A 72,089-nucleotide genomic window follows, 5' to 3' on the forward strand; every position below is an offset into this window, starting at 1 on the left:
CTCAGTAAGAAACCAAGGTTTATCGAACCAGTAGGAGCCAAGAAGCACGTTGAAGGTTGATGGCAGCGGAGTGTAGTGCGGCGCAACACCAGGGATTCCGGCGCCAACGTGGAACATGCACAACACAACCAAAGTACTTTGCCCCAACGTAACAGTGAGGTTGTCAATCTCACCGGCTTGATGTAACAAAGGATTAGATGTATAGTGTGGATGATGATGTTTGCAGAAAACAGTAAAGAACAATTGCAGTAGATTGTATTTCAGATGTAAAGAATAGGACCGGGGTCCACAGTTCACTAGAGGTGTCTCTCCATAAGAATTAGCATGTTGGGTGAACAAATTACAGTTGGGCAATTGACAAATAATGAGGGCATGACAATGCACATACATGATATGATGAGTATTGTGAGATTTAATTGGGCATTACGACAAAGTACATAGACCGCTATCCAGCATGCATCTATGCCTAAAAAGTCCACCTTCAGGTTATCATCCGAACCCCTTCCAGTATTAAGTTGTAAACAACAGACAATTGCATTAAGTATGGTGCGTAATGTAACCGACAACTACATCCTTAGACATAGCATCGATGTTTTATCCCTAGTGGCAACATCACATCCACAACCTTAGAACTTTCTGTCACTGTCCCAGATTTAATGGAGGCATGAACCCACTATCGAGCATAAATACTCCCTCTTGGAGTTACAAGCAAAAACTTGGCCAGAGCCTCTAGTAGCAACGGAGAGCATGCAAGATCATAAACAACACATGATAGATTGATAATCAACAAAACATAGCATTCACTATCCATCGGATCCCAACAAACACAACATATAGTATTACAGATAGATGATCTTGATCATGTTAGGCAGCTCACAAGATCCGACAATGATAGCATAATGAGGAGAAGACAACCATCTAGCTACTGCTATGGACCCATAGTCCAGGGGTGAACTACTCACACATCACTCCGGAGGCGACCATGGCGGTGTAGAGTCCTTCGGGAGATGATTCCCCTCTCCGGCAGGGTGCTGGAGGCGATCTCCTGAATCCCCCGAGATGGGATTGGCGGCGGCGGCGTCTCTGGAAGGTTTTCCGTATCGTGGCTCTCGGTACTGGGGGTTTCGCGATGAAGGCTCATTGTAGGCGGAAGGGCAGGTCAAGGGGCATCACGAGGGGCCCACACAGTAGGCCGGCGCGGCCAGGGCTTGGGGCGCGCCGCCCTAGTGTGTCGCCACCTCGTGGCCCCACTTCGTCTCCTCTTCTGACTTCTGGAAGCTTCGTGGAAAAATAGGCCCCTGGGCGTTGATTTCGTCCAATTCCGAGAATATTTCCTTACTAGGATTTCTGAAACCAAAAACAGCAGAAAACAGCAACTGGCTCTTCGGCATCTTGTTAATAGGTTAGTGCCGGAAAATGCATAAATATGACATAAAGTATGCATAAAACATGTAGGTATCATCAATAAAGTAGCATGGAACATAAGAAATTATCGATACGTTGGATACGTATCAGGAACCAGTGTCCATGTTTGATTGAGGGTGAGAGCATCAAATTCTTCCTGCATGGCATGTCGCCAATTAGGATCACGAAGAGCGGTGAGGTAGTTAGTGGGAAGAGGAGAAGAGACGATAGCTTGGAGGTTGAGTTTGGCAGGGGGACCAGGGAGGCGGTCGGTGGTGGACCATGTGCGATGCACGATAGGTGGTGGTGGCCGTGGCGGACTAACTGGTGGTGAAGGTGGTATGGGCGGAGAGTGTGCTGCCGCGGCAGGAGAATGGGGCGCGGCAGGCTGGCGTGGCTCGGCGGCAGGCTGCCGCGGGCTGGCGGCAGAGGGATCGGCTGCCACGGTAGAGCGGGCTGCCGGCAGAGAGGGAGGAACGGGTGGATCAAAAAGGTCAGGAGAAGGAGATGCAGGAGGTGTCGGTGAGGCGACAGGGGCATAAGGAAAGGAGTGTTCATCAAAGATGACATGTCGGGAGATAATGATGCGACGAGAGGTTAGGTCAAGGCACCGATACCCTTTGTGATGAGACGGATATCCAAGGAAGACACATTTGGTGGATCGGGGGATAGTTTGTTGGGTGAAGTGGAGGTAATATTTGGGTAGCATAAGCAGCCGAAGACACGTAAGGTGTGATAAGGCGGTGTAATGCCGAGAAGACGCTCATATGGTGTAGAGAGAGAGGTAGCTTTGGTTGGTCTAATATTAATAAGGAAGTTCACGGTATGTAGTGCCTCAGCCCAAAGAGAGGGCGGCATCGAAGCTTGGAATAAAAGAGTGCGGATGACATTGTTGGTGGTGCGAATAGCATGTTCGGCCTTGCCGTTTTGCTGCGAGGTGTGTGGGCAAGAAAATCGGAAGAGGGTGCCTTGTTGGGTGAAGAAGGAGTGTACTTGATGATTGTCAAATTCGCGGCCATTATCACATTGAATAGCTAGGATGGGAAGGTTGAATTGGGTGCGAGCATATGCATGAAAGGTGGTGAAGGTTGCATAAACATCTGATTTTTTGCGAAGTGGAAATGTCCAAAAGTAATGCGTAAAGTCATCCACAATAATGAGATAATAAGTGTAACCAGACGAACTAGGAATCGGTGATGTCCACAAATCACAATGTATTAATTGAAATGGTTTGATACTATAAGAATGCGAGGAATAAAAGGGGAGCCTAATATGACGACCTAATTGGCAAGCATGACATAGAGATGATGGGGGTTTATTGCTAGGAATATGTTGTTGCTGATGAAGACGTTGCATGGTAGGATGGCCGGGGTGTCCAAGGCAACGATGCCAAAGCTAGGTTGATGAAGTGGCAAGTAGAGTCTGGGCTTCTGGTGGGCAGAAGATGGAGTAGAGAGGACCGGGACTATTGCATCGAAGAATCACGGTCTTGGTAAGAAGATCCTTCACGGAGAAACCAAAGGGGTCAAATTCGATGGAACAAAGATTATCGATAGTAAATTGACGAACAGAAATTAGATTTTTGATAATGTGTGGAACAATTAGAATATGACGAAGAAAGAAGTTTTTAGAATTAAGGGTGAAGGTGTGAGAGCCGGTATGTGTGACAGGGAGAGAAGCACCATTGCCCACTATGATTTTATGTGCGGAAAAGGGAACGGAGGAGGAAAGAATACCGTGATCGGATGCCATATGAGACGAGGCGCCGGAGTCCATGACCCACTCCTGGCCGCCAGGGAGCTGCAAATTCTGGAGAGCTGTAAGAAGAGCTGGGTCGATCTGTTGTTGCTGTTGCGGCTGCTGAGCGATCATCATGTTGTTGGAGGGTTGCTGGTAGCCGGTGGCGGTGTAAGCCTGGTACGGTGGCAGAGCTGGTCGAGGCCCCAAGACGCTGGGGGTTGGGGCGTGCCAACGGGGCTGCCAAGAGGAGGGCATCGCCGGCTGCTGCTGCTGGAGTTGATGAGCGCGCGTAGGGAGGCCAGTCCAGGGATTAAACATCCAAGGGCTGTTGCTGTCACGACCACAGCCGCGGCCACCGCCACGTCCACGTCGGCCTGCGCTGCCACCACCCCGGCTGAAGTTGGTGAAGATGCCGGGCTGGAGGGGCGAGGGAGTCCGTGGATGAGACGGACCACCGCCAGGGCCGGCAGGAGGAGGGGCGCCCCCGGCGTGCGATGTGTTGCCGCCGTTGGGAAGCACACTATTGCCGCTGGCCCAGAGCGCAGTGGACGCCGCATGCTTGGCATCAGTCTTCTTTTGCGCCTCCTCGAGAACCAGGGCGGAGCGCGTCTGCAAGAACGTGGGGAACGACACCTGGTAGGGAAGGAAGGAGCGGAGGTGGCTGTATTGTTCGTTGAGGCCGCGGAGAACCGTGAGGACGAGGGTGTCATCCGAGATCTTCTCACCAACATCACCGAGAGCATCGGCAAGAGACTTGAGCTTGGCGCAGTAATCATGGACACTCATGTCACCTTGTGGCGTGTTGCGAAATTCCGCGTCGAGGGCAAGGGCGCGGCTTTTCTTGTTGTCGTGGAAGAGGTTGGCGATGGAGTCCCAGATCTGCCGCGCCGTTGAGCCAGGGGAGATGACGATGCCGAAGAGCTCGGGGGAGATCGAGCCGTAGATCCAGGAGAGGACGGTGAAGTCGTCACGTGCACAATCGGAGGTGGGGGAGGTGTCCGAAGGCGTGGCGTCGGTGGTGCCGGTGACGTGGCTGGTGAGACCATGGCGTCCAAGGGCGACGAGAAAGAGCTCGCGCCACTTGATGTAGTTGGAGTCCTGCAGATCAAGGGTGATGGCGACGATGGTCTTGACGGGAGAGACGTAGGTGGAAGGGCTTTGGGGGGTAGGGTTGCTGTCGACGGCCTTGCCCATCTCGGCAGCACGGCGGTCGAGCTCATCCTTGCGCGCCTGAAGGAGGGATTCGTGCTGCTTCAGCTCGGCTTCGAGCTTGGTGATCTGGTCGGGAGTCATCGCGACGACGGCGTGGGGGGTAGGGTGTCAAAAAAATTAGGGTTTAGAGGGGGGTAGGATCGGCTGGTGCTCTGATACCATGAAAGCCGAATAGAATTTTAGGCTGCGTGATCAAAGTCACGGCCTCCCCCCTCATATATTTATATGCCAAAGAGATACAAGTCCAACATGATTACAACACAAATACATATCCGTATGCTGCTAGGTTTCTTGGAGTCTACTCCAAGGCGGCGTGGATGCCGTGTCTAGGTCCTTCTCTAACAAATACAAAAGGCAGATGTTAGGTCCGAAAGTTTTCAACTAGATGCAAGACCTTAGAATTTTTGGCGAAGGCTAAAAAGCTGCTGCCTTGATGCTAGATTAGAAATATTTCAACTTACACTGGCACGGCCTTGTTGAAAGGGTATTTTCCCTCTCATGTGGTTTTGGTATTGATGACAATGTCGTGTGTGATCTAACTGTGCATATGTCAGAAAGCTGCATGGTTGAGATGTGAAAAAAGGTCGAAGGAAAAAAGATGTGTTCTGAGAGCCACATCCTGATTGAATCTTGCTGAGCGGTAGTACCGCTTCCGGCGGCAGTACCGCTCGTCCTCCAGGAGCGGTACTACCGCTCCCAGTACTGAGCTGGTGCCGCTCGTCCTCTGGATTCTGAGCGGTAGCGCAGCGGTAGTGGAGCGGTAGTACCGGATTCAATAGGCGGTACTACCGCTCGCAACCGCGGTAGTACCGCTCCAGTTCTTTTAAAGCATGATTCAACGATGTCAACTACAGAAAATGTCAGTCAAGCGATACTACCGCTGGCAAGAGTGGTAGTACCGCTCTAAGGATTTTGCAACGGCTACATCATATGGAAGGGGTATAAAAGACCCCTTCTTCTTCCTTGGAAGGTGGCTCATCCTCCTCAAGAACACCATACATACTTGAGCCACTACTTTCACTTGATCTCCTCCCTCAAACACCCAAAGCTTTTGATCTTTGGAGAATCGAAGGAGAAGACCCCGATCTACTACTTCATCAAAGTGATTTGCATTTCCCCCTCATTCACTTGAGGGCTCTTGTGCTAGTGTTTTTCTTGTAAACCCTAGTTGTTGTTTACTCTTGATAACTTGTCTTTTTTTAGGTGACCTCGAAGCTAAGCTTTGTGTACAGCTTCGTGGTTGCATCTTGGGAGCCTCTAATTCGGTTGTGGATGCGTGCCCCAAGCTTGGTGTAATTGTGCCGGTTGCGACTTAAGGCAACCGCTTAATGGAGCATGAGCTAGGCCTTCGTGGCGGTGCTCCCCGAAGAATGTGGTGAGGCCTTTGTGGCATTGGTAGACCTTCGTGGCACCACACTCCTCCAACGTAGACGTACTTCCCTTTACAAGGAGGAACTACGTGAATCATACTCTTGTGTCTCTGTGTGCTTCACCTTGGTTACTTTTATCACTTACCGCACTTTACTACTTGCATCTTGTATTGTGTATTGCTTGCTCGCATCTTGTCATATAGGTAAATTCACATAGTTGCATATCTAGAGAATTTACCTTTGTGTCAAGCCTAAATTGGAAAAACAATTAAAAATTGATTAAGCACCTATTCGAACACACCCCCCCCTCTAGGTGCCATATGATCCTTTCACTTGTGCACCTTCGGCGTCAGGGACGATACGCCGCAACTCACGTCGAAGGAGGCTAGTCGAAAGCGCGATACACAGGATAATCCGGCTATTGGTTTTGAGACCCGAAGTCCTGGTTCCTCAGGATGGACCCGCGGCGACTACGGGCTGAACTTGCCGGATTAAACCGCTCCAAGCTCGGTTTTCAATTTTAGACAAATTTACGCGAAGTTGCCGAAGAACGGAAGTAGGAACAAGGGTTTGAGGGGAAAAAAAAGTAGATGTATTGATTTTTAACGATTGTTTGCTTAACTTAAATTGACCGTCATCTCTTACATATATATGAGGCGGCTGGATACTCCAAACAACAAATTTGTATATCTCAAAGAGACGAGTAATTCTCATGTTTATCACTTTTCATCTAAGGCCATCTTGATGCATCTTCGGGTTCATCTTTAACTTCAGATCGAAACTACCAGGCAGAATGTTATCTGGATCCTACAAAATCTCTCCAACTCGAAAGGTACGTCAGATCCAGATGGACTCAACATCAAAATTGTACATATTGATGATATGATTAACTTCGGTGTTGAGCATTATCTCATCCAGCACTGTATTGATGCGTATCGAGCCCATCTTCAATTTCAGGTTGGATCCATCAGGCGGATAATTACTAGGATCTTATCAGGTCTCTGTGGACCGCATAGTAAATCGAATTCAGATAACTTCAAAAAAAGTTGTACCTTTCGAAGATATGAACAACTTTCGTGTTTGGCACTTTTTCAAATAAGGCTATCTTGGGGATATTCCGACCAACTTCTTCATACGATGTCGTCTGAGTATCTCCAACTTCCCTCGAAGCCAAGTTGGTCAAATGTTCAGTCAAATTTACCCTCCCACCAAATTCCATATTACGGGCAAAGTGCCATGTACCGGTTCGTTTTGTTTCTTCTTTTGGTCAACACGGTAGTCCGTGAGGCTGCAGCAGACGGAGCTACTGGTAATGCCCAGCTCGCCAGGTCCCACGGCGAAGCTGGCCAGCTCGACAGCATGGAGGTGCAGCGCCGCGCGGAACACGCCGTTGACGGCGTCGGGCAGACGGTCCAGCAGCGCAGCCAGCTCCTCCGTCCACTTCTCCACCTCCCGCGCCGCGGCGCGCACCGCCTCGTCGTCCCCAGCGTCTTGGGCTTCAGTGCTGCCTTCGAAGAGCGCCGCGAGCTGGCTAGCGAGCACGTTGAGGGGCTCCGCCCACGGGAGGTCACCGGAGACGAGGAGGGGGAAGGAGCCGGAATCGTCCACGGCGTCCACCTCGCTGGTGTTGGCGTCGGCGAGGACGGCGAGCTGGCTGGCAAGCGCGTTGAGGGGCTCCGCCCACGAGAGGTCGCCGGAGACGAGGAGGGGGAAGGAGCCGGAATTGAGCTTCCCGCCGCCGAGGATGGTGGCCGCGGCCGTCGCGGCGAGCGAGAAGACCGCGTTGACGGCGAGGAGGACGCGGGAGGCGCCGGCGAGCCACCTACCTGCCCACGGAGCGGGCTGACGAACAGCACGCACGGGAGTGACACGGGCGGCGAGGAATCCCCGGCGCCCCGTCCGCCGTGGTCGGCGAGCGCGGCGCGCGCGCGCTGGACAGTCGACGGGGAGCTGCAGCCCGATGACAGGAGGTGGAGCGCGAGGCGGGAGAGGAGGCTGCGGCGGCGCAGGAGGTCGATGCGGGCGGCGATGGCGTTGCAGGCGTCGAGGAGCGCGACGCCCGCATCGAGGTGGGCGGCGACGACGGCAGATGCGAGGCCCCCCTGGCCGACGGCGGAGGAGAGCGCGGGCGCGACGTCCCCGAGCGTGGCCGCAAGGAGGTCGGCCAGACGTGACAGCGCCACGAGCGGGGAGGATGGCAAGGGCAGCAGGCTCCCGAGGCGTGCGGCGAGGGCGGCGTCGAAGCAGGAGACCACCCCCGGGTGCCGCGGGCGTCGGCCCCTCGGACCGAGCTCCCCAAACTGGGCGTTGTGCTCTGTCGCTCTCTGTGTTCCGCGGGAGCCACGGGCGACGCCCTGCGGCTCCTCTTCACAAGGTTCAGGTAGCAACTCTGCTCCGCTCCGTGTTCTTTCTTCCTGATACATATCTTGTACTTCTAATGTTTGCTACATCCTGTACTAATATGCTCTTGTTTGTGCAGGTGTTCACTACGGGAACCCGCCGACGTGCCGACGGCCAGAATCTGTGCCGACGGCCGCCGTCGGCACAGCCTCGCTCGCCGTCAGCCCAGCAAAGTAGCCGTCGGCACAGCCTGGCCGTCGGCACAGAACCACCAGGACCGACGGCCGCCGTCGGCACACTTTGGCCGTCGGCACAAACACTGTCTGTGCCGACGGCACGTAGCCTAGCCGTCGGCACATGGTCATATGGTGGGGCCACAGACAGCCACCGACAACGGCGTCAGCAGGTGGCAAACGGCGTGAAGTGGGCCGACGGCCAGGCCGTCGGCACAGCTTCCCCGCCAAATTTTCCTTCTTCCCGCCCTTATTCGCGCCATTTTTTCGCGCCACTTCCTATGTAGGCCGACGGCCAGGCCGTCGGCACAGGTTCCCGCCATTTTTCCCCCTCCTTCCCTCCCGCCATTCTTCTCGCGCCCATTCTCTCCCGCCAATTATTCCCGCCGTTTCAGCCCTCGTCGTCCTATATATAGCCATGTCTTCTCAACACTAACATCAGCAGCAACATTTCTCTCCTCATCAACTCTCTCATCCAAAAAACACCACAGAATCCTCTGAGCTCAGCTGCCGTCGAGATGGCTCCTCGTCGCCGTAGCAACACGGGCTTCATCGGCGTTCGCCAGCGGGCTGCGGGCCATTTCGCGTCCGAAATCTCCGCCGGTGGTGTGCGTGTGTGGCTCGGCACCTTCTACACGAAGGAGGCTGCTGCCCGCGCATACGACGTTGCGGCTTGGAGGTTTGGCCGGTCGCGCCACGAATTGAACTTCCCGGAGGTCAGGTCTCTGGCGGAAGCCGAGAGTCTCTCTACTGAGCCGCTACTTCGCTCAGAGGGTGAAGCGCAGCGGTTCAGAGATGGCCAGCGGCGGATTGATACCACCGAGGCGGACGAGCAGTTCATGGCACAGTGGCGCAGAGACCATCCCGGAGACGTCGCGGCCACGCGCGCATTCTGGAAGGAGAAGCAGGCGTACAGGAGAGAGAGGAGGGCGGGAAAGCGGCGGAGGAGGGCCGAATATGACGCGGAGTACGCCAAAGGAGAGGCGTCGACATGGGGGGAAAATGATGAACGGTGGTTTTCGTACCTCTCAAGTACCGCTTCAGAGGACACCCCTAGCGAGGACGAAGATTTCGAGAACTGATTAGTATGTGTGTGTGTCGAGTCCATGTGTCTAACGGGTCATGTGTCGACCCAGTGTTAAGTGCTTTGTTCGTGTGTGGGTTTAGTTTTTTAAGTGTTTTGGTTTGTGTGTTAGTAGTGTAGTTTTTAAGTGCTTTGCTTCGTGTGTGGGTGTAGTTCTTTAAGTGCTTTGGTTTGTGTGTGGTCTAGTTCTTTAAGTCTTTTGGTTTGTGTGTGGGTCTAGTTACGTGTGTGGGTCTCAAGTTCTTAAGTGTATCATTATTGTGTGTCGTCAGAAATCGAGCATCGGAGGGTGGGAATGGTCCCAAAACTCAGGCAGATTATAGACTATAGGGGTAAAATCCAGGATCTGTATGTGGAAACTCCTGGTAAGCCCAACCTATGGTTTCCCATGTACATATGTCCTAAACAAACCAAAGCAAATAAAAAAATCCATTGTTACACCGTCACACGGAGAAAGCTATAGGGGTAGATCTGCGGGGTCCCCGCCCTAGGGTTTCCGAAGATACAGATCAGCGGAGCGTCGGAACCGCTTAAAAACTTGCATATGTCCCTAGCATATGTGCACAAGTGTGATGTAGGGTTTGGCTAACCTTGCATGTACCCGGCCTTGACGATTTTCGCAGACATGGGCCAGCACTTGGTGAAAATCCAGGATCTGTATGTGCAAACTCCTGGTACGGCTAAAATGGAGCCTATTTTATGGTAAAGTAAGCCCAACCTATGGTTTCCCATGTACATATGTCCTAAACAAACCAAAGCAAATAAAAAAATCCATTGTTACACCGTCACACGGAGAAAGCTATAGGGGTAGATCTGTGGCTTTTAGGGGAAATGAGTAGGAAACGGCCCGTTTCACCACATAGTTTGTCGGAACGAGGCCATATTTGGCACGTGCGTGGGCCCTAGGATGGGAAGCAAGGCCCCGGTCGCGGATTTCCAATCCGAACCACTGGCGACGGTTTTTCCATTTTCGGGGTGCCGGAAGGGCTTTTTGTGAAGCAGCTACATGGTGCGCATTTCAGTATCGCGCGGGACCTCCGCGCAGCGGTAGGATACCTCCTACGCACCACCTATCACATGCCATATGAGCGCGGAAGCCATCTGGGAATCCCACCCGCTTCCTGCGGTGCCCCGCCGAATCCGCTGGAAACTGGCCGGATTTGAACTGGGGCGACACTTTCCTTTGCTCAATAAATGGAGGGAAAAATGGTTTTAGGTCTAGGACGCGTCATTTTATGTGCTAAATGTTTTCCGTTTCGCGCGTTGGCGGACGGGTGCAACCGCGCGCCCGGTACGGCCATACCGCATGTCCCGGCGGCCCCGTTTTGCGCAGTTGGCAAAGCAAACGGAGCCAAAAAATCGAGCGGAGCCGCGTGGCGTCATTTTATGTGTCCTAGTAACCACTGCAAAAGACGGAACTGGGATACGGCAATTATCTTGGAGAACCCTTCACGAACAGGGCTATCTCGTCCGGAGTTCTATGGCTTTTAGGGGAAATGAGTAGGAAACGGCCCGTTTCACCACATAGTTTGTCGGAACGAGGCCATATTTGGCACGTGCGTGGGCCCTAGGATGGGAAGCAAGGCCCCGGTCGCGGATTTCCAATCCGAACCACGGGCGACGGTTTTTCCATTTTCGGGGTGCCGGAAGGGCTTTTTTTTGTGAAGCAGCTACATGGTGCGCATTTCAGTATCGCGCGGGACCTCCGCGCAGCGGTAGGATACCTCCTACGCACCACCTATCACATGCCATATGCGCGCGGAAGCCATCTGGGAATCCCACCCGCTTCCTGCGGTGTCCCGCCGAATCCGCTGGAAACTGGCCGGATTTGAACTGGGGCGACACTTTCCTTCGCTCAATAAATGGAGGGAAAAATGGTTTTAGGTCTAGGACGCGTCATTTTATGTGCTAAATGTTTTCCGTTTCGCGCGTTGGCGGACGGGTGCAACCGCGCGCCCCGTACGGCCATACCGCATGTCCCGGCGGCCCCGTTTTGCGCAGTTGGCAAAGCAAACGGAGCCAAAAAATCGAGCGGAGCCGCGTGGCGTCATTTTATGTGTCCTAGTAACCACTGCAAAAGACGGAACTGGGATACGGCAATTATCTTGGAGAACCCTTCACGAACAGGGCTATCTCGTCCGGAGTTCTATGGCTTTTAGGGGAAATGAGTAGGAAACGGCCCGTTTCACCACATAGTTTGTCGGAACGAGGCCATATTTGGCACGTGCGTGGGCCCTAGGATGGGAAGCAAGGCCCCGGTCGCGGATTTCCAATCCGAACCACTGGCGACGGTTTTTCCATTTTCGGGGTGCCGGAAGGGCTTTTTTTTGTGAAGCAGCTACATGGTGCGCATTTCAGTATCGCGCGGGACCTCCGCGCAGCGGTAGGATACCTCCTACGCACCACCTATCACATGCCATATGCGCGCGGAAGCCATCTGGGAATCCCACCCGCTTCCTGCGGTGCCCCGCCGAATCCGCTGGAAACTGGCCGGATTTGAACTGGGGCGACACTTTCCTTTGCTCAATAAATGGAGGGAAAAATGGTTTTAGGTCTAGGACGCGTCATTTTATGTGCTAAATGTTTTCCGTTTCGCGCGTTGGCGGACGGGTGCAACCGCGCGCCCGGTACGGCCATACCGCATGTCCCGGCGGCCCCGTTTTGCGCAGTTGGCAAAGCAAACGGAGCCAAAAAATCGAGCGGAGCCGCGTGGCGTCATTTTATGTGTCCTAGTAACCACCTGCAAAAGACGGACCGGGATACGGCAATTATCTTGGAGAACCCTTCACGAACAGGGCTATCTCGTCCGGAGTTCTATGGCTTTTAGGGAAATGAGTAGGAAACGGCCCGTTTCACCACATAGTTTGTCGAACGAGGCCATATTTGGCACGTGCGTGGGCCCTAGGATGGGAAGCAAGGCCCCGGTCGCGGATTTCCAATCCGAACCACGAGGCGACGGTTTTTCCATTTTCGGGGTGCTTAGGAAGGGCTTTTTTTGTGAAGCAGCTACATGGTGCGCATTTCAGTATCGCGCGGGACCTCCGCGCAGCGGTAGGATACCTCCTACGCACCACCTATCACATGCCATATGCGCGCGGAAGCCATCTGGGAATCCCACCCGCTTCCTGCGGTGCCCCGCCGAATCCGCTGGAAACTGGCCGGATTTGAAAAGGTGCGACACTGTCCAACGCTCAATAAAGGGATGGAAAAATGGTTTTAGGTCTAGGACGCGTCATTTTATGTGCTAAATGTTTTCCGTTTCGCGCGTTGGCGGACGGGTGCAACCGCGCGCCGGTGCGGCCATACCGCATGTCCGGCGGCCCCGTTTTGCGCAGTTGGCAAAGCAAACGGAGCCAAAAAATCGAGCGGAGCCGCGTGGCGTCATTTTATGTGTCCTAGTAACCACTGCAAAAGACGGAACTGGGATACGGCAATTATCTTGGAGAACCCTTCACGAACAGGGCTATCTCGTCCGGAGTTCTATGGCTTTTAGGGGAAATGAGTAGGAAACGGCCCGTTTCACCACATAGTTTGTCGGAACGAGGCCATATTTGGCACGTGCGTGGGCCCTAGGATGGGAAGCAAGGCCCCGGTCGCGGATTTCCAATCCGAACCACGGGCGACGGTTTTTCCATTTTCGGGGTGCCGGAAGGGCTTTTTTTTGTGAAGCAGCTACATGGTGCGCATTTCAGTATCGCGCGGGACCTCCGCGCAGCGGTAGGATACCTCCTACGCACCACCTATCACATGCCATATGCGCGCGGAAGCCATCTGGGAATCCCACCCGCTTCCTGCGGTGCCCCGCCGAATCCGCTGGAAACTGGCCGGATTTGAACTGGGGCGACACTTTCCTTCGCTCAATAAATGGAGGGAAAAATGGTTTTAGGTCTAGGACGCGTCATTTTATGTGCTAAATGTTTTCCGTTTCGCGCGTTGGCGGACGGGTGCAACCGCGCGCCCGGTACGGCCATACCGCATGTCCCGGCGGCCCCGTTTTGCGCAGTTGGCAAAGCAAACGGAGCCAAAAAATCGAGCGGAGCCGCGTGGCGTCATTTTATGTGTCCTAGTAACCACTGCAAAAGACGGAACTGGGATACCGCATGTCCCGGCGGCCCCGTTTTATGTGTGGCGTCATTTTATGTGTCGGAGTCATTTTATGTGTCGCCACCCTCAGCTCCTCCACCCCGCGCGCTCAGCTCCTAGCAACCACTACAAAAGTAAATAAAGAAATAAAAAGGAAAAAAGAAAAAGAAAAAACAAAAATAGAAATAGAAATAAAAAGAAAAAAAAAAGTGTGCCGACGGCCTAGCCGTCGGCACAGCCAGGGTTAGTTAAGTGCCGTTCCGACCGACCCCGCACGCCACTGCCTCCTCCAACCCGCGCCGCCACTGCCTCCTCCAACCCGCGCCCGCCGCCGCCGCCAACCTCGCGCGCCGCCCGCCGCCGCCGCCAACCCCGCCCGCCGCCGCCGCCGCCTCCACCGACCCCGCCCGCCGCCGCCGCCTCCACCAACCCCGCCCGCCGCCGCCGCCTCCACCAACCCCGCCCGCCGCCGCCGCCTGCGCCAACCCCGCCGTCGCCTCCACCTCACCGTCGCCGCCTCCTCCTCCCCTGCTCCGCCGGCCGCCTTCCGTCCTTCCCCCCCATGGCGAATTAGCCCCGGCCCCGGCTTCCCCCTGGTGCTACCTCTCCCCCACCTTCGATCGATCGGGCGGGCGACTCCGCGGCTCCGCTCTCCGCTCCGCTACAGAGGTGAGCAAATCCCCTTCCTCGCGGAACCGACCCTCTCCTGGTTCGTCGCGCGAGGGCACACCGATGCACCCCGGCCGCCATTCTCCCGGTGCTTCAGGGTTTTCACCTGCTGGCGATGGTTCAGGCCATGGTTCTACTTCGGTCTACCTCGACAAAGGCCGGACGCCTGAATTTACGAGTCGGACCCCCTGATCTTAGTTTCCCTTAGCTAGGTGTCTAGCGGGTGTGCGTCGATCGTGTGTGCCATGTGTCGACGATGTATGATGATTGTGTGTGCTACATGACACATATTTGTATCACGATGATGTTGTTGCTACATTTGATGATGATTATGTGCTGTGCAACATTTGTGATGCATTTGAATGTATATTACTGCTATATATGCTGTGCGTGCTGTGCTGGGCCAGGAAATGCAGCGGGAAACCAAATGGTATGGTCTGTGCCGACGGCATAGCCGTCGGCACAGCCCCCTGGACGTGCCAAATGGCAGGGGCTGTGCCGACGGCTATGCCGTCGGCACAGGAAGGGTGCGCCCAGCGGCAGCGCGGAGCGGGCGGCAGCGCGTCTGGGCCGAAGGACCTGGGCCGACGGCTTGGCCGTCGGCACAGGATCAGGGGCGTGGACGCGTGGCAGCCTCTGGTCCTCCGATGGCAGCATACGGGCCGGCCGACGGCTTGGCCGTCGGCACAGCAGCAGGGCGTGGACGCGTGGCAGCCTCTGGTCCTCCGATGGCAGTGTCTAGGGCCGACGGCTTGGCCGTCGGCACAGGTACCTCCCTTGACCTAACGGCCGTTAGACGCTCCGCGGGCCCCACGTTGACCGTGCCGACGGCGACTCGTGCCGACGGCGTCGTTTGACCGTCGGGCTGGAGTCTGTGCCGACGGCAAAGGCTGGGCCGACGGCGAGCCAGTCTGTGCCGAGGCGATACTGTGCCGACGGCGGTGTGCCGACGGCGGCCGTCGGCACAGACGTGGGCCGACGGCAGATGATGCTGTGCCGACGGCCGCCGGCCGTCGGCCCCTCCGCTGGTTCCCGTAGTGGTTGGTTGTGTGCGAGCCATGAACGGCGGCAATGGCAAAGGCGGCGCGATGCTGGAGCTGCAACTGAACCTGTCGCCGCCGGTGATGATGGATGTGGACGGCGGCCACGGACACGACGACAGCGGGTCGTCCTCGCCGAGCTCCTGCGTGTCGTCGGATGGCAACCCCGGAAGCAAGTAGCCGATGGTGATCGGGGCCTGCACGCGGTGCCTCGTGTACTGCATGGTGGAGAAGGACTTCCCCACCTGCATCAACTGCAAGCAGCCCTGCCTCGTGGACCTCCTCCAGCAGGGCGCTGGCGGTGGCGCCGGCGCCGATACCTCCGCGAACGGCGAGAAGAAGCGCGGCAGGCGCAAGTGAAGACCGTGGTGCGGGCGCGTGCCTGTTATACGTCCTAGCTTGGCATACACCATACGTCCTAGCTTAGCTCTCTAGGCCAATCAGTTCTGACCATAGTTATTCATTCCATCTCCTTCAAATTGTTATCATCTTTCACCGTCCTGTAAGTATCAAAATAGATGAGATGTACACGTAGTCTAGATTGGAAGCAGAATATGTGTTGTAGTGCTATAATAGATGAATTATGTGATTGTGCTCAAAACTCATTAATTACAAAAAAAACAACTTTTCTGTTATTTCAGGAATTTGAATTCAACGTTGAATCAACCATTGTTGATGATTTTGATAATAGACCTATTAAAAGACAAAGTTCTAAAACATGTGTTTTAGATTATCCATTGTCATCTCTTACCATCTCCACCGTATCTATCGTTTCGGAACGTTCTGACTCTGTTAGTTCAGAATTGATGAATGAAGAACCATTGCCTCCATCATCATAGAAGTTGGCCTTATCTCCAGTTTCAGCGAAAGATGATAGACATATAATAATTCTTTAACATATGACTATCTCCCGGAAGGTAAAATATTGCATTGTTTATGTATGTGTGGACAGAGGTGAGGGCCTAACCTGAGGTAGAAGGAGGCTGCAGGGAGGAACTCTCTCAGCTTAGGGTTACAGAGATAGAAGCAACTTATATAGGTCACGACTGGGCTGGGCCAGATGGGACACAACAGAGAACAAGAAGATAGCCCAACAGATACTCCAACACTCCCCCTCAAGATGGGTGATAAATGTCAATCATCCCCATCTTGTCACAGGCAAGATTACACTCCTTTGATCCTAGTCCTTTTGTTAAACAGTCTGCCACTTGTTGTCTTGATCTCACATAAGCCAATGAGATAATCCCTGCATCAATCTTTTCTTTAATGAAAAATCTGTCTATCTCCACATGTTTGGTGCGCTCATGCTGGACAGGGTTGTTTGCTATGTTTATGGCAGACATATTATCACACCACACTTTCAAGCTTCCTTGCCTTAAAATTTTCAGCTCTCTTAGAAGGTTTCGTACCCACAACATTTCACTCAGGCCTTGTGACATAGCTCTGTACTCTGCTTCGGCTGTTGATTTCGAGACAACAGATTGTTTCTTACTTCTCCATGACACCAAATTTCCTCCAACAAAAACACAATACCCTGAGGTGGATCTTCGATCATCTAGGCAGCTAGCCCAATCTGCATCACAATATCCATCTACATTTAGGTGTCCATTACTTTTAAACCACAATCCTTTTCCCGGAGTGCCTTTCAAGTATCTCAAGATTCTTTGAGCTGCTTCCAAGTGTCCATCCCTCGGATCATGCATATAGCGACTCACTACACTCACTGCAAATGATATATCTGGTCTTGTGTGGCATAAGTATATTAGTCTTCCAACAAGTCTTTGATATTTCTCCTTGTCTATGGGTTCTCCAGACTCTGCTGTGATTTTATTATTTTGGTCAATAGGGGTTGAAGCCACTCGGCACCCTAGCATGCCCATATCATCTAAGAGATCCAATGTATACTTTCTTTGAGATAGTACTATCCCTTTTGACGATCTTGCAACTTCTATTCCAAGGAAGTATTTAAGTTTTCCCAAATCTTTCACCTCAAAGGCTTGACTCAAGCATCCTTTCAGTTTTGCGATTTCAACATCATCATCTCCCGTGATAATAATATCATCAACATACACAGCAAGGATAGTGATTTTCTGCTCAGAATGTCTGTAAAATAAGGTATGGTCTCCATTGCATTGACCATATCCCATGCCACACACCACTTGTCTAAACCTATCAAACCAGGCCCGTGGAGATTGTTTGAGACCATATAGAGATTTCTTCAGTCTACATACCTTCCCTTTAGTTTCAGGTCTGACAAATCCTGGTGGCATCTCCATATACACCTCCTCTTGAAGATCACCATGCAGAAATGCATTTTTGACATCAAGTTGATGCAAGGGCCATCCGAAATTTGCTGCACAAGAGATCAATATTCTGACAGTGCTCATTTTTGCCACTGGTGCAAACGTCTCATCATAGTCAATGCCATAAGTCTGACTATATCCTCTTGCCACAAGTCTTGCCTTATATCTCTCCACTTTTCCTTCTGCATTTTGTTTTACAGAATAGATCCACTTACAACCTACTGTATTCTTTCCTTTAGGGAGATCTGTCAACTCCCATGTTTTATTTTTCTTCAAGGCCTCCAATTCTTCCATCATAGCATTGCACCATCTCGGGTCCAACCTGGCTGCCTTCCAATCCTTAGGAACAGATACAGTTTGAAGTGAAGCAACAAAAGCCCGAAAAGAGGGTGACAATGCCTCGTAAGAAATATAGTTTCCTACGTCATAGTCATCATAACTCAGTCGCTTTGGGGGCCCAACTTTTCTTACCCCTTTTCTTATTGCAATTGGCAAGTCTAGGCTATTATTGGACTCAGTCTGAGATTGATTCTCCTCAGCAGAATCTACACTTGTGCTTTCTTGATTGTCAGGTCCAATAGGTTGCTCCCCCTGCCCCTGGTCTTGTTGCTCCTCCACAGCATCTACTTGCTCCCTTTGTACTTGTCTTCTAGAGTACACAAGTGGATTCTGCAGCCATCTTTGTGGTGGTACGGGTCTAGGTGGTGTAGGTGTACCAGGAATTGCAGGAATCTCCGCTACAATAGGAATTTGTTGATGTTGCTGTTGGTCACCATCTTGCTGCTCTTGGTCACCACCTTGCTGTTGCTCCCCCTCTTGAGCATCACCAAGATGGTCAAGCCCCTAGAACAAGCCACTAAGATCGCTCTCACCGTCATAAAATGGTTCTGACTCGCGAAACGTAACATCCATGCTTACAAATGTCCTCCTGTCAGTGGGACTCCAACACTTGTAACCCTTCTGTCTGGATGAATAGCCAATAAAGATACATTTGATAGCCCGATGATCTAGCTTGCCAACAGACGGTCTGTGATCCCTTACAAAACATGTACAGCCAAAGAGTTTGGGTGGTACAACAAAATCATTGTTATTTAGAAGGAGTTGGCAAGGAGACTGCATACCTAGAATCTTTGAGGGCATTCTGTTGATCAAATACGTAGCAGTCATAACTGCCTCACTCCATAAGAATTTGGGAACATTCATGGTAAACATAAGAGATCGAGCCACTTCAAGAATGTGCCTATTCTTCCGCTCAGCAACTCCATTCTGAGGAGGAGTGTCAGGACATGAAGTCTGGTGCAGTATACCTTGCGAAGATAAGAAATCAGCAAAAGGTTTGTTGATATATTCAGTACCATTATCAGTTCTGATCACTTGCACCTGAACATTAAATTGGTTCTTCACATAGGCACAAAAACTCTGAAAGCAAGTGAACACTTCATCTTTGTGACGCATAAGATAAATCCAAGTCATTCTGGAATAGCAGTCAATAAAAGTCACAAAGTACTTCATGCCACTTACTGACACAACAGGACACGTCCATACATCAGAGTGCACTAACACAAATGGGGATACACTTCTGATCCCTCTACTAACATAAGAGGTTCTCGTATGCTTAGCATATTCGCAGGCATCACAACATAATTTGGTTTTGTCCACTCCATTCATTACATCAGGAAAAACTCGAAACATTTTATCAAATGCCATGTGGCCCATTCGACAATGATGAACTAGGGCCATACTCTCCTTTCCTCCAACAATCGCAGCAAACACAGAACTAGCATCATGCCCCATCTTGTCACGATCTATGTGCCAAAGACCCCTATGCCTGGTTGCAGTCCCAATCTTCCTGCTGCTCTCCCTTTCCTGAATTAAACACATATATCTGTCAACTATTATACGGTAGTCCTGCTGATCAATCAGGGCACTTAGAGATAGCAGATTTACTGGAAAAGCAGGAACATGTAGAACTGATGACAATTTTATGTTGGGTGTACATTGCACCGACCCCTCCCCTTTTATAGATTGTGCTGTGCCATCTGCTGTTTGGATAGTGCCTCTATGTGTTGGAGGATACTTAGTATAAGAGTCAAACTCAGTAATATTCCCAGTAACATGTTTGGATGCTCCAGAATCAAGAATCCAATCTGAATTAGCATTATGAGTGGCTATAGAAACTCGATCAATATTACCTTCATCTTTGTAGACATAGTGAGCAAAGTTCCCAAAGGTTGCTTCATTCTGTCCTTCTTCCTTTGATTGTCCCTGAGAGGTACTGGTAGTTAGCTCTGAAGCTGCTGCCATATGTGCCTTGGGTGATATAGCGTGCTGCTGTCCACCACCCCTGCCATATTGTTGTCCATATGGTTGTCCACCACCTCTGCCATACTGATGTCCATATGGCTGTCCACCACCTCTGCCATACTGCTGTCCACCACCTCTTCCATACTGCTGTCCATATGGCTGTCCACCACCTCTGCCATCACCTCTTCCTCTGTAGCTTCCTCTGCCATGTGTGTATCCTCCTCTCCCCCTACTGGGTGTAGCAAAGGAGGTACATTGATGCTTCAAGTGTCCCTTTTGTCCACAAGTATAGCAGTCTCTCATCTCTTGTCTCTCGGTAGTGTAGAAGGTCGGATGCGGGACAGAATCGCTTCCCTTTGTCATATTCAGACGCACTTCCTCTCTAGACATAGCTGCAATGGCTTCTTTGAGAGAAGGGGTAGTGGTTTGATGCAGTAAAGCAGCCCTTCTCCCCTCAAAATCTTGATTGAGACCTTTCAAGAACTTCATGACTCGCCGACGTTCAATCCAGCTTGCAGCAGCACTCACACACTCCCCATGGGCAAGTTCCAGAGGATCAACATGATCTAAATCTCCCCAAAGATGCTGCAACTCAGCCACATATGCCATCACAGATTTGTTTCCTTGTTGCAAGTCATGCACTTTGTCCTCAATCTCAGCAATCAACATAATGTTCCCCTTTCCAGAATATAGATTTGATAAGGTGTCCCATACCTCTGAAGCTTTTGTGAGTGCCTCTACAGAAGCAGCAATGTTAGGAACCAAAGAGTTAAGCAACCATGCCACAATCAGAGAATTTGTGGCATTCCACTGTTTCCATTCCAGACTGGCCTTGTTCGCTGGTTCTGCAGCTTCACCACTCACACGTTCATCCAGTCCTTTTGAGTTCAAAATCAACAGTGCCCTCCTTGACCACCGGAGATAGTTGGCCACTCCTTCCAACTTGATTTCATTCGCTGGCAGCTCAAGTTTCTGACCGATGTTGGTATGAGGAACGATTGCTCCCCCTCCAGCAGATCCTCCTCCTCCATCTCCTTTGGTAGTGATAAGTTCTGCCAGCTTCTCCAGAGCCTTAGCCAAATCCCTGTTGTCCCCCATGCTTGACACCAAACTAACCTCTCAGAAACACCAAAGGGCTTACCCGCAGGATGCCCTCTTCGCCTTCTTACTCGTCACTGCCTTCCCCTCCTTGCCGCCGCAGCAGCCTGCTCCCTTCCTCTTCCTCCTAGCCGCCGCAGCAGCCTACTTTCTTCCTCTTCCTCTTCCTCCTAGCTGCCACAACAGACTAGGCTTCCAGATCGGCAATCCTTCCCGTCGTTGCCCTCACTGCCCTTTGCTCTGATACCATGTGGACAGAGGTGAGGGCCTAACCTGAGGTAGAAGGAGGCTGCAGGGAGGAACTCTCTCAGCTTAGGGTTACAGAGATAGAAGCAACTTATATAGGTCACGACTGGGCTGGGCCAGATGGGACACAACAGAGAACAAGAAGATAGCCCAACAGATACTCCAACAGTATGTGTATTTATTCACAACTGTTTTTTGTTTTCTATTTTAAACTTAATATATTTTCTTTTACCACAGTAACGTGCGGGCATTGTCCTAGTTTTAACTTAAATCATTTGGCCTTCACCCTACACGAGCCCAACGTGACCGATCCGCCATGGATCCGCTTAAGGATTGTCCGCGAAGCTGACTTGTTTCTATGTGCAAAATACGGAGCGACCCTTTCGCGAACTAGAAAACGCGGAGCTTTGGATATTACGGGCGCGTTCCGGAACACTCGAGCTCTCAGCTCTCCTAGCAGAGCGAGGGGCTGAGCTCCTCTACAGTTACTAGCAAAAGATGGGCACGGCGGCACGCCGTGCCAACAGAGTGACCAACTAATTGAAGTTTTGGTAAAAAAAAACATGATACACTACTTAAATTGTATATGCATAATAAATCGGATTAACAAAAATGGATGGGCTAGTAAATACCTATGGGCGCCTAAAATAGGGTGGTTACTGTTTTGGCTCATTTAAAAATGGATGGGCTAGTAAATACTGTTTTGGCTTCTACGGTAATTTAAAATGCGGTCATTACTGTTTTGGTCCATGCAAAATACGGTGGTTCCGTGCCCATCTTTGGCATATGTGATCAATTTTAAGAAATCTATGCATACGATAGACTGTTTGATTACAGCAGTTTTAAAATCAGAGTCTCTGGACACCTGTGACAACAAAAATGACGCATATAAGTTGAAGCATACATAATATACTTGAACTAATTAAGTTGAGGCATGCATAATATAAGCAGGGATACTTAGGTGAATAACAACATTCACACTGGATTATACGGAGAATATGCCAGTTCACCGGACTGGGCCAGACGACAATATTACATGGTTTAGAGGGCGCCGATACATCTTCCCACTGGCCTGAAACAGATGGGGCTGTTCTGCAGGTTTGTACATTGGCTTGAGCTAAACTATAGAGGGGACATATAGAGGGGACAGATCATCTGCGACTCTAATCTGAATGGCTGTTGATGGGCAGAGCAGGCAGAGCCGTCACTGCTGATGCACATAGAATATTTCCATTGATGGGCTCGAAGCAAGACATCCTTAACTTAATTAGTGTAAATTGTCCCTGTAACCTGCGTGCAAGTGAATCCATCAAGCATAGAGATACATACACACATATGGAAACAGAAAAGAATGGAGAGAGACGGACTTTTAGCAGAAATTCATGAATACTTTAGAGCACTACGTTTAGCCTTGCAAACTAAAAACTGATTGAGCTATTAATTCAATCTTGTTTTTCTCTAGTACGTTTTGACAAATAACATATGCTGCGGCATGCAAAACAATGTATGGTATCATCACCTCGAGCCTGCAACTGAAGAACTCTAAATGCATAATTCTGTTGCAAGCACTTTGCAAGACAATATATAGTATGCTCTCATTACTCACCGACCGACGTGTAAGCTTGGATCTGATTCCCACTTATCACTTGTGGGATGGCGGTTTGTTCAAAAGGTAGAGGTCTTTGACACCGCTTAAAATAACATTGGACCTTGCCTATGGATAGCAAATTCAGTAGCTTACTTACTGACTGGGTTCTAGTCCTTCAAGTCAGTACAACAATGATATGATTTCAAAGCTTCTCTTTGGTGGAGATGTTGGCACTTACAAAATAACTCTTTATCTTCGGTGACAGGAAATGCAGAATTGAACAATTGGCCCTGTTTCGGGAATGATACTTAGCTTTGTTTTAGGAGAGTAAATCGTTGAACAATGACTCACATAATAAGGAAAAGAAGGCCACTGTTTTCCTCGGAAATTAATTTGCCAACAGTAAGAAGAAGTAAGGAATCTTGGGAGGAAAGCTGATGCAGGATTGAATAAGCTGCCAGCTATTCTATTGAAGAATAATGTGAAGCCTAGGTACCTGTCTTTAGATATGACAATGGTAGAACAATCTTGTCAGCATTGTGAGTTCTTGATCGTCGTCGGGAGCGAATTAAATCTATCATTGCTATTCTTGTTTAAACAAGTCCACATGGAATCAGAATGTGATGTTGCGGTAGATGAACTGACAGCAAGGGGAGAAGCAAATCTGCAATCTTAGACATTATGTCTGAAACATGTATCTTCTACAATAACTGTCTGAACTCAGAATCAGTAAGGCAAATTGACCATCTTGAGGCAGAAGGAGAGACACCTCGACGATAGCCAGCAAAATGTGGATCACTCATAAAAGTAGCAGCCTAGTCCAACAACGTGCACAAGGGAAAAATCTTTTTACAGAATCAAAAAGCAACACTCAAATAATCCGAGCAAAGAAGCAAAAAAAGCAAAAGATCGAGGAAAATTAATCGGCAAGATGATGACCCAAATCAAACCCCGACCAAAGAAAACGCAGGTCACAACGCAGTGCAGCACCACACAAAGAAAATCCCGATCGCCCAAATCCGCGACACTGCGCTCAAGTAACATCAGATCATTATCAATAAAAAATAAGCAGAAGAGCCAGAGACGGTCGTCATCGTTTCCAGTATGGACCACAAGAAGATAATGTCCAACAAAAACTTCACAATCCTATGTATCAAAAACATCTAATCGCAGAATTAAGGCATTTTTTATTGACAAAGAAAGCCACAACAACTGAATTGGAGAAGCTAACTCAAAGATATCGATGTAGTCAGAGTGATAAAATGGAAGTTTGGAGACAACGTAGGCTGCAACATTTAGTGTCAGCTGAAAAATACTGTACATGTCATTTTGTAGCATTTGTATCATGCATTATAATTTACAATGAAATGATTGTATGGCGAGTTGTGATCATACATAGTACATGTTTTTCAAAATAATTTATTTACTTCTGGTTGTAACATCCTACATAGTTTGTGCAATCACTCAATTCAAAATAACTCGTTTATTTGCATATCAGTAAGATTCTCATGAGCCAAGTTAGAGTCCACTGCATCCAACTTCCTTCGACAAACATGAACTCACAAGTCAGAATAGCTAATAATATATATTATAATGCGATGAAAAAATAATGGCAGCTTGTAAGTAAACCAATTGAATGAACATGAAGGAAACAAAGACAACTAATTATACCTTATAATCTGATAGAGCACCATGTGATTCAATCATAGCTCACCTTTCAAGAAAATAATCATCAGCAAGGTCAATTATTTGGTAAACCACCTACAAAAAGAATGCAAGCTTGTAAGCAAACCTATTGAAGGAGCACATAGGAAAAAGATATATCTTCCCACTTTCTACATAACAAACTGAAAGATCATATTTGGTAAACTTAGACCATGCTACAGAGAAAAATCAATTTGCATGAGACTTTACCTTACTTTGGTTGCGCAACTTCTGCGCAGTGGCCTTCATGCTCTACCTCTTAGACCAAAACCAAGTCCTCCAGCTAGCTGTAAGGCCAAAACAACAAAATAAATTCAGGAAAACCAAAAGGCATAAATTAAAGGGAAATTAATCAGTTTCCTGGAGAAACAATTGTGCAATCAGTGATGGTCTAAAGAAGAGCAAAAATAGTGAATACAATTAAATTTAACAGTAATTGCTTTCTTAGGAAGTCTTCTGAATGTTGACTACGCGCAAAAAATCCAAATAGTAAACACGTTACATACAGAAAGAGAACAACAATCAATTGACAAAGCTTGCACTAACCATGACTGACCTAGAAGATGTCCATAACCAGTAGCGAAGTAAATTAGGAACTTAATTATACATCTAATTTGCAAGTACAAGGATGAAGAAATTAACTTAGAAAGAAATCAGAGATCACGAAAGCTCGGCTGTGGACACAGACTTACTCTTCATCCTCACCAGGACATGCAATTGCTCAACGTGCTAGCAGGGGAAGGAGCTCTCCCGTCCTTCTGTGGTGCTCACCGGAACCCCGCCGCTGCTGGTACCGCCCGAAACTGCTAGCAAACCCCGACGCACGCCGGCGGACAGAAGTAGCCATGGAGCCGACGTATGGACGCCCGGCGGGCGTAACCACCGGTGGCCGCCGGACCGTGGTGGGCGAGAGCATCACCATCCTTGCCTCTCCCTGCTCGCCGCCCCGCCTCCATGCCACAGCGTCGCCTCCACCCCAAGCCCCCCTCGAGATAAGACGGCGGACGAATCAGCACGGCTGGGACGTTAGAGGACCCAATCCATGCCACGGCCCATCGGGAGGAGATCTAGAGCAGCACCTTGTGCCCACCTGATGGAGCGGAAGAGGGAGAGGCTAGAGCGCCAACCGAACTGGTCTGCTGAATCACGGACGGACGGAGCGGCCTCGGCGATGAACACGGCGTCGGAAAACCTAAAAGCAAGTCCGCTGACCAGGCGACGGAGTACCCGGCCACGGAAGAACTCATGTAGGGGAAGAATCCAGAGCAGGGGAATATGGCAGAGGTAGAGCATGGCGAGACAATGAAGATGACGAAGGACGTGGCACTCACTCGACGGGAGTCTTCTAGAGAAATAAAATAAAGGAGAGACAAAGCAGCAGGTCAAAGCGGCGCCTCAAGACCAAGGCCATCACGCAAGAATTGAGGAGATCAGCTGGCCCACCATAAAATGCTAAAGTCACACGATGCAGCATTAAAGAAAAAGAGAAGAGAGAAAAATGAAAATTAATAGAATTCTTTTTTTTCTTCAAATCCAAAAAAACTATGACACCACACTTGAAACAATTAGCTCATTCTCGATCCTAATGAATGAATCCACTAATCTTTTGGATAGAGACGCTAAACGAAAGAAATTCTTAGAGGGCACCGAAACTGTACACATAAAAAACCCAGTGGTAATCAAACTATCAAACACAGACGTGTCAGCATCACATTAATCCAAAAAATAACTCGAAATTAGGAGAAAAATCGAACCTGTTACGCTTTAGTATAGTAGTTATGTTATAACTGTACTCGTGATGTAGCTAACAAAATCTGCCCTCCATTTTAATCAAACGGTCCCCCATTTTATTACTCGGCGGTAGCATTTTCTGGTGAAAAAAAAAAGAAGAAAAAAAATCGACGCGTAGAGCCCAGTCCGTGTAGTGTCTTCTACCGTCGGAACTCAGAGCATCAGCTAGCTACAGCAATGGCGAAGGGGATAAAATTGCTACGATGCCTTTGGCCGCTCACCCCACCCCCCGCCCCAGGCCGGAGACGCGTACTTCGGCCGGCATATCCCGGCGGCGGCGCAGCCGGCAGCTCGTAGCTGGAGGCGGCTGACCCGGATGCTGCAGGCCCGCGGGTAATTTCTATGTGGCGCGCGTTTCGGACCGTCGACCGCGACCGCAGCAGCAACATCGTCGAGCAGGAGCTACAGGATGTGTTCGGGGCAGCGGCAACATCGACAAGTGGGAGCGGCATGACGAACGGGGGGTGCAGGACGCGTTCCGGGCCGTCAACCGCGACGTCAGCGACAGCATCGACGAGCGAGAGCTGTAGGACGAACGGGAGCTTCAGGACGCGTCACAGATGGGTAAGGCCCCACGAACCTTCATCTCCCAACCTCCATGAATCAATTTGCGTTCTGAACTCAATACTGTTTCAGAAACGTCAGTGCTCCCAATCTTCTTTGTTATTCCAGTTGACTAATTAGATGGTAGATGCTCCCAATCGTCTGGGTTATTCCAGTTGACTAATTAGATGGTAGATGCTCTTCTCATGTACTACTCGTTGGATGGTATACATCTCTCAAGAAACTGAATCAGATAGGATAGATGGGCAAGCTGAATTTGTAACTTCAGATTAAGAATATAGTTTAGTACTGCAAATGAGATCTTTACATAGGAGATAGTCACAAACCCAATGGAAGAACTAGTTTCCAGTATGTATCACGAAAACAAAAAAGAATATATTTGAAGTGTAATGTTTCTTGCAAATGAGATCTTTATGCTAGGAAAATTGGAGAACTAATTTCAGTATCTATCGCCTATGTCATATGCTAGGAAAATTCATATAGTTCTGCAAGTCCAAACTGTCGTCAACTTGGCCCTGCATATTAAGAGAGATAAAACTGATTACACAACAATATTCATATATTTATTAACAGTGAATTTTAAACATGTTAAGTCGAATACCATCAGCAAACGAGTCATCCACCCATACTCTTGCAAAGCATTCTCATTTATTCCAGCCGGTTGCTCTGTAGTTGCTTGGTGTTGTGCTGCTGGCGTGTCCATCTCTCCTCTCTAAGCAGACAAGTCAGAAAAAATATTAGTGTATATTGTCATTTGTAAATACATGTAGTGTGTTTAGATAGGTGTAAGAGATTTACATAACGAGATTTTTTTGTTATGCACGGTGTGTATACCTTGCTTGCCTGTATTATTGCAGGAGTCCTTATTCTAACTCTAGGTAATTTTTTTCTAGACTCATATTCCTCATTTAGCTCATTGTCTCGCTTTCCTTGCACAACCCTCTCTAGATGCTTGAAAAAACGAAGAATGTCAAGATCAGATTTCAGATGGTTTTTCAAGTCACTATTCAAGCTCTCGCTTAATTGTGTGCTTCTCATCCCTAGAGTGTAAGCATTCCTCATGAAACATCTTTTGCCCATTTCTCTTTTACTTTATATATACTGTCCAACCATGTTTGTGTATCTACCTTGCTTCTTATGGCAGTGAAAGCTTCTTCAAAGGTTTCCTCATCCTCATACTTGTACATGCAAGCACTGAATTCAGCAAGAACATTTGGGCTGTCCTCATCCTTTTTCTTTTGAGGTAAGTGTTTGACGGCATTTTGCATTATGTGAAAATTGCATAATCCATGCCATGCTTCTGTAAATACCGCATGAATTGCCTTACCCATTGCAATATCTTGATCAGTAAAGATAGTTCTAGGCTGCTTTTTGTTATGCACAGATAAGAATGTGTCGAATAACCATTTAAAAGAATCGAATGTTTCATCATATAGAAGTGCAGCCCCAAAAATTACTGTTTCTCTAAAATGGTTGAAGCCAACAAATACACCAAAGGGTGTGTATTCTTTATTTGTCCCAAATGTAGTATCGAAGGTGACAACATCACCGAAATGAGCATAGTCAATGATCATCTTAGCATCAGCCCAGAAGATATTTGTGATCTTTTCATCGCAGTCTAGCTGTTCATCATGTTGAAATGCGGGGTTCTCTGACTTTCTATCCTTAAAGTACTTAAGCATGGTTCCGGCTTCACCATACATCATCTCCCTTTGACGCTTGGTTCGCAAATGAACAAAACTGACCGCACCTGTTCTGATCCTTTTCCATGGTGTTAGTCTCAGTAGCCATTAGAACCTAGTTTTTCCTTTCTTCCGCAGTTACTCGTGACAGAGATTATTCAGTACAAGAATTCTATTGCATCCGTGTGAATAATGAACTTAAACGGCACTTACATTAAGATTGATATCTTCTTTTTCGTTGCTAGGAGGAGTCCAAATAGGAGATCATTTGCATCTTTTGCAGAACAGCATACACCTTGGAAGCTTGGATGAAGGGCAGAAGAATGAGAGGGGGATGCTAGGAGATCGAGTCCAAAAGGGAGATCATGGGCGCATACCTTGGAGGAGCGGGAGAAGCAGGCAGAGCAATGGAGATCGAACAGATCGCTAAAAACTCTGTGCGTCCTGTTTGGCGCCAATTCTTTAGGCTTAGGAGATTTTCCCTCCACGGGAGTATTAATATGCAGTTTGTTTCCGAATTAGCGGCGCAGTTTGAGGGGAGGAAAGAGAGCCATCGAGTGTTTTTTTTTAGGAAAACGATTCGGGTAACCATACCCGTACGATTAGAACGAAGGGCAGATTCTAATAGCTACAGTACATGTGCTGCGACAACTCAACTGTAGAGGAGCCGAGCCCCAGAGGGAGCGGAGCTAGCCAGAACGCATCAGCTTCTTGGAATAATGACTCTTGACGAGGTCGTTCCTGGGATAATGACTCATTGCTTTTAAAGGCTCACGAACATTTTCGAAACCTCGCAATCTTTTAATTGTACGAAGATTTTTTGATATTGCCAACAACTTTTAAGCCTAGCAAATAATCTGTCTTACGAGCATTTTTTGAAATTTTGCCAAAAAAATAGTAGTAAAAAACGTTTCCGAATCTCGTGAGAAATTTTTAAAATTCTTGCGAACTACTTTTTGAACCGTACGAACATTTCTAAGGCTTGCGGACAATTTTGAAACCTCACAATTGTTTGAATTGTACGAACTTCTCCGAATATCATGAACAATTTGGAAACCTCGTAAACAATTATCTGAACTGTACGAACATTTTTAAGGGCCGCGGACATTTTTTGAATGAATGAATATTAAAAAAACAAAATTAGGAAGCAGAAAAACAGTGAAAATAACAAGAAGGATAATATTGTTTAATCATAGTGTATTGCTTGTCACTCGCATATGCACTTATTAATGTTTTTTTTTTAAATATGTTTGCCAGTATTGAATGCATGCATTTATCGAAAGAAACGCTCAACAGTGAGCGTCCGTGAAGAAACGAGAGTGTTTGTCGCGGTTCTGCGAGGGCAACACGGGAACGTTTTTTTTTTCAGACAGGAGACGAAAACAGTAAAAGCGAAGGAGCGAGAAGCCGTGAACACGCGAACTGGGCCAAGCCCATACTAGTAACGACGGACGTACGCGTCATATCGCGAAGCCACGCTCTTAGCGTCAAATAGGGAGACCCGATACGCTCGGACCCGGTCGAATTAGAGGAGCACGCGGTCGGCCTATAGGAGCACCCGGATTACCGTGGCGGACGGGCTACCTGCAGCAGCCTACTTGGCGGGCAAGTTTGCCGCGGTACCTGCAATCATATAGTATTAGTCTGAACTCTGAAGCGCTTCATCAGAAGTTCAGACAAGAGGGGAGGGCTTCTACTACGACGCCTATTACGGTGATGTGACATTGAATGAGGCGCACTTCGGACTCATTCAAGCACAAGCTCGAAAGGCTGTTGATGTATGTTATCTATTCAACTCAATTTATCCTACTTTCGTAATTTTTACTTGTTATTTTGTTGACACGCTGTCTACCAGTATGAGCTGTGTCTTAAATCTGAAGAAAATGTCATGTTACTTAACATAAAACGGAGTAACACTGGAGTTCCATTAAAACTTATAGAATTTCAATGTAAATTATATTTCATTTTTTATCATATTTTTCAGAAGTCTTTGCTCATAAACACACATCATCCTACAAAGTGTACAATCAAACTTCCCTAAATACACCACTAGTTTATGTAAAGTTATTTGGATCCGTAATGACAAAACAGAATTGATAATTGACCATCGATATGTTTTCTTCACATTAATTGTTGCAACTTTTCACTAGTCAGTATAAGAAAATAACTTTCCGAATGGAGGGAGTATAATTGTATTTACAGCATGAAGGATAACAATTACTATTGATTCTGAAGTTAAAAACACAGTGATGTGATTTATTAAAACTTAAGTGAATTCCTATATTTTTTTTTAGTATATTGTCACGTAGCATCGTAACCGTAAACACACTCTAGCAATTAAGAAGTTAAAGTTGGATTTTACTTTAATTTGACTCTTAAGTTTGTCATGACAAGCAATATTCTGATTGGAAATTTGGAGTCTGACATAACTGAAGTGCAAAATGGTCACCTGATGCAGGAAAAGCAGCCATTTGAACGCATTAAGGTCTCTAGGGTGGAAGCTCTTGAAATGTTTGCTGAAAACCAATTCAAGGTTGAAATCATCAAGGAATTGCCCGAGGACTTGGCGATCACAGTGTACAGGTGTGGTGATTTGGTAGACCTCTGTCGTGGCCCGCACATCCCGAATACTTCCTTTGTCAAAGCCTTTGCCTGCACCAATGCTTCGTCATCATACTGGAGAGGGAAAGCAGAGCGTGAGAGCCTGCAGAGAGTTTATGGAGTTTCTTTTCCTGATTCCAAACGCCTCAAAGATTACAGCGATATGATGGAGGAGGCTCAGAGAAGGGATCATAGGAAACTAGGGCAGAAGCAGGAGCTCTTCATTTTCAATCCAGTCAGTCCTGGATGCTGCTTCTTCCTTCCACATGGTGCTAGAATACTTAACAAGTTGAAGACATTTATGCAGCAGGAGTACTGGGAGAGGGGCTACGAGGAGGTCGTGACCCCAAATGTTTACAACATGAGCCTGTGGGAGACCTCTGGGCATGCTGCGAACTACAGGGAAAACATGTTTGTTTTCGAGGTTGACGGGCAGGAGGTTGGTCTGAAGCCAATGAACTGTCCTGGCCACTGCGAGATCTTTCGCCACAGGACTCGTTCGTACAGAGAGCTGCCACTCCGCATGGCGGATTTCGGTGTGCTTCACAGGAACGAGGCTAGTGGTGCACTGACGGGCCTGACACGAGTTAGGAGGTTCGTGCAGGACGACGCTCATATCTTCTGCAGGGAGAGCCAGGTCAAGGATGAGGTTGAGGGTGTCCTGAAGTTTATCGATGATGTTTACAAAATATTTGGGTTTGAATATGAGCTGGAGTTATCCACAAGGCCAGAAAACTATTTAGGTGATGTTGAAACCTGGAACAGGGCGGAGCATCAGCTGAAAGAAGCCCTGACGGCGTCTGGGAAGCCATGGAAGGTTAATGAAGGGGATGGCGCTTTCTATGGCCCGAAAATTGATATCGGCGTGTTCGATGCCCTCAAAAGGAAGTTCCAGTGTGCGACTCTGCAGCTGGATTTCCAGCTGCCCATCAACTTCAAGCTGACCTATGCCCCCGAAGAGCAAGGCAAGCTCGAGAGGCCCGTTATGATCCACAGGGCGATCCTTGGATCTTTTGAGAGGATGGTCGCCATTCTATTGGAGCATTACGGTGGTAAATGGCCACTGTGGCTGAGTCCTCGCCAAGCTATTGTCTGCCCTACCGCCCCTAAACCAGAATCTGGGTATAACAAGGAGGCTATACTGGAGTATGCAAAGGAGGTTCGTGGTAAGATGCACAAAGCTGGGTTCTATGTTGACGTCGACATGACTGACGAAACATTCAACAAGAAGGTGGCGCTGGCTCAGGCAGCCCAGTACAACTATATTCTTGCCGTGGGCCCAACGGAGGTGAATTCTGGGGAGGTCACCATTAGGGTGAGAGACAAAAAGGATCAAGCACTATCTACAGTTAGCGTTGATGACGCCATCAGGCGTTTTAGGGAAGAAGTGGCAGCATTCCAATGATATTTTTAGTTCGCATTTCCCTTCTTTTTTCATTTCCTATTTATATTAAGCTTAGTGAACAAGTGTTTCTGGTGTTAGTGTAATGACAAGAGTGGATGTTATGTGTGGAAGTTGTCCCTGTCCTGAATTTGTCATTTTGAATGTTCAGTGAGTGCGCGTTCGGTTAATTTGGTTAATTCGGTTCGGTTTATACGATTATTCGGTTTATACATTTTCAATACTTCGATAAATACGGTTTTATACGAAAATACGGTTAGGTTTCGGTAATAACTATTTAGCTTCGGTTAGGTTTCGGTAATAACCAAATTAACCAAAGTTGACGCGAATTTTGATTCACACCTAGCGTTTGGCATGAAGTTTCTTCTTTGAGCATTCAGTCAAGTATTGTTTTTGCCATAATTTGTGTGCTTCATACAGTACTAGTAGTATTGTACTCCAGTACATAACAACTACGTGTGCATCTTAATTTCTTGAAGCCACTGTACGTAAAGAAGCTCCATGGCTGCAATCAGGAGCGACGTCCCCTACCAAAGATAGCTATGCTATCAGTCTTGGACATCTAAACAACACAAAAGAAAAGTGTCAGTTGTCCTTGTCCGCTCTTAGTTTCTCAAGCAAAATAAAGCCGGAGGCTCCTAGCTGCACCACTCCTGCTGCAGCGATGAGGCGTTTCGCCGGCCCGTGAAAAGAGAGTGCGCGAGGCTGCTAGCTTCTACCTGAGCAACTCCGCGTCTGAGCGACTAGTTCGACTAAGGTTAGGGCACGAGTTCACGTCTACTTTGGCTGGGGTCAGTGGGCCAGTCGCTGAAGCTAGACTTTTTCGGTTATTTTCGGTTAAACCACGGTTATTCGGTTTAAAACCGAATTAACTGAGGGATATATGGTTAGCACTTTTGCTAACTGTAACCTTAACCACTAACCATAAAAACTGAAATTTGGTTTCAGTTCGGTTTTTTCCGGTTCGGTTTTCGGTTTCAGTTCGGTTATGTGCAGCCGGATAGAATGTCAGTTAATTGTGAAATTCGTGCAGCATATATTGTTTATGACACATAAATTCTCTCACAATTCTGGCATTCATGCATGTTGTGCCAATCGAAAGAACTGAACGTGAACCAGCAGGGGGCCTGCACCTCGCCTCAACTTGCTTGCATGTATCAATTCTTTGAAGGATCGTTCACTTGTTTGAGAACTTAATGTCAGCAACGCGATAGTAACTTTGGTGATCTAATACACTTAAAATGTAGTTGCAGAGATCAAATTTCGTTGATCCATTGTGGTTAGTACTGTATAAATAGAAACATCTGCAGCGAAGGTAACTTTGGGAGCATATTTGACAATTGACATGGATTAGCAATAAGACGACAGAGAACCACAACGGCTCGAAAACTGACGCAGGTGGTGGCGACGACCCATGTCTGTGGAAAGTTCAGCACCATGGGGGCAATATAATATCTCTGGTATAATCCGTCATTCACCCCAGTAGCCGAGGGCGAGCATCCTTAGCTAATGCAGTAATGCTGATAGGTGGCGGTGATGATCTTGTTCCTTTGACAAAAGAAAACATTCCTAAATGTTGCATGTTCTTTTTTAGTCGAGCTTTCCTAGCAGTATAAACTCTTTATCCCAAGGTTGATTTTTTAAATTAGTCATCATATCTTGAAGCAGGCAAGAATAAAGGATTCGCAATATGGAATTCCATTACTAGAACATTTCTAGTTATTACTATGTTCTTATAATAATAAGAAGAATCCATGAAAAGTTAGTGAAGGGTTAGAAACACTAAAGTACATAAAGGATTAGTAATGGAGAATCTAAGACATTAAAGATTTTTCCCCTTAAAAGAAATCTGTGGAGTAGTACTTTCTTCAGATTCCGGTCCAGAGTATATTCCTATTCACTTTGTTAAAGAAATGGCTATAAAGTTTGTCTAGGATGCAATGGTGAAGATCGCTCCTTGCAAAAAAAAAAAGTTGTGCATTAGTGCATACATGATACATGTTCCTAGTTCTTCTGTGGCTCATGCCAATTCTGCCACATAAATCCTGCCAATTCTGGCATTCATGCATGTTGTGCGAATCAGGAAGAACTCATCGTAAACCAGGCTAACCAGCAGTTTAGCAAGAAACAGGTTGTCCGCATGTCTCAATTTGCTTGCCTTTCTCAGTTCTTTGAAGGATCGTTCACTTTTTTGTCAGCTTCATGTCAACAGGTCCATAGTAACTTTGGTGAACTAATACAGTTAAAATCTAGTTGAAGAGATCAAATTTCGTTGATCCATTGTGATTAGTACTGTATGACTAGAAACAAAGTGCAGCAGAAAAGAAAAGAGAACTTGACAACGCTCAGAACTGACGAGTTCACCGTTACGATGCCGATCTGGATACGCAATCGACGTGGATCAGCAACGAGATGGCATACTGCAGACACCAGTAGCTCGAAAACTGCCGCAGATGGTGGCGAGGTAGGTCATCCAACTGTGGGAAAGGCAGCCAATGTCCATCAGTCGTGAGATAGGAGCATATGAACGCTGGTATAATCCATCATTTGCCGACTCAACCTCCGAACAACCCTTAGCCAAAGACAAAAAAAACTACCCTCCACTTGCATTTTTCGATAAAGAAAATATATTAATATCACGAAGATACTAATTATACTACGTGGTCGAATTGACAATCGAAGGCAAAGTTTACAATTGCTTCCTTTTCGTGTTGTTAGAGTAACTCTAACATTGCTTCACTTTTCGTGTTGTTAGAGCAACTCTAACAAACCTGTAAAACGGGCTGAAACCGAAAAAGTCCGACGACTATATGGGTTCAGGCTAAAAGTGGGCTAGAATGGAGCCCAAACTCGCGGCCTGCCTGTAAAACGAGTTCGAGGGGCCAAGAAACTCGGCGACTGCCCCGTATTAAAAGGGATCACGGACCTACTCCCATCCACCGCTACAACTCCCTCCGCCGGGCTAATCTAGTAGTTTAGGTCTCAAATTATCGAATGTAACTCGAACTGCCACTTATTTTGGCTAGTTTAATGTAAATTATTGACGAATGTAGCTCGATTGAAGCAAAATGGGTTCAATTTCGCAAAATCGTCGCATCACATTTGATTTTCGGTTCGGTTTTCAGTTCGTGAGTTCGGTTTCTAATCTGCGCCGTGACCCATCTAAACTAACTCCACCTTTTCGATTTGGAGATATACGGGCTCTGCTAGAGATGCTCTTAATCTGCATAGATAGATGCTAAGGCACGAGGCAGCACGGAAACAGAAGACACAACAGGCTTGGCATTTTTTAATCACACACAAAGTACAACGGCGAGGCTGTTATGGCAACGCAGAGATCAAACTTCACAGCTTGTAGTTTGGCATGCTGAAGGACGAAGGGGTTCAAGATACTACAATTGTATCCTGAGTATACAAATTATGTGGTAGACAGCGAGTATTAAACCGCTGCCTGAAGTAACAGGAACATAACAAACCAAGCAAAGAATTGACACTGACGACTGGAATTTCAGACTTCATCTTAAGGCAATCATGCTAAATGCACAACAGGTTACTGGACAATCAAAACAGGTCTAGCCACGGACGATCATCTGCAGATAGATGAGCACTGCCCCGGACATCTAATTGTCCACTAAATAAATTGCTCATATACAACCACTGTGGTACTTCATTCATAATTTCATTTATATCAGTTTATGGCACCAACTCCACAGAGTGACAACTGTCAGCATTCCCGTTAACAATACAGGTATAGTTTCAGGTGATCAATCGGTGAGGTGGAAACCAGAAGCTAGAAAGAAGTAATCTTCAGAAAGGCATGCATCCAATTTGATGTTAGTGACTGATTCAACATCCAAATTGTTTGTTCCAGGACAAATTCAAGTATGAAGTCAATGATTAATTTTTTTTGTTCTGTTAAGATTTGAAGATTTGTTCAGAAGAGAGCTAATACAGAACTTATTATCAGACAATGAAGGATGAACTTGGAATGGAACACGAAAGCTGCCAAATGAAGGAAGAATATGCATGCAGCAAATATGATAATTTTACTTTACACATGAAAGAAATAGATGCATATGGGAATGAACACTAGGCCAGGATAGTTAACAGAAACATCCAGAAATCGTTCGCATCTATCACTGTCTAGAATCACTATGGGAATGAACACTATGTGAAGCTGCATAGAGGAACTCTTATAAATCCAGAAAAAATGACACAAATAAGCTAGAAATGGCCAACATCATTCGCATCTATCACTGTCTAGGATCAAACAACGTTCAGGCAAATGATAACCATGATCGATTACTTTTTTGTTTTGTCAGTTCAGATTTGAAGTTCTTATATGAAGCTGGTATGCAATAACTGGAGTGGAACCAGAATATGCAAAAGCAACCAAAAGAAGGAAAGATTGATTGCAATGCAACATACTTAATATTCCAGCTTGGTTACCACAGGTATAGCTATTGAACATTGGCAGAAACCTCTAAAAGTTACTATGGATGCTTATGAAAACATAAGCCAGGAACCCGCCGATCTCATCATTGTTACCACAGGTATATAGCTATTGAACATTGGTCGAAACCTCTAAAAGTTACTATGGATGTTTATGAAAACATAAGCCAGGACATGATATTCAACAGAATCAGCTGTGTAGAGAAACATGAGCCAAATCCATAACAAACAAAACAAAGAAGTGGAAGCATTTTATCTGTAAAAGGTGCTGTGACAAAGAGCACAATGAAAGTTCATTGAAAACTAATGCTACATGACATCAGACTACTGGGCAACCAACATAGGCAGCCATCTACTCGGTCACAGATGATTTGCAAGACTAGTACCAAAAATAAAGTAAGTAGTTCAGATGTGACTCAGGAACGCCAAACAAATCTCATGCGCAAATTACCTAAATGAGCTGGAACAAATAGCAAACTAAATGGTTCAGAGTTACCTAACGCTACACGCGGCCCTTAAATGGTGCACTGGGTTTAAAAATGTTAAGACAATCTGAGAGGGCTAACGGATGACGAACGTAATGAACTAGGAGCATACAGAGTCATATGGTAAAATAATATTAATCAGATCTGAGCAAGGAACAGAGCACCAGGTAGGTATAAACCATATAATGAAGTCTTGATATCAAAATCAAACGCAGAGCCACATGATAGATTCACATCAAAGGTTCCAAAACTCTCTTGGATACGACGAATAAAGTAGCAAGTTTTCATCCTAACAAGACACGGTGCTTAAAAAGCTAGATAGAGAGAGCAGTAACTGCAACCGGCAAGACAGACGCGTAAGCGCCTAGTCGATCTCCTGGAGCGAGGCTCCGGTAGCCGTGGCGCCTCCAGCGGCAGCAGCGACATCGTCGGCGGTGAACTTGCCCTTGGCCTTGTCGGCGGCGCGGCCGCGGGCCTTGCGGTCGAGGAGCGCCTTGCGGTCCTTGTCGAGCTTGAGCTTGGTGACGACGACCTTGGAGGGGTGGATGCCGACGTTGACGGTGGAGCCGTTGACCTTCTCCCTGGTGATCCGCTCGACGTGGATGACCCAGCGGCGGCGGTAGACCTGCACCACCTTGCCCTCGCGGCCCTTGTAGGTGCCGCGGACGACCTGCACCTCGTCGTCCTTGCGGATCGGGACGGAGCGCACGTTGTACTTGTGGCGGAGCTCCGAGGAGAGCGCGGCGGACATGAGCACGCGGCGGACGGAGGATGGGGCCGTGAAGTGCGCCTTGCGGCACTTCCGGCGGGAGCTCGTGACGCGGGGGTTGCGCTTCATGGCGGCGGCTGGGGGGTGGTGGTGGGAACCCTTACCTGGGCGGCGGCGGCGGCGGCGGCGGCTAGGGTTCTGGGTGGGGAGGAGTGTGTGGAGGCGGCGGGACGCTGTGATGGAAGGGGAATATATAGGTGTGTTGGTACTAGGGTTTATTTGCGGGGCGGCGGGATGGCGTTCGATGCGCGGGTGGACGGTGGCGATTTGTTTTGGTGGAATGGGTTGTTGGGCCAGGGTTTTGCTGTGTTTCGACAACTCTCGGACCTATGTTGGAGTAAAAGATTGTTGGCCCGTAGAGCGAGTTGCCTTCTGTTGTGCAGAAAAATCGGCCCGTGCAGACTCAAGAGTGTACAGAAAATAAGCTTTTAAATTTTAGTTATTTTCATGGTGCTAGGTCTGCGCTACCGCAAGTGAGAGTGTGGAGAAACGCATCGTAAGCTATCATTGTCCACTCCTTCACCTCCTCGCATTTTTCTATCACCCCACTGACTTGAATGGTTCATCTCCAGTGACGAACACCATCGTCCAACGATGTCCGCGTCCTAAGTGGTGGTGGCAATAGTAACATCGACTTCTTCCATTACAGCGGTAGCACATCCCTTAGTTTGATTGGAATGGTCGTTGAGCTAGTTAGGTTTCTGGGCCAGGTTCTACCAATATTTGGACTATTTTGTTGGCCTATATGAACTTGCAAGATGGAGTAGTAGGCCTGTGTAGTGATTTACCTTCTAGCGTTCTAAGAATTTGGATCTCGTGGCCCGTGTAGAATAAGCATGGGCGGGTAGTAAGACCGGAAACAAAGTAAGCTGAAGTTACCACATGGAGCACGCACGACGGTTAACACATATAGTGACCATCATCTTCAACATGTTGGTTGCTACTCATCACTTCTCGCATGTGGTGAGGACTATCTAGGCTCAGGTTGCTTGTGACACTAATGATGATCACTGAGAGATGAGGAAAACATGACACAATGTGGGACTTCACACATATGTTATTGCTGAAAATATCCTTTTCATGGAAGCAATTTATGGCAACAAACCGCTTGCACACCAACTCATTTGGACTCCAAACGCATAGTGTTTTAGCAAGCAGACTTTTCCCCACAAGGCTAACTTGGGGTTAATATTGAACTCTCGACAAAATAGTTAGGGCTCCTTTGATTCATAGGATAGGAAAATCATAGGAATAGGAAAAGTATATGATTGGAATGTCATGGCTACTTGAATCCTATGAGAAAATGAAATGTGTTTGATTGTAGCAAAGGAAATTTTTCATGAGGTATGACCTTATTTTTTTCCTATAGGATTTACACTACAAGATTCCTATAGAATATGTTCCTGTGAATCAAATAACATGTGTATGAAATTTTCCTATAGAATTCAAATCCTACACTATTCCTATTTAATTCCTATGAATCAAAGGAGCACTTAACTCTCATGTCCCCAACTCCAACATAGTGGTTGTCAAGCACACAGTTGTAAGCAAGATGAAAATAAAACTGGAAATAAAAGAAGGAAAAAAGGCAATACAACGCCACTAGAGAAGAGACAACCGTGTAATAAGATGCAAACTATAACCTTCATTGGTATTTACAGGTTTGTGATTTGGTATTTGCGTTCGGTTTCCTTTAGAAAAATACAAGATTATGTCATGGAAGAAGAAAGAATATGAAGCCCTCAAACATTTTCTTTTTAGACTTTATTTTGTAACGGTTGGAGACAGCTCATGTATCTCTACCATGTACTATTTGCTACTTTTAATATATGATGTATTGATTGTAAAAAAAGTATAAACTACTAACGAAAACAAGATAAATGTGTTGCCATCAAGCAATTTTTCCGAGACGGCACAATCCCTGATGATTTTAATATGACCAAGGTTGTCCTAATTCCTAAATCGAGTGATCCCTCGGACCTCAAGGATTACAGACCCATCTCCTTGTGCAACGTCTTCTACAAAATCATGTCCAAATGCCTTGTTAATAGGCTCAGACCACATCTCAATGCTCTAATCTCAAGAAATCAGAGTGCTTTCCTCCCTGGTAGACTCATCTCGAATAATGCTCTAATTGCTTTTGAATGCTTTCATGATATCCATAGGTCAAGAAAAGGAGAGGATTCTTTTTGTGCATACAAAATGGATCTTTCTAAGGCTTATGACAGAGTTGATTGGGAGTTTTTGGAGGGAGCGCTCCTCAAGTGGGGGTTTGATAGCAAATGGGTTGGCTGGGTTATGGGATGTGTGAGATCAGTTAAGTTTACTATCCAGGTGAATGGACAGCTTACAGATACAATCATTCCCACTAGGGGTTTAAGGCAGGGAGACCCTCTATCTCCCTACCTATTCCTCTTTGTAGCCGAAAGCCTTTCTTAGATGATCAACAGAGTTGTCCGGTCCAGTAGTTTGCAAGAATTCAAGATCTGCAGGACATCACCTGGTATCTCTCACCTGATGTTTGCCGATGACTGTCTGATGTTTTTCCGTGCCAATCCTGATCAAGCTACTGTGATTAAAAATGCTATCTCAGTGTTTGAGAAGGGGTCTGGCCAACTGTTGAGTGTCAACAAATGTTCCCTGTTGTTTAGTGAGAACTGTCCTGAAGCAAATCAGCAAGCAGTTAGACAGATCATGGAAGTTGTCTGTGATACTTTTGAAGACAGATACCTTGGATATCCCACACCGGAGGGCCGTATGAATAAAGGTAAATTACAGCCATCCAAGGACCATCTCTCAAAGAAGCTCAATAACTGGGTTGAGAAACTAATGTCTACGGGAGCCAAAGACGAACTCATCAAATCAGTAGCTCAAGCAATCCCCATCCACGTCATGAGTACTTTCAAGTTGCCGGCTGGTTTCCATGAGGACTACATGAAGTTAGTCCGAAATTTTTGGTGAGGAGAAGATGAAAAGAAAAGGAATGTGGATTGGGCAGCGTGGGATATTCTCACTAGTCCAAAGGATCTAGGTGGTATCGGGTTTAGAGATACCGCTTTTATGAATCGGGCTTTGCTTGCTAGGCAATGTTGGAGAATAATCAAGAACCCTAATAGTCTATGTACAAGGCTCCTAAAGTCCATCTGTTTTCCACGTGGAAATTTTATTGACACTGTATTCAGACAGGACGCCTCTCCTTCGTGGCATGGTACTGAACATGGTATCACCCTGATTAAAGAGGGCATCGTTTCTAGAATTGGTAATGGTAAGGATGTGAACATCTGGAGAGATAATTGGCTCCCAAGAGACTACAGCCTAAAGGTCACGCATGGGAAGTCAAGAACTAGGATTAGACGTGTTAACCAACTTCTGCAACCAGATGGGAAGTCCTGGAATGAAGTTTTGGTAAGGAAAGTGTGCTATAGCAATGACGCAGAGTGCATTCTGAATCTGAAGCTTCCAGAGCACCCATGTGACGACTTTGTGGCTTGGCACTATGACCCTTCAGGTATTTTCTCTGTCAAGAGCGCCTACAGACTAGCCTACAACCTGAAGAATGGTGTCAGGTGGCGTGCAGAAAATAGTGGTGAACCGGATAGTAGTACGAAGATTTGGAAAATAACCTGGAGAGCAAATGTTCCTAAGAAGGTGAGAATTTTTGGCTGGAGGGTAGCTTGTGACAACCTTGCAACTAAGAGAAACAAGCTTAGGAGAACCCTTGAAATGGACAGCATTTGTAATATTTGCGGTAGAGAAGAGGAGGACAACTACCATGCCACGGTCAAATGCACAAAATCAAGCGCACTAATATATGAGATGAGAAACACTGGAACCTCCCGCCAGAACGTGCGTTCTCATATACTGGAACTGATTGGCTCCAGAACCTACTTATCAACTCGAACAAAATTCAAAGGAGCCAAGTGTTAATGCTTCTCTGGAGATCTTGGCACCTCAGGTGTGACATCTATCATGGCAAAGGGGACGAAACCATTGCAAGATCTCCGGCCTTTCTCATAGGCTACGACAAATTCCTCAATAACCTGAGCAACAAGGCTAGTCCAGAGAAAGGTTTGTCGACTTCTATTTCTAGTCCTTCTTCTGACACTGGTTGCTCAAATGTTATGCCTCCCAGGAGTGTCCATAACAAGGCTGATGCTTGGTCTAGGCCAAGTCTAGGCGAGATGAAGATGAATGTGGATGCGACCTTTTGTGCTTCATCGCACGAATCTACTGCTGGTGTTGTCATCCATGATCACATGGGTTCTATAATCATAGCGGCGAGCATCGCAGGGACGAAATGCAGTAATGCAGAAGAAGCGAAGTCTATGCGATCTGGGAAGGATTGAAAATTGTTGTCGACCACAACCTGAACCCTGCTACCTTAGAATCTGATTGTGTGGTGGCAGTGTGTAGCGTAAACAACCCTGCTCCAAGTGCATCCAGAAACTGGCATATCTACAACAATATCAGCGAAACTAGAAGCATGCTACCGAACTGTATTGTTTCTAAAATTAGAAGGAGTTGTAATACTGCTGCTCATAATTTAGCTCAACTAGCTAGGAATTCTAGCCGCAGTATTGTGTGGTTAGATCCGGTCGGAAATGTGTAATCATGACTCTGTGTTGTGTGAGAGATGATTAATGTGTTTCCTCTCAGAAAAAAAGATAAATGTGTTTGTTTGGAATAAATATGTGCATAAAATAAAACGCTATGTAACTAAAAGTGACATGGGTATACCATATTGGGTACTCAACATTGTTATCACTGGCACGAATGGATCCAAAAAGGAGTCCATGAGGCCCATGAAGCCCAAGAAGATTCGAAGACTAGAAACTAGATCAAAATAGGCAAGTATTATCCATATCGGGTAAACCGACATACGTCATGTAACCAACCCGGGATTGGACTCTAAGACCTAACCCACTATATAAGGGCTAGGAAGAGCCACCGGGTAGGAGATCCAGGTTTCTTGTAACACCACACATTATTGCAAACCCTAATTACAATACAATCTCGAAGAATTTTTTAGCTTTCAATCTACGTTTCGTCGAATACCTAGTTTGTCTGACAAGTTCACGAAACCACCAGCACTCTCTCTTTCTTAAAACTCAAGTCCATAATCATCATATATAGGAGGCATATTGTAATCATAATTAATTTTCTCCTCAATAGTAGGTGGACTGAAAATATGATAGTCATCATTGTAATCATCATATATAGGAGGTAAAGTATCATCAAAGTAAATTTTCTCCTCCATGCTTGGGGGACTAAAAATATCATGCTCCTCAAAACCAGCTTCCCCAAGCTTAGAATTTTCCATAGCATTAGCAACAATGGTGTTCAAAGCATTCATACTAATAACATTGCCATTAGCATGCATATAAAGTTCCATAGGTTTTTTAATTTTCTCTTCAAACACCTCATGTCCTAACTCAAGATAAATTTCATAAAGATCTCTAATTTTGTTGTTGTTTTCCATTAAGCCTAACTAGTGAAAATAAAAACAAGAGACAAAAATATAAAATTGCAGAATCTAAAGGAGATACCTTTGAGCACTCACACACCGGCAACAGTGCTAGGAAATAGCTTAGTAGTCGGATAATGTGAATACCTTTTACCTTACCTCCCCGGCAACGGCGCCAGAAAATAGCTTGATGTCTACGTGTGATTCTATTCTTGTAGACAGTGTTGGGCCTCCAAGAGCAGAGGTTTGTAGAATAGCAGCAAGTTTCCCTTAAGTGAATCACCCAAGGTTTATCGAACTCGGGGAGGTAGAGGTCAGAGATATCCCTCTCAAGCAACCCTGCAATTAAGATACAAGAAGTCTCTTGTGTCCCCAACACACCTAATACACTTGTCAGATGTATAGGTGCACTAGTTCGGCGAAGATATAGTGAAATACAAGTAATATGGATGATTATAAGTAGTAATTGCAATCTGAAAAAATGGCAGCAAGCGAACATGTAGCAGAACTTGTTGGAAACGGTGTTTCAATGCTTAGAAACAAGGCCTAGGGATCATACTTTCACTAGTGGACACTCTCAACAATGATCGCATAATTGAATAAATAGATGCTACTCTCAAACACTCTCTTGTTGGATAACAAACACCATTCATTGTGTAGGGATACAAAAGCACACCTCAAGCCGGAGTCAACAAGCTCCACAACGTCATAAAGGAATCACACACGATGCGCACACTGTCATCATCACACCGTGGAGAGTGACTCCGGAGTTCATATTAAAGTAACCTCTAGAGTGCATAATAGACAAGAGTAACATCTACATATTCAACTAGATTACAAAGCTCATGATCACATAAAGATCACACCATGGGAGAGAGAGATGAACCACATAGCTACCGGTAGAGCCCTCAGCCTCGGGGGAGAACTACTCCCTCCTCATCATGGGAGTCAGCAGCGGCGATGAAGATGGAGATGGATGATGTCTACGCACGCTTCTATTCCTGTAGACAGTGTTGGGCCTCCAAGAGCAGAGGTTTGTAGAACAGCAGCAAGTTTCCCTTAAGTGAATCACCCAAGGTTTATCGAACTCAGGGAGGAAGAGGTCAAAGATATCCCTCTCAAGCAACCCTGCAATCACGATACAAGAAGTCTCTTGTGTCCCCAACACACCTAATACACTTGTCAGATGTATAGGTGCACTAGTTCAGCGAAGAGATAGTAAAACACATGTGGTATAGATGGTGGTAATATTGCAGGAAGTAAAGATGCAGTAAAACAGTAAACAAGCGGTGCCAGAAAATAGCTTGCTGGCGTGGGAAGCAATTCTCTGTGGTGTAACTTATTCGGAAACAAGGCCTGGGGATCATACTTTCACTAGTGGACACTCTCAACATTGATCACATAACTGAATAAACAAATATTACTTTCTCTACACTCTCTTGTTGGATGACAAACACCATTCATTGTGTAGGGATACAAGAGCACCTCAATGCCGGAGTTGACAAGCTCCACAACATTCGATGTTCATATTTAAATAACCTTAGAGTGCATAATAGATCATTGCAATTATACCGAGAACTAACATAGCGCACACACTGTCACCATTACACTATGAAAGGGGGAATAGATCACATCAATACTATCATAGTAATAGTTAACTTCATAATCTACAAGAGATCACAATCATAGCTTATACCAAGTACTACATGATGCACACACTGTCACCATTACATCATGAAGGAGGAACAGACTACTTTAATAACATCACTAGAGTAGCACATAGATGATATTCAACTAGATCACAAAGCTCATGATCACATAAAGATCACATGGGAGAGAGAGATGAACCACATAGCTACCGGTACAACCCTTAGCCTCGAGGGAGAACTACTCCCTCCTCATCATGGGAGACGGCAGCGGCGATGAAGATGGCGGTGGTGTTGATGGAGATGCCTTCCGGGGGCACTTCCCCGTCCCGGCGGCGTGCCGGAACAGAGACTTCTGTCCCCCGAATCTTGGCTTTGCGATGGCGGCGGCTGCGTAACTTTTCTCGTCCCGTGGCTTATTCCCTTAGGGTTTTCGCGACGGAGTCCTTAAGTAGGCGGAAGGGCAGCCTCGGAGGGGCCCTGGTGGGGCCACACAATAGGGGGCGCGCCCCACCCCTTAGCCGCGCCGCCCTGGCGTGTGGGGCCCCCTGGCTCCCCTCTGATCTCTCTCCGGTGTTCTGGAAGCTTCGTGGAAAAATAAGATACTGGGCGTTGATTTCGTCCAATTCCGAGAATATTTCCTTACTAGGATTTCTGAAACCAAAAACAGCAGAAAACAGCAACTGGCCCTTCGGCATCTCGTTAATAGGTTAGTTCCGGAAAATGCATAAAATCATCATAAAGTGTGAACAAAACATGTAGGTAATGTCATAAAACTAGCATGGAACATAAGAAATTATAGATACGTTTGAGACGTATCAAGCATCCCCAAGCTTAGTTCCTACTCGCCCTCGAGTAGGTAAACGATAACAATGATAATTTCTTAAGTGACATGCTACCAACATGATCTTGATCAATACTATTGTAAAGCATATGAGATGAATGAAGTGATTCAAAGCAATGGTAAAGACAATGACTAAACAACTGAATCATATAGCAAAGACTTTCCATGAATAGTACTTTCAAGACAAGCATCAATAAGTCTTGCATAAGAGTTAACTCATAAAGCAATAAAGTAGAAGGCATTGAAGCAACACAAAGGATGATTAAGTTTCAGCAATTGCTTTCAACTTGTAACATGTATATCTCATGGATAATTGTCAACATAAAGAAATATAACAAGTGCAATAAGTAAACATGTAAGAATCAATGCACACAGTTGACACAAGTGTTTGCTTCTAAGATAGAAAGGAATAGGTAAACTGACTCAACAATAAAGTAGAAGAATGGCCCTTCGCAGAGGGAAGTATGGATTACTATTTTTGTGCTAGAGCTTTTATTTTGAAAACATAGAAACAATTTTGTCAACGGTAGTAATAAAGCATATGCGTAATGTATAAGATATCCTATAAGTTGCAAGTCTCATGCATAGATTACGAATAGTGCCCGCACCTTGTTCTAATTAGCTTGGATTAACATGGATTATCATTGCATAACATATGTTTCAACCAAGTGTCACAAAGGGGTACCTCTATGCCGCCTGTACAAAGGTCCAAGGAGAAAGTTCGCATTGGATTTCTCGCTTTTGATTATTCTCAACTTAGACATCCATACCGGGACAACATAGACAACAGATAATGGACTCCTCTTTAATGCATAAGCATTCAACAACAGATAAAATTCTCATAAGAGATTGAGGATTAATTGTCCAAACTGAAACTTCCACCATGATTCATGGTTTTAGTTAGCGGCCCAATGTTCTTCTCTAACAATATGCATGCTCAAACCACTTGATCATGAAAATCGCCCTTACTTCAGACAAGACGAACATGCATAGCAACTCACATGATATTCAACAAAGGTGTTATTTTTGATGGCGTCCCCAGAAACATGGTTACCGCTCAACAAGCAACTTATAAGAAATAAGATACATAACAACATATTTAATACCACAATAGTTTTATAAGGCTATTTTCCCATGAGCTATGTATTGTAAAGGCAAAAAATAGAATTTTAAACGTAGCACTCAAGTAATGTACTTTGGAATGGCAGAGAAATACCATGTGGTAGGTAGGTATGGTGGACACAAATGGCATGGATTTTGGCTCAAGGATTTGGATGCACGAGAAGTAATCCCTCTCAATACAAGGCTAGGCTAGCAAGGTTGTTTGAAGCAAACTCAAGTATAAAACGGTGCAGCAAGACTCACATATGAACATATTGTAAGCATTATAAGACTTTACATCGTCTCCTTGTTGTTCAAACACCTTAACCAGAAAATATCTAGACTCTAGAGACCAATCATGCAAACCAAATTTTAACAAGCTCTATGTAGTTCTTCATTAATGGGTGCAAAGTACATGATGCAAGAGCTTAAACATGGTCTATATGAGGACAACAATTGCCAAGTATCAAATTATTCAAGACATTATACCAATTACCACTTGCAGCATTTTCTGTTTCCAACCATATATCAATGAACGAAGTAGTTCAACCTTCGCAATGAACATTAAGAGTAAAGCTAAGAACATATGTGTTCATACGAAAAAAGCGGAGCGTGTCTCTCTCCCATACAAAGAATGCTAGGATCCGATTTTATTCAAACAAAAACAAAAATAAAAGCAAACAGACGCTCCAAGCAAAGCACATAAGATGTGACTGAATAAAAATATAGTTTCACTAGAGGTGACCTGATAAGTTGTCGATGAAGAAGGGGATGCCTTGGGCATCCCCAAGCTTAGATGCTTGAGTCTTCTTGAAATATGCAGGGATCAACCACGGGGGCATCCCCAAGCTTAGACTTTTCACTCTTCTTGATCATAGTATATCATCCTCCTCTCTTGACCCTTGAAAACTTTCTCCACACCAAACTCGAAACAAACTCATTAGAGGGTTAGTGCATAATCAAAAATTCACATGTTCAGAGGTAACACAATCATTCTTAACACTTCTGGACATTGCCCAAAGCTACTGGAAGTTAATGGAACAAAGAAATCCATTCTACATAGCAAAAGAGGCAATGTGAAATAAAAGGCAGAATCTATCAAAACAGAACAGTCCGTAAAGACAAAATTTTCCAGGGCACTTAACTTGCTCAGATGAAAAATCTCAAATTGAATGAAAGTTGCGTACATATCTGAGGATCACGCACGTAAATTGGCAGATTTTTCTGAGTTACCTACAGAGAATTCTACTCAAATTCGTGACATCAATAAATCTGTTTCTGCGCAGTAATCCAAATCTAGTATCAACATTACTATCAAAGACTTTACTTGGCACAACAATGCAATAAAATAAAGATAAAGAGAGGTTGCTATAGTAGTAAACAACTTCCAAGACACAACAAAACAGTAGCAAAATAAACATGGGTTATCTCCCAAAAAGTGCTTTCTTTATAGCCATTAAGATGGGCTCAGCAATTTTAATGATGCTCACATAAGTATGAGAGTTGAAGCAAAAAAGAGAGCATCAAGAAGCAAATTCAAAACACATTTAAGCCTAACTCACTTCCTATGAAAAGGAATCTTGTAAATAAACAAGTCATGTAAGCATAATGCAACAAGCATAGGAAGATAAAACCAGTGTAACTTCAAAAATTTCAGCATATAGAGAGGTATTTTAGTAACACGAAAATTTCTACAACCATATTTTCCTCTCTCATAAAGATTTTCAGTAGCATCATGAACAAACTCAACAATATAACTATCATATGAAACATTCTTATCATGAGCTACATGCATAAAATTATTACTCTCCACATAAGCATAATCAATTTTATTAGTTGTAGTGGGAGAAAATTCAACAAAGTAGCTATCATTATTAATCTCATCAAGTGTAGGAGGCATAGTATAATCATAATAAAATTTACTCTCCATAGTAGGCGGCACCAAAAGACCACTATCATTATAATCATCATAAATAGGAGGCAAAGTATCATCAAAGAAAATTTTCTCCTCAAAACTTGGGGGACTAAAGATATCATGCTCATCAAAACCAGCTTCCCCAAGCTTAGAATTTTCCATATCATTAGCAACAATGGTGTTCAAAGCGTTCATACTAATATCATTGCTACTAGCATGCAAATAAGATTCCATAGGTTTTTTAATTTTTGCATCAAACCATCCATGTCTTAACTCAGGAAATAGAATAAAAAGCTCACTGTTTATTTCCATTATGCCTAACTAGTGTAAAACAAGAAACAAAAAGATGCAATTGCAGGATCTAAAGGAAATAGATTCGAGCACTTACAACGGCACCAGAAAATAACTTATTTACCTGGGACCGGAGTGTGAGTGCCTTTTACCTTACCTCCCCGGCAACGGCGCCAGAAAATAGCTTGATGTCTACGCACGCTTCTATTCCTGTAGACAGTGTTGGGCCTCCAAGAGCAGAGGTTTGTAGAACAGCAACAAGTTTCCCTTAAGTGAATCACCCAAGGTTTATCGAACTCAGGGAGGAAGAGGTCAAAGATATCCCTCTCAAGCAACCCTGCAAGCACGATACAAGAAGTCTCTTGTGTCCCCAACACACCTAATACACTTGTCAGATGTATAGGTGCACTAGTTCAGCGAAGAGATAGTAAAACACAGGTGGTATAGATGGTGGTAATATTGCAGAAAGTAAAGATGCAGTAAAACAGTTAACAAGCGGTGCCAGAAAATAGCTTGCTGGCGTGGGAAGCAATTCTCTGTGGTGTAACTTATTCGGAAACAAGGCCTAGGGATTATACTTTCACTAGTGGACACTCTCAACATTGATCACATAACTGAATAAACAAATACTACTTTCTCTACACTCTCTTGTTGGATGACAAACACCATTCATTGTGTAGGGCTACAGGAGCACCTCAATGCCGGAGTTAACAAGCTCCACAACATTTGATGTTCATATTTAAATAACCTTAGAGTGCATAATAGATCATTGCAATTATACCGAGAACTAACATAGCGCACACACTGTCACCATTACACTATGAAAGGGGGAATAGATCACATCAATACTATCATAGTAATAGTTAACTTCATAATCTACAAGAGATCACAATCATAGCTTATACCAAGTACTACATGATGCACACACTGTCACCATTACATCATGAAGGAGGAATAGACTACTTTAATAACATCACTAGAGTAGCACATAGATGATATTCAACTAGATCACAAAGCTCATGATCACATAAAGATCACATGGGAGAGAGAGATGAACCACATAGCTACCGGTACAGCTCTTAGCCTCGAGGGAGAACTACTCCCTCCTCATCATGGGAGACAGCAGCGGCGATGAAGATGGCGGTGGTGTTGATGGAGATGCCTTCCGGGGGCACTTCCCCGTCCCGGCGGCGTGCCGGAACAGAGACTTTTGTCCCCTGAATCTTGGCTTCGCGATGGCGGCGGCTGCGTAACTTTTCTCGTCCCGTGGCTTATTCCCTTAGGGTTTTCGCGACGAAGTCCTTAAGTAGGCGGAAGGGCAGCCTCGGAGGGGCCCTGGTGGGGCCACACAATAGGGGGCGCGCCCCACCCCTTGGCCGCGCCGCCCTGGTGACGAGGGAACACCTCGGCAATGCCTACGTATTGTAGACTTGGGTTTCGGGAGAGAGCGACGATGGAGATTCCGGGAGCGAGATTAGGCACACGACGTACCCAGCTTCGGGTCCCCTCGGTGGAGGATCCCTACGTGCTGCTAGCAATTCAGTGTATGATCATATGTATCTTTACAGGGTGCCGCCGTAGGCGGAGCTATGCTGTCTATCTGTTGGCCTCCTTATTTCGGGTACCCTGGCTAGCTTTATATATGCAACCAGCCTAGGGTTTTACAAGAGTCCTAGTCGACTACTTCTTCGGGTTGCCTTGTTGGGTCTTCTCCATATTGGGCCGAGCCGATCCAGGTATACCAATAATGGGTACCCGAAGGGTATACCCATGTCAGTAGCCCCCGAGTGTCTAGGGAAGTTGAAGACTTGCGTAGAGACTCCAAGCATAATCATCTCCAAAGGCGAGGTCCATGTCGTAGATCATGTGTAGCGTAGATGATGTCGATGATTCTTGAAATTATTTTTCTATCGGGTGCGCGACAGCGCTCCCGATGGGAGTAGCCCCCGAGTCTATGGGTAAGTGCTTGCACTTAGGCATAGACTCAAGTTGTACTACTCGATGAAGAACTTAACTATATTTCTAGAGGACTTGATGAAATCCATGTGCTCCCGATGGGAGTAGGCTCCACTCGAGTCGTAGAATCGAGTTGAGTCTACAAACCTTGATTGTCATAGATGTTGTCAAAGTTATTTTTCTATCGGGTGCGCGGCCAGCGCTCCCGATGGGAGTAGCCCCCGAGGCTACAGCCAAGTGTTTGCACTTGGGTGTAGGCTCAACTTGTTTTTAATCGACACTACAATTTTTCCTCTTTCTTGTATCTTATCGGGAGGGTGAACAATATTCTCGATAAGAGTAGCCCCCGAGCCTATGCGCAGGTGCTTGCACCTGGGCATAGACTCAAGTTGTACTACTCGATAAAGAACTTGACTATATTTCTGGGCGCAGCCCCTCGTTTTAGTGACTCCAGGCTGTTGCTATCTATGTTGTTCAGGGATAATGGTAAATGGGGCTGGTTCATCTGACGGATCAGGTACCAGTTAACTGCTCTTGTGGCAATCCCGCAAGAACCTACTTCAAGATCACGTCCCTGGACATGATCTCGGGATACTGGTGTTAACTCGACATGTGCCGCTTAAGGTCTTACGATGTGTCGAGTCCCAGTCATATTTTATCGGGTACCTAACGCGTCCGTTAGGATTTTTCTTCGTATCTGTTGATACGGAAAAAAGTAGCAAACCGACGTCAGAGACGGTGCCACGCCGCTCAGAACGGATCTGGGGTCTTACCTTCGCAAAGTTTTGCGGCATTCAGAGATTATTCGCGACTTTCGCGCTCTGAGAATATTTTGTCAAGTGCTTTGTTCGGCTGATGCAATGACCCATTTTGCGGGTTCTTCTATTTTTCTCTCGGGCTTGATGAGACAGCCGAATATATTGGTTCTTCTATATTGTCGGGTACATCACCGATGCTCTTGCTCGGAACAATATGACGAGTCAATGGACCCGAAGATTTGTCCACCTTTTTTTTTTGGTTCCTCCTTGATGAAAATTTCGTCGAGTTCCTCCTTGAAGAAAATTTCTTCGGGTCCTCCTTGAAGAAAATTTCTTCGGGTCCTCCTCGAGGACAATTCTTCGGGTCCTCCCTGAGGACAATTCTTCGGGTCCTACTTGAGGATAATTCTTCGGGTACTCCTTGAGGATAATTATTCGGGTTCCTCCTTTAAGATTTTTTTTTGTAGACACGGTTCTTATTTGGTCAACCTGAGATGTATAGTGAAGAAGTATGGCGCAGCCCCCGAGTATCGGGTACGGCGAAAGTAAATGATAATCAACTTTATGTAAAACAAAGGAACACTTAGCTTAGTGGGCACGACGGAGTCGATGCGACAAAGTCTTCCAGTGCCGAGAAGAAGTCGAGCTGAAGTAGAAACTGATACGTCTCTGACGTATCGATAATTTCTTATGTTCCATGCCACATTATTGATGATATCTACATGTTTTATGCACACTTTATGTCATATTCGTGCATTTTCTGGAACTAACCTATTAACAAGATGCCGAAGAGCCAGTTGCTGTTTTCTGCTGTTTTTGGTTTCAGAAATCCTAGTAACGAAATATTCTCGGAATTGGACGAAATCAACGCCCAGGGTCCTATTTTGCCACGAAGCTTCCAGAAGACCGAAGAGGAGACGAAGTGGGACCACGAGGTGGCCACACCCTAGGGCGGCGCGGCCCAGGCCCTGGCCGCGCCGACCTATGGTGTGGGCCCCTCGTGCCGCCTCTTTACCTGCCCTTCCGCCTACAAATAGCCTCCGTCGCGAAACCCCCAGTACCGAGAGCCACGATACGGAAAACCTTGCTGAGACGCCGCCGCCAATCCCATCTCGGGGGATTCTGGAGATCTCCTCCGGCACCCTGCCGGAGAGGGGATTCATCTCCCGGAGGACTCTTCACCGCCATGGTCGCCTCCGGAGTGATGAGTGAGTAGTTCACCCCTGGACTATGGGTCCATAGCAGTAGCTAGATGGTTATCTTCTCCTCATTGTGCTTAATTGTTGGGTCTTGTGAGCTGCCGAACATGATCAAGATCATCTATCTGTAATTCTATATGTTGCGTTTGTTGGGATCCGATGAATAGAGAATACTATGTTATGTTGATTATCAATTCATGTCTATGTGTTGTTTATGATCTTGCATGCTCTCCGTTATTAGTAGATGCTCTGGCCAAGTTGATGCTAGTAACTCCAAGAGGGAGTATTTATGCTCGATAGTGGGTTCATGTCTCCGTGAATCTGGAGGAGTGACAAGAACCTCTAAGGTTATGGATGTGTTGTTGCCACTAGGGATAAAACATTGGTGCTATGTTCGAGAATGTAGTCACTGATTACATTACGCGCAATACTTAATGCAATTGTCTATTGTTAGCAACTTAATACTGGAGGGGGTTCGGATGATAACCTGAAGGTGGACTTTTTAGGCATAGATGCATGCTGGATAGCGGTCTATGTACTTTGTCGTAATGCCCAATTAAATCTCACAGTACTCATCATAATATGTATGTGCATGGTCATGCCCTCTCTATTTGTCAATTGCCCAACTGTAATTTGTTCACCCAACATGCTGTTTATCTTATGGGAGAGACACCTCTAGTGAACTGTGGACCCCGGTCCTATTCTTTACATCGCATACAATCTATCGCAATACTTGTTTTATCGTTTTCTGCAAACAATCATCTTCCACACAATACGGTTAATCCTTTGTTACAGCAAGCCGGTGAGATTGACAACCTCACTGTTTCGTTGGGGCAAAGTACTTTGGTTGTGTTGTGCAGGTTCCACGTTGGCGCCGGAATCTCTGGTGTTGCGCCGCACTACATCCCGCCGCCATCAACCTTCAATGTGCTTCTTGAGTCCTACTGGTTCGATTAAACCTTGGTTTCTTACTGAGGGAAACTTGCCGCTGTGCGCATCACACCTTCCTCTTGGGGTTCCCAACGGACGTGTCAACTACACGCATCAAGCAAATTTCTGGCGCCGTTGCCGGGGAGATCAAGACGCGCTGCAAGGGGAGTCTCCACTTCCCAATCTCTTTACTTTGTTTTTGTCTTGCTTTATTCTATTTACTACTTTGTTTGCTGCACTAAATCAAAATACAAAAAAATTAGTTGCTAGTTTTACTTTATTTGCTATCTTGTTTGCTATATCAAAAACCCAAAAAAATTAGTTACTTGCATTTACTTTATCTAGTTTGCTTTATTTACTACTGCTAAAATGGCCACCCCTGAAAATACTAAGTTGTGTGATTTCACAACCACAAATAATAATGATTTCTTATGCACACCTATTGCTCCACCTGCTACTACAGCAGAATTCTTTGAAATCAAACCTGCTTTACTGAATCTTGTTATGCGAGAGCAATTTTCTGGTGTTAGTTCTGATGATGCTGCCGCCCATCTCAATAACTTTGTTGAACTATGTGAAATGCAAAAGTATAAGGATGTAGATGGTGATATTATTAAATTGAAATTGTTTCCTTTCTCATTAAGAGGAAGAGCTAAAGATTGGTTGCTATCTCTGCCTAAGAATAGTATTGATTCATGGACTAAATGCAAGGATGCTTTTATTGGTAGATATTATCCCCCTGCTAAAATTATATCTTTGAGGAGTAGCATAATGAATTTTAAACAATTAGATACTGAGCATGTTGCACAAGCATGGGAAAGAATGAAATCTTTGGTTAAAAATTGCCCAACCCATGGACTGACTACTTGGATGATCATCCAAACCTTCTATGCAGGACTAAATTTTTCTTCGCGGAATTTATTGGATTCAGCTGCTGGAGGTACCTTTATGTCCATCACTTTGGGGGCGGCTACAAAGCTTCTTGATGATATGATGATTAATTACTCTGAATGGCACACGGAAAGAGCTCCACAAGGTAAGAAGGTAAATTCTGTTGAAGAATCCTCTTCCTTGAATGATAAGATTGATGCTATTATGTCTATGCTTGTGAATGATAGGATTAATGTTGATCCTAATAATGTTCCGTTAGCCTCATTGGTTGCTCAAAATTCTAGGCCATATCCTGCTAATGGTAACTCTTATGGTAGATATGTTTCACCTAATGAGGAAAAGATGTTAGAAATTGAAAGATCTACCAAGAGCTTTATGCAATCACAATATGAGCAAAATAAATTGTTTACTAAAACTATGAATGAACAATCTACCTTGTTGAAGAATATAGGAAATCAACTTGAAAATTTGAATATGGAGATTTCTGGGTTGCAAACTAAACTTGCAAATGCTGAAAACCGAATCTCATACATGTCTGCGTCACAATCTTCTTTAATTAATAAAATGGCTGCTAAACCTGAGGATATTGAAAATAAAATTGTTACTACAGCAAATGCCATCCAAGTTAGAATTAATGAGAATATAAGATTAATGGCTGAATTGCGTGCTAGGTGGGATAGAGAAGAAAATGAAAAACTAGCTAAAGAGAAAAATATAGCTAAAGTTTGGACTATTACCACCACAAGTAATGTTGACTCTTCACATGTTGCTGCACCTCCTACTATTAATGGTAATATAATTGGTGTTGGCAATGTTTCTACTCCTAGTGCAAAGCGTACAAAATTGCCTGAAATTGCTAAAAGCTAAAACGTCGTGATAAAACTGCTGAAATTTTTTCCAACCTTGGGGATGATGATCCCATTGCTGTAGCTCATAATGATTTAGACTTTGATGATTGCCACATCTCTGAAATTATAAAGTTCTTACAAAAACTTGCTAAGAGTCCCAACGCTAGCGCTGTAAACTTGGCTTTCACAAAACATATTACAAATGCTCTCATAAAAGCTAGAGAAGAGAAACTAAAACTTGAAACTTCTATTCCTAGAAAGCTAGAGGATGGTTGGGAACCCATCATTAAAATGAGGGTCAATGATTTTGATTGTAATGCTTTATGTGATCTTGGTGTTATGCCTAAGAAAGTCTATGATATGCTTGACTTGCCACCATTGAAAAATTGTTATTTGGATGTTAATCTCGCTGACAATGCTAAAAAGAAACCTTTGGGGAGAGTTGATAATGTTCATATTATGGTTAACAATAACCTTGTCCCCGTTGATTTTGTTGTCTTGGATATTGAATGCAATGCATCTTGCCCCATTATATTGGGAAGACCTTTTCTTCGAACCGTTGGTGCTACTATTGATATGAAGGAAGGTAATATTAAATATCAATTTCCTCTCAAGAAAGGTATGGAACACTTCTCTAGGAAGAGAATGAAGTTACCTTATGATTCTATTATTAGAACAAATTATGATGTTGATGCTTCGTCTCTTGATAATACTTGATATACACTTTCTGCGCCTAGCTGAAAGGCGTTAAAGAAAAGCGCTTATGGGAGACAACCCATGTTTTTACTACAGTATTTTTGTTTTATATTTGAGTCTTGGAAGTTGTTTACTACTGTAGCAACCTCTCCTTATCTTAGTTTTGTGTTTTGTTGTGCCAAGTAAAGTCGTTGATAGAAAAGTTCATACTTGATTTGGATTACTGCGCAGAAACAGATTTCTTTGCTGTCACGAATCTGGGCAAAATTCTCTGTAGGTAACTCAGAAAATTAAGCCAATTTACGTGAGTGATCCTCAGATATTTACGCAACTTTCATTCAATTTGGGCATTTTCATTTGAGCAAGTCTGGTGCCCCAATAAAATTCGTCAATACGGACTGTTCTGTTTTGATAGATTCTGCCTTTTATTTCGCATTGCCTCTTTTGCTATGTTGGATGAATTTCTTTGATCCATTAATGTCCAGTAGCTTTATGCAATGTCCAGAAGTGTTAAGAATGATTGTGTCACCTCTGAGCATGTTAATTTTTATTGTCCACTAACCCTCTAATGAGTTGTTTCGAGTTTGGTGTGGAGGAAGTTTTCAAGGATCAAGAGAGGAGTATGATGCAATATGATCAAGGAGAGTGAAAGCTCTAAGCTTGGGGATGCCCCGGTGGTTCACCCCTGCATATTCTAAGAAGACTCAAGCGTCTAAGCTTGGGGATGCCCAAGGCATCCCCTTCTTCATCGACAACATTATCAGGTTCCTCCCCTGAAACTATATTTTTATTCCGTCACATCTTATGTGCTTTGCTTGGAGCGTCGGTTTGTTTTTGTTTTTTGTTTTGTTTGAATAAAATGGATCCTAGCATTCATTGTATGGGAGAGAGACACGCTCCGCTGTTGCATATGGACAAATATGTCCTTAGGCTTTACTCATAGTATTCATGGCGAAGTTTCTTCTTCGTTAAATTGTTATATGGTTGGAATTGGAAAATGCTACATGTAGTAATTCTAAAATGTCTTGAATAATTTGATACTTGGCAATTGTTGTGCTCATGTTTAAGCTCTTGCATCATATGCTTTGCACCCATTAATGAAGAAATACATAGAGCATGCTAAAATTTGGTTTGCATATTTGGTCTCTCTAAAGTCTAGATAATTTCTAGTATTGAGTTTGAACAACAAGGAAGACGGTGTAGAGTCTTATAATGTTTACAATATGTCTTTTATGTGAGTTTTGCTGCACCGTTCATCCTTGTGTTTGTTTCAAATAACCTTGCTAGCCTAAACCTTGTATCGAGAGGGAATACTTCTCATGCATCCAAAATCCTTGAGCCAACCACTATGCCATTTGTGTCCACCATACCTACCTACTACATGGTATTTCTCCGCCATTCCAAAGTAAATTGCTTGAGTGCTACCTTTAAAATTCCATCATTCACCTTTGCAATATATAGCTCATGGGACAAATAGCTTAAAAACTATTGTGGTATTGAATATGTACTTATGCACTTTATCTCTTATTAAGTTGCTTGTTGTGCGATAACCATGTTTCTGGGGACGCCATCAACTATTCTTTGTTGAATATCATGTGAGTTGCTATGCATGTTCGTCTTGTCTGAAGTAAGAGAGATCTACCACCTTAATGGTTGGAGCATACATATTGTTAGAGAAGAACATTGGGCCGCTAACTAAAGCCATGATTCATGGTGGAAGTTTCAGTTTTGGACATATATCCTCAATCTCATATGAGAATAATAATTGTTGCCACATGCTTATGCATTAAAGAGGAGTCCATTATCTGTTGTCCATGTTGTCCCGGTATGGATGTCTAAGTTGAGAATAATCAAAAGCGAGAAATCCAAAATGTGAGCTTTCTCCTTAGACCTTTGTACAGGCGGCATGGAGGTACCCCATTGTGACACTTGGTTAAAACATGTGTATTGCGATGATCCGGTAGTCCAAGCTAATTAGGACAAGGTGCGGGCACTATTAGTATACTATGCATGAGGCTTGTAACTTGTAAGATATAATTTACATAACTCATATGCTTTATTACTACCGTTGACAAAATTGTTTCATGTTTTCAAAATAAAAGCTCTAGCACAAATATAGCAATCGATGCTTTCCTCTTTGAAGGACCATTCTTTTTACTTTTATGTTGAGTCAGTTCACCTATTTCTCTCCACCTCAAGAAGCAAACACTTGTGTGAACTGTGCATTGATTCCTACATACTTGCATATTGCACTTATTATATTACTCTATGTTGACAATTATCCATGAGATATACATGTTATAAGTTGAAAGCAACCGCTGAAACTTAATCTTCCTTTGTGTTGCTTCAATACCTTTACTTTGATTTATTGCTTTATGAGTTAACTCTTATGCAAGACTTATTGATGCTTGTCTTGAAGTACTATTCATGAAAAGTCTTTGCTTTATGATTCATTTGTTTACTCATGTCATTACCATTGTTTTGATCGCTGCATTCATTACATATGTTTACAAATAGTATGATCAAGGTTATGATGGCATGTCACTCCAGAAATTATCTTTGTTATCGTTTTACCTGCTCGGGACGAGCAGAACTAAGCTTGGGGATGCTGATACGTCTCCGACGTATCGATAATTTCTTATGTTCCATGCCACATTATTGATGATATCTACATGTTTTATGCACACTTTATGTCATATTCGTGCATTTTCAGGAACTAACCTATTAACAAGATGCCGAAGTGCCGATTCTTTGTTTTGCTGTTTTTGGTTTCAGAAATCCTAGTAACGAAATATTCTCAGAATTGGACGAAATCAACGCCCAGGGTCCTATTTTGCCACGAAGCTTCCAGAAGACCGAAGAGGAGACGAAGTGGGGCCACGAGGTGGCCACACCCTAGGGCGGCGCGGCCCAGGCCCTGGCCGCACCGACCTATGGTGTGGGCCCCTTGTGCCGCCTCTTTACCTGCCCTTCCACCTACAAATAGCCTCCGTCGCGAAACCCCCTGTACCGAGAGCCACGATATGGAAAACCTTACTGAGACGCCGCCGCCGCCAATCCCATCTCGGGGGATTCTGGAGATCTCCTCCGGCACCCTGCCGGAGAGGGGATTCATCTCTCGGAGGACTCTTCACCGCCATGGTCGCCTCCGGAGTGATGAGTGAGTAGTTCACCCCTGGACTATGGGTCCATAGCAGTAGCTAGATGGTTGTCTTCTCCTCATTGTGCTTAATTGTCGGGTCTTGTGAGCTGCCGAACATGATCAAGATCATCTATCTGTAATTCTATATGTTGCGTTTGTTGGGATCCGATGAATAGAGAATACTATGTTATGTTGATTATCAATTCATGTCTATGTGTTGTTTATGATCTTGCATGCTCTCCGTTATTAGTAGATGCTCTGGCCAAGTTGATGCTAGTAACTCCAAGAGGGAGTATTTATGCTCGATAGTGGGTTCATGTCTCCGTGAATCTGGAGGAGTGACAAGAACCTCTAAGGTTATGGATGTGCTGTTGCCACTAGGGATAAAACATTGGTGCTATGTTCGAGGATGTAGTCACTGATTACATTACGCGCAATACTTAATGCAATTGTCTGTTGTTAGCAACTTAATACTGGAGGGGGTTCGGATGATAACCTGAAGGTGGACTTTTTAGGCATAGATGCATGCTGGATAGCGGTCTATGTACTTTGTCGTAATGCCCAATTAAATCTCACAGTACTCATCATAATATGTATGTGCATGGTCATGCCCTCTCTATTTGTCAATTGCCCAACTGTAATTTGTTCACCCAACATGCTGTTTATCTTATGGGAGAGACACCTCTAGTGAACTGTGGACCCCGGTCCTATTCTTTACATCGCATACAATCTACTGCAATACTTGTTTTACTGTTTTCTGCAAACAATCATCTTCCACACAATACGGTTAATCCTTTGTTACAGCAAGCCGGTGAGATTGACAACCTCACTGTTTCGTTGGGGCAAAGTACTTTGGTTGTGTTGTGCAGGTTCCACGTTGGCGCCGGAATCTCTGGTGTTGCGCCGCACTACATCCCGCCGCCATCAACCTTCAACGTGCTTCTTGACTCCTACTGGTTCGATTAAACCTTGGTTTCTTACTGAGGGAAACTTGCCGCTGTGCGCATCACACCTTCCTCTTGGGGTTCCCAACGGACGTGTCAACTACACGCATCAGAAACCACCAAATAGCGAAAGTAAATGCCGCCATATTGTTGATGAACAAATAGCCGAGCCCCCGAGCGCTGCTGGGGTGATATCATGATTATTGCTTAGGCGCCGTGTTGCAGTTGTGAGCCGGGGTGAAGTTGTTGTCGAGCCCCCGAGTATTATCCATGACGCCAAAAGAAGGCCATTAAGGATGAAATACTGAAGATGAAATCCGAGATGAAGTACTTAAAATGAATCCATATTAAAGATTACACCATCAAATATGAATCATATATTGAAGATGAATCCGTCAATATTATAGAGGAGGAATCCATTGACCCAAAGAAAATAAATCCAGTAATAACCATAGAAGATGAATCCATTGATATTATAGAGGATGAATCCATTGACCCGAAGAAAATAAATATAGTAATAACCATAGAAGATGAATCCATTGATATTATAGAGGATGAATCCATTGACCCGAAGAAAATAGTTCCAGTAATAACCATAGAAGATGAATCCATTGATATTATAGAGGATGAATCCATTGTCCTGAAGAAAATAGTTCCAGTAATAACCATAGAAGATGAATCCATTGATATTATAGAGGATGAATCCATTGACCCGAAGAAAATAGTTCCAGTAATAACCATAGAAGATGAATCCATTGACCCGGAAACGCATCGGGTAATATTTTATAAGTGAACCAATTATTAACCAAAGAAAACCAATCCAGTAATCCGAAGAAATTAAATCCACAAGTAACCGAGTATATTTGCGGTAACGAAGTAATGGCGCAGCCTCCAATGTTGGGTGAATTTGCTGTAATATTGTAATGGCGCAGCCCCCGAGTATTCGAGTATGTCGAAAATAAATAAATAAATAAGTGAATCTTGAAGGAAGAGGAAAACTTAGCTTTTTATCGGGTGCGCCGATGTGGACGCAAGTCGTGCCTTAGACACAGTCTGTAGTCGTGTGGCACCTGGCCGGAAGTAGTAGATGTGGCCGATATAGTCGATGAAGAGTACACGACCGATGAAGTGGATATATGGCGCGTTTTAGCCGAAAGTTGTTGACATGGCAGAGTAGTTGATGCAGCATAGTATTAAGGTGTTTAGCCGAAAGTTATCGACATTGCACGCGTAGCCGATATTGCGGAGCCATGCGGCGTTTAGCCTGAAGCAGTCGACCCGACGGAACGCAGTCGATGAAGTAGATCTGCGGCCGGTGAGCCCCCGAGCGTGCGACAGCATGCGGCGAAGTAATCGAAGCTTGCTCCGATCCGGAGTTGTATTGCAGCGCGGAAATCTGCGCGGAAATAACAGTACGAGCTGGAAAAATATTTGGCAAAAGTAAAATTATACGAATAGTAATTAATTGAAAATATAGCACCTTATATTTTTGCGTGTGTATGATGATGATTTAGGTTCCTCTGGACTTAACGGCAAGTGCGCGCTACGGGTCCGTGACGACGCGGCGTTCCATAGTTGCTGAGACGCAAAAATCTTGATCAAACAGAGTCACGTCGGAGCTGTGAAGTACTCTCCTTTTAATGTCCACATAATCTGGCGTTCTTGACTGTATAAGGGATCACGGTTTCTTTTTTATTGTGCTCATCGATTCAGCTAGTAGCACGCATCCACTCTATGCGCATCGATTGCGGATCCCTTTTCTATTGGAACTTGTGCCATGGTTGATTGGATTGATCTTGGTCAGGGTCTTCTCTTGATCTTCACGTGTGACTTGTCTGGCTGAATAGATCTTTTGGCCTCAACTTAATTGCAGCGCTCGCCGGTTGTAGTATAGTAGTACTCGACAAACATGCCTTTGTTGGTACTTATGTCTTGCTGGTTTCCGCCTCGAACGATTTAGTTTACAAGTCTGCCCCCGACGGAACTGAAACGACCACGCATCGCGTGCACAAATGATGAAGCTGAGCACGGCGCAGCTAATTTAATCGGCAATCCGCGATCTGGCTTTTGACGATGACAAAATCCAACGAGCCGCCGGATGAAGTAGTTGATGATGAACTCGACGATTTTATGACCAGATGTGATCTGAACATTGTTGATGATGAACTTGACGGATCCCGCCCGGATGACAAAATCCAGTCGTCGCAAGCCCCACGGTCGGCGCCAATTGACGAGGGAACACCTCGGCAATGCCTACGTATTGTAGACTTGGGTTTCGGGAGAGAGCGACGATGGAGATTCCGGGAGCGAGATTAGGCACACGACGTACCCAGCTTCGGGTCCCCTCGGTGGAGGATCCCTACGTGCTGCTAGCAATTCAGTATATGATCATATGTATCTTTACAGGGTGCCGCCGTAGGCGGACCTATGCTGTCTATCTGTTGGCCTCCTTATTTCGGGTACCCTGGCTAGCTTTATATATGCAACCAGCCTAGGGTTTTACAAGAGTCCTAGTCGACTACTTCTTCGGGTTGCCTTGTTGGGTCTTCTCCATATTGGGCCGAGCCGATCCAGGTATACCAATAATGGGTACCCGAAGGGTATACCCATGTCACCTGGCGTGTGGGGCCCCCTAGCTCCCCTCTGGTCTCTCTCCGGTGTTCTGGAAGCTTCGTGGAAAAATAAGATACTGGGCGTTGATTTCGTCCAATTCCGAGAATATTTCCTTACTAGGATTTTTGAAACCAAAAACAGCAGAAAATAGCAACTGGCCCTTCGGCATCTCGTTAGTAGGTTAGTTCCGGAAAATGCATAAAATCATCATAAAGTGTGAACAAAACATGTAGGTAATGTCATAAAACTAGCATGGAACATAAGAAATTATAGATACGTTTGAGACGTATCAATGGAGTCGATGGAGATGGATACCGGGGGCACTTCCCCGTTCCGGCGGCGTGCCGGAACAGAGACTTCTATCCCCTGAACTTGGCTTCGCGATGGCGGCGGCTACGTAACTTTTCGTGGAGGAAGACCGATGTCTTTAGGGTTTTCGCATCTGGGAGAATATATAGGCGGAAGGGCGGCCTCGGAGGGGCCCCAGGGTGCCCTCCCCACCTGGTGGCGTGGCTAGGGGTGGGCCCGCGCCCCCCTATGGTGTGGGGGGCCCTTGGCCCCCCTCTGGCCCTTCTCTGGCTCTCTGGGTCCGTCTCGGTAAAATATTGACTTCTGTCTTCGTGGGGTCCAATTTCGAGAATATTTCCTGTGTAGAATTTCTGAAACCAAAAACAGCAGAAAACATGAACTAGCACTTCGGCATCTTGTTAATAGGTTAGTCCCAGAAAATGCATAAAAATGATATAAAGTGTGAGCAAAACATGTAGGTATTGTCATAAAACTAGCATGGAACATAAGAAATTATAGATACGTTGGAGACGTATCAGCTTCCAAGAAGGTTTCTCCACCACAAACTCCAACAAACCCTAACCTATGCATCTAGGGAATTCAACACACCCTAGAGAGAGATATTAGAGCCCATACCGGAGGACATGGTGGAGAAGAGGGTGGGGAAGCTTCTCCACAGAGGAGATTTGGCCGGGGATGGCCGGAGGAGGAGATCGGGTCCGGTCTCCTCGAGGTCTTGGAACTTGGGGTCGCCTTTGACTCGTGGTGGGTGGGGAAAAGTGGTGAGTTGGGAAGAACCTGTCCCACCCGGTACCTGATGTCTACGCACGCTTCTATTCCTGTAGACAGTGTTGGGCCTCCAAGAGCAGAGGTTTGTAGAACAGCAGCAAGTTTCCCTTAAGTGGATCACCCAAGGTTTATCGAACTCAGGGAGGTAGAGGTCAGAGATATCCCTCTCAAGCAACCCTGCAATTAAGATACAAGAAGTCTCGTGTGTCCCCAACACACCTAATACAATTGTCAGATGTATACGTGCACTAGTTCGGCGAAGAGATAGTGAAATACAAGTATAATGGATGATTGTAAGTAGTAATTGCAATCTGAAATAAAGATGGCAGCAAGCGAACATGTAGCAGAACTTGATGGGAACGGTGTTTCAATGCTTATAAACAAGGCCTAGGGATCATACTTTCACTAGTGGACACTCTCAACAATGATCACATAATAAATAAATAACTTCTCCTCACTTGTGCTACTCTCAAACACTCTCTTGTTGGATAACAAACACCATTCATTGTGTAGGGCTACAAGAGCACCCTCAAGCCGGAGTAAACAAGCTCCACAACGTTCGGAGTTCATATTAAAGTAACCTCTAGAGTGCATAATAGACCGTTGCAATTTAGACTGAGTACTAACATAGCATACACACTGTCAACAATAGCTATGAAAGGGGGAATAGATCACATCAATACTGTCATAGTAATAGTTAACTTCATAATCTACAAGAGATTACAATCATAACCTACGCCAAGTACTACATGATGCACACACTGTCAAATTTACATCATGGAGGAGGAATAGACTACTTTAATAACATCACTAGAGTAGCACATATATTAATAGTGATACAAAGCTCATGATCACATAAAGATCACACCATGGGAGAGAGAGATGAACCACATAGCTACCGGTAGAGCCCTCAGCCTCGGGGGAGAACTACTCCCTCCTCATCATGGGAGACAGCAACGGCGATGAAGATGGCGGTGGTGTCGATGAAGATGACTCCGGGGGCAATTCCCCGTCCCGGCGGCGTGCCGGAACAGAGACTTCTGTCCCCCGAAACGGAGTTTCGCGATGGCGGCGGCGTCCCTGGAGTCTTTCTGGAGTTTCATCAATTGTTGTAGGGTTTTCACGTCACGAGAGATTATATAGGCGAAGAGGCGGCGCAAGGGGGTGCCTGGGGGGCCCACCCCATAGGGCGGCGCGCCCCCCTCCTAGGTCGCGCCCCATTGTGGTGTGGGGGCCCTAGGCCTCCTCTCCGGCTCCCCTTCGGTGTTCTGGTCCGTCTCGGTGAAATAAGATGTTTGGCTTTTGTTTCGTCGAATTCTGAGAATATTGCCCGAACAACCTTTCTGGAACCAAAAACAGCAGAAGACAGGAACTGGCACCTCGGCATCTTGTTAATAGGTTAGTTCCGGAAAATGCATAAAATCATTATAAAGTGTGAGCAAAACATGTAGGTATTGTCATAAAACTAGCATGGAACATCAGAAATTATAGATACGTTGGAGACGTATCAAGCATCCCCAAGCTTAGTTCCTACTCGCCCTCGAGTAGGTAAACGATAACAAGGATAATTTCTGAAGTGACATGCAACTATCATAATCTTGATCAATACTATTGTAAAGCATATGAGATGAATGAAGTGATTCGAAGCAATGGTAAAGACAATGACTAAAAAACTGAATCATATAGCAAAGACTTTTCATGAATAGTACTTTCAAGACAAGCATCAATAAGACTTGCATAGGAGTTAACTCATAAAGCAATAGTTTCTTAATAGAAGGTTTTGAAGCAACACAAAGGATGATTATGTTTCAGCAATTGCTTTCAACTTTCAACATGCATATCTCATGGATAATTGTCAACACAAAGTAATATGATGAGTGCAAATAAGCAAGTATGTAGGAATCAATGCACACAGTTGACACAAGTGTTTGCTTCTAAGATAGAAGGAAGTAGGTAAACTGACTCAACATAAAGTAAAAGAAAGGCCCTTCGTAGAGGGAAGCATGGATTACTATTTTTGTGCTAGAGCTTTTATTTTGAAAACATAGAAACAATTTTGTCAACGGTAGTAATAATTCATATGTGTTATGCATAAGACATCCTATAAGTTGCAAGCCTCATGCATAGAATACCAATAGTGCTCGCACCTTGTCCTAATTAGCTTAGATTTCCATGGATTATCATTGCATTACATATGTTTCAACCAAGTGTCACAAAGGGGTACCTCTATGACGCCTGTACAAAGGTCCAAGAAGATAGATCGCATTTGATTTCTCAGTTTTGATAGATCTCAACTTGAGGACATCCATACCGGGACAACATAGAAAACAGATAATGGACTCCTCTTTAATGCTTAAGCATTCAACAACAGATAATATTCTCATAAGAGATTGAGGATTAATGTCCAACTGAAACTTCCACCATGATACATGGCTTTGGTTGGCGGCCCAATGTTCTTCTCTAACAATATGCATACTCAAACCATTTAATCATGATAAATCACCCTTACTTTAGACAAGACAAACATGCATAGCAACTCACATGATATTCAACAAAGGTGTAAAAAGTTGATGGCGTCCCCAAAAACATGGTTATCGCTCAACAAGCTACTTATAAGAAATAAGATACATAAGCAACATATTCAATACCACAATAGTTTTTAAGCTATTTTCCCATGAGCTATGTATTGCAAAGACAAGGAATGAAATTTTAAAGGTAGCACTCAAGCAATTTACTTTGGAATGGCAGATAAATACCACATAGTAGGTAGGTATGGTGGACACAAATGGCATAGGTTTTGGCTCAATGTTTTGGATGCACGAGAAGTATTCCCTCTCAGTACAAGGCTTAGGCTAGCAAGGTTGTTTGAAGCAAACACAAGTATGAACCGGTATAGCAAAACTTACATAAGAACATATTGCAAGCATTATAAGACTCTACACTGTCTTCCTTGTTGTTCAAACACTTCACCAGAAAATATCTAGACTTTTAGAGAGACCAATCATGCAATCCAAATTTCAACAAGCTCTACGGTAGTTCTCCACTAATAGGTTTAAAATACATGATGCAAGAGCTTAAACATGATCTATGAGAGCTCAAAACAATTGCCAAGTATCAAATTATTCAAAACCATATACCATTTACCACATGAAGCATTTTCTGTTTCCAACCAAATAGTAATAAATGCAGCGACTTTCAGCTTCCGCCATGAACATGAATTAAGAACACAAGTGTTCATATGAAAAAGCGGAGCGTGTATCTCTCCCAAACAAACATGGTATGATGGTGCCCACTTTATTGAAAATAAAATACACAACAGAAAATAAAGACGCTCCAAGAATAACACATAGTATATGAAGCAATAAAAATATAGTGAACAGAAACAGGACCTGATATTTTTATTGATGAAGTAGGGGATGACATGGGCATCCCCAAGCTTGAGCTTTTGTCCATTCTTCATCTCATCTCATCATTCTTCTTTCCTACACTTGAAAACTTCCTTCATACAAAACTCATCACAAATCTCATTAGCAGCGTTAGTGCAATGATAATATTAATCAAATCTACAAAGTTCAGTATGACATATGAAAAGCATTTTAATAAGCATTAGCTACTGTAGCACAACTTCAATAAGGTTCTTTGATCAAGAGAACTCAAAAAGGTGGGCAAAAAGATGCAAATGCAAAACAGTGCAAGAATTTGTCAAAACAGAACAGTTCGTAAAAATTGATTTTTGAAAAATATTTACGCTGCGTAACTCGAAAAACTCTGAACTAATGAAAGTTAGATAAATACCTGGGGAAGATGCTCGTAAATTGGCAGGTCAAACTTACGTTCTGGTGATTTTTGGCGATTTTTCTCGTGCCGAACCAGAAACAGTAAACAAGATTGCAAATCTCCCAAATACCATTTTCTTCCCATTAGAGGCAATTCTTGGCACAAAAACGAAATAAACATGATAAGGAGAGGTTGCTACAGTAATAACAACTTCCAAGACACAGCAAAACAGTAGCAAAATAAAAACATGGATTATCTCCTAAGAAGTGCTTTCTTTATAGCCATTAAGATGGGCTCAGTAATTTTAATGATGCTCGCGCAAGAAATAAGAGTTGAAGCAAAAGAGAGCATCAAAAGCAAATAAGAAACACTTTTAAGTCTAACCCACTTCCTATGAAAAGGAATCTTGTAAATAAACAAGTCATGTAAGCATAATGCAACAAGCATAGAAAGGCAACACAAGCGCAACTTCAAGATTCTCAACATAAAGAGGGGAAACTTAATATTATTAAGATGCATATAACCATGTTTCCCTCTCTCATAATAAATTTCAGTAGCATCATGAACAAACTCAACAATATAACTATCACATGAAACATTCTTATTCACATGCATAAAAGTATCATTACTCTCCACATAATCATAATCAATTTTATTAGTTGTAGTGGGAGCAAATTCAACAAAGTAGCTATCATTATTACTCTCATCAAGTGTAGGAGGCATAGTATAATCATAATAAAATTTACTCTCCATAGTAGGCGGCACCAGAAGACCACTATCATTGTAATCATCATATATGGGAGGCATATCATAATCAACATAAACTTTCTCCTCAATACCCGGAGGGCTAAAGAGATCATTTTCATCAAAACCGACCTCCCCAAGCTTAGAATTTTCTATATCATTATCAACAATGGTGTTCAAAGCGTTCATACTAATATTACTACTAGCATGCAAATAAGGTTCCATAGGTTTTTTAATTTTCGCATTAAACCATTCATGTCTTGCCTCAGGAAATAGTTTAAAAAGCTCACAGATGTTTTCCATTATGCCTTACTAGTGTTTAACAAGAAACAAAAAGATGCAATTGCAGGATCTAAAGGAAATAGCTTCGAGCACACACACAACGGCAACAGAAAAGTACTTAGTTACCTGGGACCGGAGTATGAGTGCCTTTTACCTTTCCTCCCCGGCAACGGCGCCAGAAAAGTGCTTAATGTGTACGCACGCTTCTATTCCTGTAGACAGTGTTGGGCCTCCAAGAGCAGAGGTTTGTAGAACAGCAGCAAGTTTCCCTTAAGTGGATCACCCAAGGTTTATCGAACTCAGGGAGGAAGAGGTCAAAGATATCCCTCTCAAGCAACCCTGCAATCACGATACAAGAAGTCTCTTGTGTCCCCAACACACCTAATACATTTGTCAGATGTATAGGTGCACTAGTTCGGCGAAGAGATAGTGAAATACAAGTGGTATGAATGAATATGAGCAGTAGTAACGGCGCCAGAAAAGTGCTTGCTGGCGTGCAGTTGATGGTAGTAATATTGCAGGAAGTAAAGATGCAGTAAAACAGTAAATAAGCGATGATTGCAGTATTTGGAAACAAGGCCTAGGGATCATACTTTCACTAGTGGACACTCTCAACATTGATCACATAAATAAATAAGTTCTCTTCCTTTATGCTACATATACTCTTGTTTGATAATGAACACCATTCGTTGTGTAGGGCTACAAGAGAACCTCAATGTCGGAGTTAACAAGCTCCACAACATTCGGCATTCATATTTAAGTAACCTTAGAGCATAATAGATCTTTGCAATTTAAACCGAGTACTAACATAGCATACACACTATCACCTTTACACTATGAAGGGGGAATGAATCACATCAATACTATCATAGTAATAATTAACTCCATAACCTACAAGAGATTATGATCATAGCTGATGCGTGTAGTTGACACGTCCGTTGGGAACCCCAAGAGGAAGGTGTGATGCGCACAGCGGCAAGTTTCCCTCAGTAAGAACCAAGGTTTAATCGAACCAGTAGGAGTCAAGAAGCACGTTGAAGGTTGATGGTGGCGGGATGTAGTGCGACGCAACACCAGAGATTCCGGCGCCAACGTGGAACCTGCACAACACAACCAAAGTACTTTGCCCCAACGAAACAGTGAGGTTGTCAATCTCACCGGCTTGCTGTAACAAAGGATTAACCGTATTGTGTGGAAGATGATTGTTTGCAGAAAACAAGAAACAAGTATTGCAGTAGATTGTATGCGATGTAAAGAATAGGACCGGGGTCCACAGTTCACTAGAGGTGTCTCTCCCATAAGATAAACAGCATGTTGGGTGAACAAATTACAGTTGGGCAATTGACAAATAGAGAGGGCATGACCATGCACATACATATTATGATGAGTACTGTGAGACTTAATTGGGCATTACGACAAAGTACATAGACCGCTATCCAGCATGCATCTATGCCTAAAAAGTCCACCTTCAGGTTATCATCCGAACCCCCTCCAGTATTAAGTTGCTAACAACAGACAATTGCATTAAGTATTGTGCGTAATGTAATCAGTGACTACATCCTCGAACATAGCACCAATGTTTTATCCCTAGTGGCAACAGCACATCCATAATCTTAGAGGTTTCTCTCACTCCCCCAGATTCACGGAGACATGAACCCACTATCGAGCATAAATACTCCCTCTTGGAGTTACTAGCATCAACTTGGCCAGAGCATCTACTAATAACGGAGAGCATGCAAGATCATAAACAACACATAGACATAACTTTGATAATCAACATAACAAGTATTCTCTATTCATCGGATCCCAACAAACGCAACATATAGAATTACAGATAGATGATCTTGATCATGTTCGGCAGCTCACAAGACCCGACAATTAAGCACAATGGGGAGAAGACAACCATCTAGCTACTGCTATGGACCCATAGTCCAGGGGTAGACTACTCACTCATCACTCCGGAGGCGACCATGGCGGTGAAGAGTCCTCCGGGAGATGAATCCCCTCTCCGGCAGGGTGCCGGAGGAGATCTCCAGAATCCCCCGAGATGGGATTGACGGCGGCGGCGTCTCAGTAAGGTTTTTCGTATCGTGGCTCTCGGTACTGGGGGTTTCGCGACGAAGGCTATTTGTAGGCGGAAGGGCAGGTCGAGGGGCGTCACGAGGGGCCCAGATGACAGGGCCGCGCGGCCAAGGCCTAGGCCGCGCCGCCCTGTGCTCTGGCCGCCTCGTGGCCCCACTTCGTTGACTCTTCGGTCTTCTGGAAGCTTCGTGGCAAAATAGGACCCTGGGCGTTGATTTCGTCCAATTCCGAGAATATTTCTTCACTAGGATTTCTGAAACCAAAAACAGCAACTGGCACTTCGGCATCTTGTTAATAGGTTAGTTCCAGAAAATGCACGAATATGACATAAAGTGTGCATAAAACATGTAGATATCATCAATAATGTGGCATGGAACATAAGAAATTATCGATACGTCGGAGACGTATCAGCATCCCCAAGATTAGTTCTGCTCGTCCCGAGCAGGTAAAACGATAACAAAGATAATTTCTGGAGTGACATGCCATCATAACCTTGATCATACTATTTGTAAACATATGTAATGAATGCAGCGATCAAAACAATGGTAATGACATGAGTAAACAAATGAATCATAAAGCAAAGACTTTTCATGAATAGTACTTCAAGACAAGCATCAATAAGTCTTGCATAAGAGTTAACTCATAAAGCAATAAATCAAAGTAAAGGTATTGAAGCAACACAAAGGAAGATTAAGTTTCAGCGGTTGCTTTCAACTTATAACATG

The 72,089-nt window shown here is 45.0% G+C and overlaps 4 protein-coding genes, 2 long non-coding RNA genes and 1 pseudogene across 6 annotated transcripts; 3 read left to right on the plus strand and 4 right to left on the minus strand.

The window, feature by feature from the left end:
* Positions 1–6,923: 6,923 nt before the first annotated feature.
* LOC127339448 (uncharacterized) lies at positions 6,924–8,149 on the minus strand (annotated as a pseudogene).
* Positions 8,150–19,208: 11,059 nt separating this feature from the next.
* Positions 19,209–21,291, minus strand: LOC127341800 (uncharacterized). Its single transcript, XM_051367727.2, has 2 exons — positions 19,671–21,291; positions 19,209–19,344 (listed from the first exon to the last, which is right to left on the minus strand). The coding sequence occupies exons 1-2, from the start codon at positions 20,878–20,880 to the stop codon at positions 19,301–19,303; spliced, it is 1,254 nt and encodes a 417-aa protein (XP_051223687.1). The 5' UTR covers positions 20,881–21,291; the 3' UTR covers positions 19,209–19,300.
* Positions 21,292–22,082: 791 nt separating this feature from the next.
* LOC127341799 (uncharacterized) lies at positions 22,083–25,753 on the minus strand. The gene is made up of 3 exons (XR_007875915.1): positions 25,111–25,753; positions 24,629–24,705; positions 22,083–24,475 (listed from the first exon to the last, which is right to left on the minus strand). It is a non-coding gene; the product is annotated as an uncharacterized lncRNA (long non-coding RNA).
* A 664-nt stretch (positions 25,754–26,417) lies between these two features.
* LOC139838440 (uncharacterized) lies at positions 26,418–29,193 on the plus strand. The gene is made up of 4 exons (XR_011755019.1): positions 26,418–26,773; positions 27,722–27,820; positions 27,918–28,016; positions 28,701–29,193. It is a non-coding gene; the product is annotated as an uncharacterized lncRNA (long non-coding RNA).
* Positions 29,194–30,137: 944 nt separating this feature from the next.
* LOC127341796 (threonine--tRNA ligase, mitochondrial 1) lies at positions 30,138–32,574 on the plus strand. The gene is made up of 2 exons (XM_051367726.1): positions 30,138–30,233; positions 30,914–32,574. The coding sequence occupies exon 2, from the start codon at positions 30,965–30,967 to the stop codon at positions 32,459–32,461; it is 1,497 nt and encodes a 498-aa protein (XP_051223686.1). The 5' UTR covers positions 30,138–30,233; positions 30,914–30,964; the 3' UTR covers positions 32,462–32,574.
* A 4,997-nt stretch (positions 32,575–37,571) lies between these two features.
* LOC127341795 (large ribosomal subunit protein uL24z) lies at positions 37,572–38,316 on the minus strand. The gene has a single exon (XM_051367725.2). The coding sequence runs from the start codon at positions 38,231–38,233 to the stop codon at positions 37,760–37,762; it is 474 nt and encodes a 157-aa protein (XP_051223685.1). The 5' UTR covers positions 38,234–38,316; the 3' UTR covers positions 37,572–37,759.
* Positions 38,317–40,681: 2,365 nt separating this feature from the next.
* LOC139837931 (uncharacterized) lies at positions 40,682–42,091 on the plus strand. The gene is made up of 2 exons (XM_071827251.1): positions 40,682–41,103; positions 41,347–42,091. Exons 1-2 carry the CDS (start codon positions 40,682–40,684, stop codon positions 42,089–42,091), a joined length of 1,167 nt encoding a protein of 388 aa, XP_071683352.1.
* The last annotated feature ends 29,998 nt before the right edge of the window (positions 42,092–72,089 follow it).

The sequence above is a fragment of the Lolium perenne genome, chromosome 3, assembly GCF_019359855.2.
Source record: "Lolium perenne isolate Kyuss_39 chromosome 3, Kyuss_2.0, whole genome shotgun sequence".
In the NCBI taxonomy this organism is placed as follows: Eukaryota; Viridiplantae; Streptophyta; class Magnoliopsida; order Poales; family Poaceae; genus Lolium; species Lolium perenne.

Coding starts and splice junctions, on each gene's coding strand:
- LOC127341800 (XM_051367727.2), bottom strand. CDS start 20,880: ATGGGGGACAACAGGGATTTGGCTAAGGCTCTGGAGAAGCTGGCAGAA. Junction 19,345..19,670: donor CTATGTCTACAAAGATGAAG/GTAATATTGATC, acceptor TGTTTAATTCAG/GAAAGGGAGAGCAGCAGGAA.
- LOC127341795 (XM_051367725.2), bottom strand. CDS start 38,233: ATGAAGCGCAACCCCCGCGTCACGAGCTCCCGCCGGAAGTGCCGCAAG.
- LOC127341796 (XM_051367726.1), top strand. CDS start 30,965: ATGTTTGCTGAAAACCAATTCAAGGTTGAAATCATCAAGGAATTGCCC.
- LOC139837931 (XM_071827251.1), top strand. CDS start 40,682: ATGTTTGCCGATGACTGTCTGATGTTTTTCCGTGCCAATCCTGATCAA. Junction 41,104..41,346: donor TTCCATGAGGACTACATGAA/GTTAGTCCGAAA, acceptor CACTGTATTCAG/ACAGGACGCCTCTCCTTCGT.